Consider the following 72089-nt stretch of genomic DNA (forward strand, 5'->3'; position numbering starts at 1 on the left):
TGGGTTGGCTTCAACGCTGACTTTTGATTCAGAGCCCTATAAAAAATATACCAAATGCATAAAAAGAGAGGGCGAACGTTCCAGCACAAATTGTGACCACTTTTGTTGCAAAACAACATTGCGTTTGAGGATGGAATTTTCATAATGAAATTAATGTTCAATTCCTCATTTTGGCAACAAGTAAAGAGGTTCAAGTTCTTTGTTTTTTCATCAATATTTTTTTTTTCGTCTTTTCGACAAAATATTTTATTCATGTATGTTAAAACAGTGTATGATTTAAACAAATATGTTATGGTTTGCAATTTAAACAACAAAAATGTTATCAATTTAGCCTCTTAAAAATCCCGTTTTAAAAGGGTGGTTTAGGCACTCCATGGAGGCTGAAACGAACATTCACTCCCATTATGAACAAATAAAAGCACTTTAAAAAAGGTAATTCAACCCTTGTTGTATTTTTAAAGTTCATTTGAATTAAATCAGCCACAAAACAAATCAGATAAGCAGAATGGCGAAAGTTTGAAATAAATCGGACCGATAACAGATTAATTTTTATAAATGTTTGAAATATGAGATCACTACAGCTATGCAAATCTCAAATGGGCAATTTTGTCAGTGGATTGTAAACGTTGTGGCGGATAACTCTCCATTTTGTAGTGTACTAAAATATCACAGATTTCTGTTTTTCTGCTTCAACACATTCAAATACAGAGATTACTCTGTTTTAAAAGCATGTAAACTGCTAAAATAATAATCATCATAATACTACTCATAATAAACACGATAGTAATAATAATTATATCTTATTTATAAAGCGTCTTGTTATAAAATAAAACGCATATAAAACAGAAAATGCCTACAAACAAACATAGAAAAGGGAACTTTTAAACATATAGCTTGCATTAATTACAAAGAGGAATATTAAGAGAAAGTAGAAAAGATGTGTTGCAAAAGAGTTCTTGAAAGCTGCGAGGGTATGGCAATCCTTTAGTACAGGGGGTAAGGAGTTCCAGGTGTTAGGGCCAATCACAGAAAAGGCCTTAATGTTTCCAAAATAAGTAGAAAGTAATAAATCATAAATATCAATAACACTTATCGGTAATACTTATTCCATTTCACCAACTGTGTGCGTTCGCTTAAATGGATCGTCATAAAAAAAAAATTATAAAACTTCTGTCAATTGTATACCACTCCTTATTAATTAACACATGTCAATATTAATCTACAAATTATTAATTCTTGTTAATGATAAATTAATGCATGTTCTGCGTCAGATATTGCATCGTTTACATTAACCAATTGTTATGAAACACAACGGGAATAAAGTAGTTTCCAGTTCTTCTGAAATTCTTCGTAGGCTGCACTCAAACAGTCATGTGAGAAACGCCATAGGTCTTGCTTTTTCGGTATGCCTGTATAAAATTTAAAAAGTAAAAAACAAATTATCATTGAGACAAGTCGTTCGGATTCAATATCAGGGATAAATGGAAGATCGTCTACAATATGATAAAAGAATGTTAAAACTTAAAACTTTGGTGTTAATATTTCGGGTTTGAATATGACTGGCATGTCTGAAATTTACAGTACATAACGAAATGACAACATTTAGGTTGATCTACATTCAGCCTATATGATCAAATCTCATGAACATCTATCAACGATCTCAGTTCTTTTATTTCTTTTCTTTCCTAATTTTTCTACAAAACAAAGTCATAAAATCTAGAAACAAAACAACTACAACTCCAAAAAAAACAACAAAAAAAACAAGTAGGATGATTTGATCATTTGATCGGTATTATTCTAGAAAAATATTCGTTAAATTCTGTAGTTTTGATCTTGTTTACTGACTTAAGGCTTCCAGTAGAATTCCATATCTCTCTCTCTCTCTCTCTTTCTCATAACTCTCACACTTTCTTTACTTCTTACGCACACTCTCTCCCTCTTTTTATTCCCCTCTCTCTCCCTCATAAGATTAATCAATTGGTCTATGAAAAGAAGAAAAAACAAGATGGGCCTTTAGGCCTTGGTTGAATTTTTTTATTGAATGTCCATGTTCTATAATGTTACATTATTTATGTTTAGCATGAACGCCAAGCAGAAGAACCAATCAATCATCATCATAATGATATTATTACTATCATCATCAGCAGCAGAATTTTTGTTTAATATATGAATTATACATACATGGCGTAATGTCACCCCAATCGTGCCATCAACTGTGGAGATTTCACCGAGATACTCTTCGACGTCTCCCCCTTCTTGAGTGCCGCAGTACTGAAAACTGTATCGAGGAGAAAGAGCAAATTAGCAACAACAAAAACAACTGTGATCGTTAGCATTGCAAGTTCATGATTAAAAATTTATGGACGTCAAAAGTTATAGCGTGGATGTATTTATTTGCCATTCATATATATATATATATATATTATTTGGGGAGCATTTGCAAAAAGCAACCAGATACCTTAAATGCCTTCACCTTTCATTTTTATTTTCATGTCCCGATCAAATGGATTTTCTGGTGGAAGGGGAGAAGACATGAAGGCCTAACTTATCATCATTATTATTATTATTAGTAGTAGTAGTAGTAGTAGTAGTAGTAGTAGTATTACTTATACTGCGGTTTTCCCATAAGAACCGAAGCGCTTACAGTTACAGCGCTTACAACTACAAACTGCAAATAAAATGTGTTTTTAAGGCCTTTATGAAGGTAATAACTGATGAAGACTGCCTAATTCTAAGTGGTAGATCACCCCAGCATTTTGAAGCAGATACAGTAAATGTCCTATCACCGGCTAATGTGCGGGCAACTGAATATGTAAGACGGAGAGGACCACTGGCTGACCTCAATGCCCTGGCAGGTGTATATAAATTCAAACAGGTATCTAAATAGTATGGAGCTTGATTATTGAGTATTTCGAAGACAAACAAGAGTTATTTAAACATTATTCTTTGTTTCAAACGAAGCCAGTGTAATGATCTCAAGAGTGGCTGAGATGGATGGTCCCTAGAAACCTGAAATATCAATCGGACTGCCCAATTTTGTAGCCGTTGCACACGATCCAATTTAGTCGAGGGAATGGTAGAGAGAAGCCCATTACAATAATCAATACGGGATAGAACTGAACAACGCACAGCATTATGACAGGCAGACTGGTCAATAAACTTCTGATTCTAGCAATATTCCTTAAATAAAACGTAACCATACTACAGATGTGAGAAATATGGTGAGACATTGACATGTAGGCAATTACCAGAACCCCCTCTATTAATGAATATTACATTAGAGTCAGCTGTGCCTAGTATTTTTGCTTTCTAATATGCACAATTTCTGCTCCCAAAATTGAAGCTTCCTTTTTTTCTAAGAGAAATCGTAAGGATTATTAGGACAAAACGTACTCGATCTCCCTCATGCTAGGTATCTGCCTCAGCCTGAAAACGAATATCTTCAGAATATTCAATTTCAGATTGACGTCGTACAATTCCAGCTTCTCCAAGAGGGGTGCGTCTGACTCTAGGCTACAGATAAGCTTTGTGGCGCCATCGACATCTGACCGCTGCATCCACTCACATGGAGACTGCGTAGCTGACCATTGCACTCCCCAAGTCCTGTCATGACCGAGTACAGGACCTGCTGAAGATTGTCGAAGTTTGGACTACTCTCCACTTTGAGGCTTTGGACGTTGGGGACGGCAGAGATGAGTGAGGAGTGGTCATTGGAGTTGTCGAGGTGCCCAAGTGTGAGGCGCTTGATGAAAGGAAGCGTGGACAATTTGAAATTTTGTAGACAGCAACCCCATACCTTCATCTCTTCAAGATTGGGACAAGATCGCAGACCAATCCAAAGGGTTCGTGTCAGTTTTGCCCGCAGATGACAATACATGAGATCCACAGACGTGATCTAGATGAATAAAAACAACATGGCACATCGCAGAAATGTAAATTTAATAGAACAACAAATAAATGTAGATATAGCTTTATATTCGAAAAAGTTGTACCTATCAACAAAAAAATAATATGTGTTATTTGCATTGAAACTATGAATGGTGCTTATCAGGGACAATATGGAGCAAATAATTATTCTTGGCATGATCGTCCACGCCAACCCGGTATTGTTATGAATTTAATAAGTGTGTCGCTAAATTACAATGTATAACAACAAAACTATTATTTACCTGTATTTGTACATTGGGCGGCAGTCTACCCAATCCCATGACTGCACTCGATGGCAATGATTGCAGACACAGCTTGCCATCGTCAAAGAAAGTTGGATAGTCAGTCGTTGATTTTGATATGTCACCTCTGGCTTCACCAATACAGTCCAGAAGAAGTCTGTGCTTGATATCTTTGCTGATTACTCTCTCCTCAAGTTCCAGGATGAGTTGAATAGAAGACATCAGCAAATTGTCACCCGAACCTGCCAGGAAGCGGAGCACATCGGCATACATGAGCGGTGTTGCACTTCTACGTACATTCTTCAGGAAATGGTCGAGGTCGCCCTGAGAACCTGCCAAGAACTTGCTTGCGCAATACTCCTGTGCCATTTTGTGAAAGAACTCGATGTACGTCTTCGAGGCTTTCCCGTTTATCATGTATTTGACTGGAATTGTCTTCTTTGACAGCAGACCCAGTTTGATACCAATGACTTCGTACTCTTCGACCCCTTGAAGATCAGTATCTTCAAAGACCATCTTCTGCTCGTCTTTCAAGAGTCCAGTGAGTGCCACTTTTCCGAGGTTTTGAAGGAGGGCGTGATAGTCACATTCAAACGTGTCGTCTTTGGATCTTGAATGAGTGAGTAGAAACTGGATGATGGTGTCAAACAACCCTGTCATGGAAGAAACTTGGTTAAGAAGGCCTTCTTCCCTGTTCGAGGCAGCAAACCTATCAAGGACGCTCTCCGAAAAACCGAGCTCTCGACCAATAGCGCACATTTGGTCATCACTCTCGATGTCTCTCGCCACACTTCTCAAGGTACTCGCATGTTCATCAACACTGTCACTGCTCACTTTGCAAAAAAAAAGAAAAAGAAAAGAGATGGCGGAGTGTTTAAGTTTTTATTGTTTATTTTATTTTCGCGAAAGATAAAGGTTCCGCATAATCCCAAACACGATTTCGCTTTGTTAATTTTGCATTCAAAATCTTTGAGGGGAAAAAAATATAAAAAGTCGACTTAAACATATTAAAGGTTACTGAATAAAGGGAGGGTAAGTGGTGAACTTACGACTTTCTGTCATCTCTTGAACATTTGGGAAGTACTGATCTGCAATCATGACGAGTCCAGCTCTGACAAGGGCTACTTTGAAAGAAGCACGTTGATCCCCTTTTCTACAGGTTTTCTTTCCCCTTCGCTTTCTTCCTACATTTTTGTTTGTCTTTCTTCTTTCACCATTCGACCATACACTCTGTAGCTACGATCATTGCGCTCAAGCTACTGAATTACTGGCATGTAAACTTGACCATACACATGAACCTTCACTTAAATTTCAATTTATATTACATTTCTCTTTTCAATTTTTGTTATAGAAAATCACTTATAATCATTTACAAACATTAAGGAATACATATTTGAAATAGAGGGGTCTCGGCAGAGGAAACCTTTATTAATTTGGCACACGTTGCACAAGAGGCGTCATTAGGGACTTTTATATTTGCACGATGAGAACGTGGACTGCAACGTGTGACATCCTTTTGAGGCAATGTGACGTCCTTTTAAGGCACTGGCAGTAACGTCACATTGCCTAAATGTCACTAGAGCAGTCCACGTTCTCGTCGTGCAAATCTAAAAGTCCCTATTTGCGTGACCTGTCACGACTGACGAGGTCTTTGACGAGCTAATTGAGAATGATATCGAAGCAAAAGCGAATGCGCAGTTAATAGTGCCACGTTTTCTCTGAATTATATTACTGATGCGAACACTACTTGCTTTTTACAGGATTAATTAGCGCAATTGAATTTACAGCGCATGAAACCTCGTCACGGGCAGGGTCATGGCCATGGGTTGGGCAATGTAGTTACCTGAGAAAAATTCTCGAACGTTTTTCTCTATTTGTTCTGCCTTTATAAGCCTGTCAAGTAGGTCCTTCGTGGCGTCTTTATTTGAAGGTTGTTCATTTCGCCATCTTCGAAGCAGTCTCATCGAAGCCTTCTCTGTATTCGATTCGCAGGCGGTCAAGGCCTATCCAAATCACACAAAGAAAGTGATGTCAAACATGGACGTTATATCTATTTACACTGTTGGTCATAAATGTGGAATAATTATTTTTACCCAAATTTATGGAATCTTTTTGATAACGATTTATTCCTAATAGATCTAAATAATAGTATACATTCCCAGATGTTATTGAATAATAGTTTGCAAGTGTTTGTTTTGCGTGACTGCTATGTCCTTAAGTCTTTAGGATTAATGCCTCACAAAAGGGCACTAATATAGTAATAGTAACGAGGCCCTTTCTTAGCCACTGAATCATGACTGTACGCTGCGGCGGCTAGGGTACGGGGCCGCCCCCACAAATACAAAAAAACAAGGAAAAATTCATCGCATTTTACCCTAGTCCCCAACAGGAAAAAATCCTCTGTAGGGCCATGCATTATGAGTTAAGGCATGGCCATAAAGGGGATACTTTGTTTTTATGATGTACATACATTTTGTTGTTGTTAAAGGGATGGTTGAGTTCTGTTTTCAGACCGCAAAAGCCTTCAAAGTGCATGGTTATTGCACTTATTCTTATCTACGACATTTTTAGTGCCCTTTTAGGACCTGAAAGTGCTATGAAGATAATTTTAGACCCCAAAATGAGTGAAATTTAGCCAATATGATCATACAAATTCATCTCAACTTTCAAAAAAATATGTTAGTTGGTTAATTGATTAATTGATAAAAAAAAATGAAAATACATGGTTGTGCGTAATAATAACCAACACGAAAAAGCCAACAAAAAAGCCAACATCGGCATAGGCTGAAATACAACGTAAAAGGCGCTATTTAGTTCTTTCAACGGCTTTTTCAAATTATCGAATATTTGTGGTGGTACACTAATATTAGAAATCGTTATATTTATGAATATTTTAGCCGTCTCTGAACTGATTTTGTTCAAACAAAGATGATTTTGTCATTTAAATTGTATGTTCTTTCAAATTTGACACTCAGTTTTTCGTTTTCTCACAAAAAATATTGTGTGTAGCGCCCTCTGCAACAGAACTCAACTATCCCTTTAATAAACTTCAAACTTCATAAATATTATAATATATTATTCCGCGTTATACATGTTCTATATCATATACTATCATGGAAATAAGGATAGATTAAATTTCGAAAAGTAAAAAAAAAAAAAAATTATATTAGATTATTGATATGGGACAGGAGCAAAAGTTCTTTTTAGGGTGGGCGGGGTCCAACTACTTGACCAAAGCTATCCATCTGGACCAAATTTCGGCTGCGTACGTTTGACAAAATGTCCCGTTCACAAGACAACAAATAATGAATTATAAAAACCCTAGTGCTACCAATCCAATATGACCTCATTAATAGTGTGTTTTTTATCTTTAAAAAGCCAGGAACCGAAGTAACTTGGTCTTAGGATTAGGGTTAGGGTGAGTAATGAAGTAAGTAATTAATTTCAGATTTCATATTTTTCATCCCAAGTTTTCATTCTGTTTATATATCAATGTTCCCACTCTAAATTCCTTTTTCCATGAGCACTCAATCACTCAACTCTTATTGCATTTAAATTTGCTTGTCCTCAAATGTAATTCCCTCCCTTCTGATGTAATTTCCAGCACAAATGTTACTTTATTTAAAGCCCGTCTGTACTAGCTTGGCTAGGAGGGATGAGACCCCCAGCATGGTCGCTAACAGGTGGCTATGTCATCAACTCAGCTCTCAATTAATATAAGAAAAAGAGGACCATGTGGGACCAACGGGCACCGCTTAGGTATTTGTTTATATAGAGGGAACAAAAATCTACAAGTAGTACAGTGGGGCTTTAAAATCAAACTCAAACTTTCAATAATAGAACAGGTAAAATCTATAAGATATTTTGGTATAGTTATTGACGAAAATTTGAAGTGGAATGTATATTTAAGAGACTTATGTAAATCTGTTGCCTATAAAATCTAATATCTAGGAAAGCCGAGTTAATTATTAATCCCAGAACTACTGAACACCCTTTATAAGTGTGTAATCCAACCCTGTATAGACGCAATATCTGTATGGGTAAATTGCCCAGCCAGCTACAAGCTGCCCCTTCAGAGATTACAGAAAAGAGCTGCTAGATAGATATGTAACTGGTAACTCTGACTATGAACTTGCAAGCGGCAACACGTTGGTAAAAAAAAACTTTCCTGGCAAACTTTTGATCAGCGCCGGTATTATTTTTTGGATATGCTTATGTTAATAATAATAATAATAATACATTTATAGAGCGCAGAAACTATCCAACATTAGGTATATATTCTACTGCGCTACGTTTAAATGTATAAGGGGCATTGCTCCACCTCGTTTTTCAAACGAAATAGAAATGAATTTCGACCGCCATGGCCTAAATACAAGAAATGCAAAGTCTCTTCTTCTTCTTTTTCTTCTTCTTCTTCTTTAAGATAATCTGCCTCCTTCAATACTGACGATTCTTGCAGATGCCGGATACTCGGCATGATTGGGGTGTGCCTTAATGTAGTATCGCCAAAACCCAACGTGACCTTATTCAAACAATCTTTTAAGTGTGCTGGAGCGGTTAATTGGAATAAGCTTCCCAATGATATCCAAAATGCCAATTCAGTAGACAGTTTTAAATACCAAGATAAAAAAAAAAACTTTCCTTTAATCGATAAAATGCAAACCATAATCACAATCATTGGGCTTAAAGGTAAAGACCAGTATTGGAAACGCCCCAACTTCAAAAAATGAAATGGAAGCTCTTATTACCATTGTGAAAGAGTATGTTTTGACTAATACATGATGATAAAAAATTTGCCGGGAAACCGCCTACTAATTGATATATTTGGTAAATTAGTTTATCTACTGGTGTGTGAGAGATAAACGCACGTGTCACGCACGTGTGCGTAGTCCCATATACATCTTTCTGTATACAGTGCTTGTAACTTTACGAAGACTGGGCCAAATTTCTTATCATTTTAATGATTCCAGAAACTTGCAGTACACACCAATATTTGTATGCTAGATAATCAACCTTTTCTGATCGATTCCTGAACGTTTCTTTCACAATGCAATCGCATGACCATAACTGGTCTTTATCTTTAATCTCGACATGAAATGTTTATTAACTTCATTGTTGTATATAATTATAATGTAAAATGTCATAATTTAAATGTCATATTGCATTATTTTATCTTTTTTTCTCCTATTTTCGTTTTTCCCTTATCTTATTTTTCCTATTTGTGTTGTTTTCGTTTTTTACCATTTGTATAAGACTGCTATTTTGTTTGTAACTACTCTTATCGTCAATTCTTGAATTTGTATTTTCCATCCTTATGCAGGACCATTATGTAAAACAGCCTGCGAGCTGATCAGTGTTATCCTGTTAAAAGATGTTTTAATAAATAAATAAATAATAATTACCTATGTCAAATAAACATGTAATTTCATCTCTCCTCCTTACGTTTCCTTATTTCCCCCTTACCTATTTCCCTTTACCTGCATGTTTGGTGCTGTTTTTAAATGTTTTTTTTTTTGCTAAATAAGTTTGTTTTGTATCTAATGTTTATTTTATGTATATTTCTTTATGTATTGGGTGCCCCATTAATAATGCCTTGGCTTTTATGGGTACCCTGACCATTTACACTGTATCAATAATTGTCATACGTGCATGATTTGTTTACTTTTTTTTTTTTTTTTTAAATGGTTTAACGAATTGAATTGAATATATTCCCTTTTGGTTGGCCATACAACTGGACTATAACCTAGCTTTTTGCAAGGCCAAACGATTTATTCCCCTTTATTATGAGGTAAAGAGTTGCCCATTCTCGAAGGGTTTAAAGATAAGCTTGAGTTCTGTTAATGGTAAAGAATCAATTCTCACATAATCCAACAAAACTTACACCGAATGTTCAAGATTAAAAATAAATGAAATTTACCAAACGATTTTGGTAGAAAATGTGTAGGGGTTGAGCAGTGGCGTACGCAGGATTTTTTTCAAGGGGGTGATTTAAAATTTGAAAATCACGCCGACCATTATCGTTTAGTTGTACGGATAGTGGCATGCTTGTCCCGCCATATACCCCGCCATATTTACCTCGACTAGCTTATAACACGACCTTTACCCAAGGGTAACTTTTCCCCGTCTGAACAAGACTAGTATCCCCCTTCTTATGAAATTCACATTTACTACATTTTGTTTAAAGGGGTTTAAAGTCTTATTAACTTGTCAATTTTTTCATCAGCTTGCTCCATCATATCTCATTGAAATGTTAATACAATGCAACGCGGGCTTCAGTCAAAGCAAAGATAAGTGATCGTTTTATGAAAGTTATTCCGTATTAAAACATTCAGCATGTTTGCAATCCGAGGTCCGCAATCGGATGATGGACAGGACAATGGAATATGAAGACAAAAAGAAATGAAAGTGAAAATAATTTCAATGAATCAATGAGCAGTTTAGACCTTCCGGTTTAAATCAATAAACAGGCACATTTCGAAAACCAAAATCTATTTCATCATAAAAATGTGAGATCAATACCGGGAATAATGGGGGATATATATATATATATATATATCTCATTGAATTGTAACTACAATGCTGAGTTCCAGTAAAAAGTGTTTATTTTATGTTCTACAAACTGTTACAAAATCTTTAGGGAAAAGTAATTTTCATATGCAGCCACTGATTTATGGAATAAATTAGAAATAGAGAAACATATGAAAAGTTCAGAAGGAATTTAAAAACATATCTATCTAGCACTTTGTAAGATCTCACAAGTATGAACAAAAAAGTTTCATTATTATTATTAGGCAATTTTCTGCCCAAATAAAGTAATAATTTATCTAACTCTCTAACCATACCAGATATTATACAAGGTTTAGTGTAAAGGCTTTTAAATTAATGCCAATATAGTAGGTCGGGCACATGAGCGCCCTATAGGGGTCGCTTTTTTAACCAGATGGCCTTTTTGGAACAGTGCACATTATTTTGAAATTAGTTTAAAGTATTTTCTTTTTTGATAGGTTAGGGAAATATGAAATAACAGAAAATATTACTTCTTCTACTTCGTCGAATGAGTATCCCAGAACTTCATGGCCAAGATCAACAAAAGAACTCATGGTTATTTGATGTGAAATCGCCCACAGCTCGCCGTCTGTCAGATCATCTGAGGGAGACGATGATGACGACATTGACGATCCCGATGAAGATGATGTCGGAGCCCGAGCCATCGCGGATATTGGTTCTTTGTTTACCTCGGTTAGCTATATAGTTGTGCCTTCATTTCATCAGTCGTTCATGAGTGCCAATATCCACACTACAGAATATGCATACGGATTCGAGTACCACATCAATTGATGAGTAAATGTAACTCCTCCATGGGCCTCATATAAGTCACATTCATCAAATTCAAATTAGACTCAAAATAATCGGCGATGGTGTTCAGCTTCCCTTACATTGCTGTAGAAAATTGTGATAATCCGTTCACTTCCTTGATGGAACAATAATACCAGTGTTTATGGCTTTAAAATTGATACATACACAGCATGCAAAATGTTTTGAAGCTTTTACAGACAACACATAAACACGTTACAATTATTGCACTTAATCATCAAATTAAGGCCTGCTCATACACGTGCGCACATTCTGAAGTCCCCATAGATCATTCGGGCAAGTGGCCACATTGAAGTTCGCGTCCTACATCGGACCAAACCATACATGTACATAATGTAAAGGGCCTACCGATTCCTCACTTGTGACAGAAACTTATACTTTGCTAAAAGGAAGGAAGCTGTCTGCGGCAAGCCTCGCCCCACAACTGCCAATGAAGTTAAAGCACTAATCATGAGATCATTTTTTGTATATAGATTGATCTATGCATGAGGACGCACGCTGATTTTACACAGTGACTCGGCTTGTGGGTTGAATCCTCAAGCAGGCTAGGGTTGAACCCTATATGCAGAGGGCAACTGTGTTCGCGTTTACACGGAAACAATAATACCAGTGTTTATGACTTTAAAATTGAAACATACACAGCATGCAAAGTGTTTCGAAGCTTTTACACACAACACAAGACTATTATTGTACTGATCATCGGATTAAGGCCTTCGAATGCACGTGCGCACATTATGTAGCCCCCATGGATCATTCGAGCAAGTCGCCGTTTTAAAGGTGCGCAAATAATGTTTATTACACTACAAGTGTAATGTAAAGGGCCTACTGATTCCTCACTTGTGAGAGAAACGAATATTTAAACTGTCTGCCCACGGCTGCAAATAAAGCTAAAACAGCAATCATGACAGAAAAATCTTGTTAAAGTTCTTTATATGAAGACTTGCGCTGTTTATAATTGATAGCCTTGAAAACTATTATACTGGCATACTGCTATGCACTTTAGACTATCAAATTTACATCGCAAATATTCATTTTTTGAGATTGGATACGAGGATAAAAATATTATTTAAATGCATCCATATATCCCGGATTTTTTGATAATGAATGAATCACAAACGAAGTCAACTGGGAGATGACCTTTCTGATTGGTCAATAAATCCAAAGTTATGAATAATTCATGCAGAGTAGTAAAGCTAGTTTGCAAAGGGCCTAGCGGCTGACGCCACTCGATCGTGCGTTCACCCTGTGTCTCTAGATTCATCTCAGCCGCTGTGGAGGCCTTGTCAAAAGGTTAGGACAATAGGGAATATAGGACATGGCTGACTGTATTCACATTTCGGGATACTGGGTTTACCCTATGGGAAATTGTGGTCGCAGAAGTTCGGCCTTTTGAACTCATGCACAGTTTGGAATACCGTTTACTTCCAGATATTATGTTATTGACTGATGTACAAGAAAACTGTAATATCCTGTCCCTAGAAAATCATCCCCGGACAACCACGGGGTCCATAGAACAACCATCCCTATCCCAAAGCAATTGCCTACTTGATGAAGCTATCCCCTCGGATCCTGAATCCTGGAGGTATTTATGTGGGTATCTGTTCTAAAGATAAATGTCCTACAGACTGGCAGTGAATATGTTCAGGACTTAGTTCAATAAAGTCATAATATTATTTTTTACCAGTCAAGATAACATTCGTCATGCAGCTCTTCTCTTTGATTTAATTCTTTCACTCATTTCCTTTTAGATCCTCAAAAACAACTTCGACAACGCTTCAGGAAGCAGTGGCTCATTCAACGAGAGGTGGTTGAAGCCGGTCGTCATAGCAACGAGATGCCCCTCGAGCTCGATTTTGCAAATTAATTTGGGAAATATGGCTTATGCTAACGGTGTTACTGGTAAACCCTCTACTTATTTGATTAATGGTTAATGCATATTTGCCTCAGTTTCCATCATTTTACATATGATGTCTAAATGCTACATCACATTATACTCCTTTTCGACTTCAACGTAAAGTAAATCAAACTATACAAAAACGTTTCAAAACAATACAACTTTATTTATTATTTATACGTTGGATATATCATACAACTAATACACCAATATACAATATGTTTCACGAACTAAATTTTTTAATTCAAAGACATGGATTCGAAGAAAATGATTGTATCTACTTGCAAAAAAAGGATCTTATAACCATGAGAATATGTATAATTTGGGAATTATTCCTATCACTTCACGGGTGTAATATTATTCTTACTGAACAATAACACAGATCTTTACGTCACTTAAACCATTTTAAACGTTGATCACATTTCTCGGCACCTTTGAGAAGTTTTGCTATATGTTTAAGTTTAAAGTCATGAAGAAAATCAAACAAATTACCTTTTATTATAAAATAATATCATAAGCTTTTTGTATGAACTTACAGGATTTATGTAATGCGAAAAACAATCTACTTGTTTTATTTCATCGTTGTTTTTACCATTATTATTATTATCATTCAACATTAGTTTAATCGACTGAAGTACATGCAAAGTCATACATTTTCGAATGGTATTTCACGGAATGTGCCTTCATTCTTATTTATATTGTTATCAAACCACAGAGCATTTATATATCTGATTGAACCATGTATTTGTTCCTAGAAATCCAATGTGAACATGGTGAACAGAGGACAACCGTACGAAACGTATCACGCTCATTTTAAATGTATTGAAATCAATGAATGTATTTCATGAAATATTTGTCTCATAACAGTCGTCGTTTCTGATTTGTTTTTGTCTCGTTAATTGTTTTTTTTTATTATCTGTCATGTTCTTTTGATTTCGTTTTTTTTCTTCAAAATTGAGTTATAAATGTATAAAGTTTAAAGGGATTGTTGAGTTCTGTTATCAGATCGCAAATGCCTTCAAAGTGCATGGTTATTGCTCTTTTTCTTATCCATGACATTTCTAATGCCCTTTTAGAACCTAAAATTGATATAAAGGTAATTTTAGACCCCAAAATGTGTGAAATTTAGCCAATACGATCATACCAATTCAGCTCCACTTTCCAAAAAATACGGTTACCTTTAATTAATTATTTAATTAAAAATAACAATACATGGGCCGGCTGGTTGTGCGTAATATAACCAACACGAAAATGCCAACAAAAAAGCCAACATCGGCATTGGCTGAAATACGGCGTAAAATGCGCTAGTTCGTTTTTTCAACGGCTTTTTCAAATTATCTTGTATTTTGTGGTGGTACTCAAGTATTAGTAAATCGTTGTATTTATGGATATTTTAGCCGTCTCTGAACCGATTTTTGATAAAACAAAGATGTTTTTGTCATTTAAATTGTATGTCCTTTTAAATTTGACACTCCGTTTTTCATTATCTCACGAAAAAAAAAAATGTATGTAGCGCTCTCTGCAACAGAACTCAACTATCCCTTTTATTGTGCGAACCTACACCTACTAAGCATTGCTTTCAAGTAGGTTCGTTGTTTTTCTTCATTTCCTGTAACTAAATCATTTTGCATTATAATTACTAAAAACAACGTGAAAGATAGTTCAATGCTCATTTCTGTTACGTTTATCATTACGTCTATTATTGTCTGTCATTGTTTATATTATGTGAAAAGAAATGTAAAATAAATTCGCTCTGTATAAAGTTTACTACTACAATGTTGTGATGACATCAGTCTCTAAAAGGGTTTGATTTATCATGAATCATTATATTCTAGTGTGAAATGCTCATCTTCATTAAATTCTACGCCGAAACCACGGATAATAACTTTCATGAATTTGACGATGTATTTAAGTTTAATCAGATTGTCAGTGAAATTATAGCAGACCCATTGCAATGTTACAGTGAGTCAGAGGTAAACGCAATAATAATGGTGATGATAATAATGATAATATCGACAAATTAGGAGCATTGAAAACAAACAAAAGTACCATAGCGCTTAGAAAATAAAAGAATGTGAAAAGAGACATAAAAAATGTATTTTTGACGGAAGTAGTATGATTAAAGTGATCTTTTGAAAGTGGCAAGACTATTTAACTCTCTGATGGAAACGGGTATAATTTCCGAGAACCGTCTGTCTGTTACACATCAGTTACATCGATGAGACCGCCACAAGACCGTCAACACACCTGAAGAGGACTTTACAAAAAATGACCAAAAATCTGTCGGTCTGGAGTCGGTTTGTCGGTTTAACGGATGTATTATTCACAAACGGTATTACCTGTATAAGTTTGCACTGTTGTTTTCGATATACAGCAAAATATAGAGACGAAAACGTTCCTATGTATAACATAATGTGTGTACATAACTGTTGATAATTGATGTTTAAAATGGTTAATGATGTTCTTCTGAAATTCTTCGTAGGCTGCACTCAAATTGTAGAGTGGCAAATGCCATAGGTTCTGCCTCCTCGGTATGCCTGTATAATGATTGAAATGGAAATAGAATTTATCATCAAGACAAGTCGTTCGAATTCAATATCACGGATAAATGCAAGGTCGTCTACAATAAGATAGAAATATGTTAAATCTTCAAACTTTGGTATCAATATTTCGGGTTTGAATATGACTGGCACGTCTGAAATATACAAAACATAACGAAATAACATTTTGATTGATATATATATATTCAGCCTATATGATCTACTCTCATCAACATATATAAACGATCTCAATTTTGACAGATGTTTTTACAAAATAAAAAATACAAAAACACAAAAAATCAACAACTACAACAGACACACACAAAAACAAGTAAGGTTGTGAAAATTTGAAAGGGATTATTTTCGAAAGATATTCGGTAAACTCAGAAGTTCTGAACTTATTTAATGACTTTAGGCTTCCGGTAAAAATACCCTATCTCTCTCTCTCTCTCTCTCTCTCACTTTCAATCTTTCTTTTCTTCTTACTCACATTCTCTCTCTCTCTCTCTCTCTTTCTAATACTCTCTCTCTCTCTCTCTCTCTCTTCTAAGATCGATCAATAATGAAAAGTGAAAAGCAGAGGAAGGGAACAATATGAGCCTCGGTTGTATTTTTCTATTGAACTGTCCGTGTTCTATAATGTCACATTATTTTTGTTTTCCATAAGCGCCAAGCAGAAGAATCAATCATCATCATGATAATATTATCACTATCTTCATCACTTCTATAATCTTTCAAATATATGGAATAAACATACATGGCGTAATGTCACCGCAATCTCGCCATCATTTACTGTAGAGATTTCGCCGAGATACTCTTCAAAGTCTCCCCCTTCGTGGGTGCCGCAGTACTGAAAACTGTATAGAAAAGAAAGAGCCAATCAGCATACAAAAAAAAATTGTTATCGTTAGCATGGCAAGTTCATAATGGCATCTTAACAGTTATCGCGTGAATGTATTATTTTGCTATTCAAGGATATTAATTTGAAATGTTTTAATTATTATTTATATATATATATATATATATATATTTATTATTCGGGGAGCATTGCAAAGAGCAACCACATTACCTTAAATGCCTTCGCCTTTGATTTTATTTTCTTGTCCCCATCAATTGGATTTCCTGAACAAAGGGAGGAGACTTAAAGGCCTAGCTTATCATCGCTAGCCATCACTAGAACCCCTTCTACAAATAAATAACATTATAGTCAGTTGTGCCTAGTATTTTGCTTTCTAATATGCATCACTTCTGCTCCCCAAATTGAAGCTTCTTTTTTTCTAAGAGACATGGTAACAATTATTGGTACACAACCTACTCGATCTCCCTCATGCTAGGTATCCGCCTCAGCCTGGAAACGAATGTCTTCAGAATATTCCAATGCAGATTGACGTCGTACAATTCCAGCTTCTCCAAGAAGGGTGCGTCTGCCTCGAGGCTGCAGATAAGCGTTTCGGCGCATGAGATCGACATCTGACCGTTGTATCCCCCAGTCCTACCATGACCGAGTCCAAGACCTGCTGAAGATTGTCGAAGTTTGGACTACTCTCCACTTTGAGGCTTTGGACGTTGGGAACGGCAGTGATGAGTGAGCAATGTTCACTGGAGTTGTCGAGGTGCCCAATTGTGAGACGCTTGATGAAAGTAAGTGTGACCAATTTGGAATGTTGTAGACAGCACCCCCATACCTTCATCTCTTCCAGATTGGTACAAGATCGCAGACCAACCCAAAGAATTCGTGTCAGGTGTGCCCGCAGATGGCAATACATGAGATCCACAGACCTAATCTAGATGATTAAAAACAGCATGGCACATCGCCGAAATGCAACTTAAATAGAAAAATAAATAAATATAGGTATATGCGAAAAAGGATTGCACATATCAACAAAAAAATCATTTGTGTTATCAGCATTGAAACTAATTGAACTATGAATGGGACAATGTGGAGCACATAATTATTATTGTCATGATCGTCCACGCCAGGTCGGTATTGTAATGATTTAAATCAGTGTGTCGCTAAATTACAATGTATAGCATGAAACTATTATTTACCTGTTTTCGAACATTGGGCGGCAGTCTACTCAATCCCATGACTGCACTCGATGACAATGAATGCAGACACAGCTTGCCATCGTCAAAGGTCGTTGGAAAGTTAGTCGTTGATTTCGATATGTCACCTCTGGTTCCACCAATGCAATCCAGAAGAAGTCTGTGCTTGATTTCTTTGCCGATCACTCTCTCCTCAAGTTCCAGGATGAGTTAATAGAAGACATCAGCAGATTGTCATCCAAACCTGCCAAGAAGCGGAGCACATCGGCATACATGAGCGGTGTGGCACTTCTGGTCGAGATCGCCCTGTGAACCGGCCAAGAACTTGCTTGCACAATACTCCTGTGCCATTTTGTGAAAGAACTCGACGTACGTCTTTGAGGCTTTCCCGTTTATCATGTATGTGACTGGAATTGTCTTCTTTGACAGCAGACCCAGTTTGATAGCAATGCCTTCGTATTCTTCGAACCCTTGAAGATCAGTATCTTCAAATACCACCTTCTGCTCGTCCTTCAAGAGTCCAGTGAGTACCACTTTCTGAGGTTTCGAAGGAGGGCGTGATAGTCACATTCAAACGTATCGTCCTTGGATCTTAAATGAGTGAGAAGAAACTGGATGATGTTGTCAAACAACCGTGTCAGGGAAGAAACCTGGTTAAGAAGGCCTTCTTCCCGGAGATGACAGATCATCATGCAGAAGAGTGGTACGCTGACGATGGTATCGATAAATGCATTACCATGTTTATTATGTTATATATGTTTATACTATGTTTATACTATGTTAATTTGCCAACTTCTTCCGGTTTTTACTTCGACGTGAAGTATTTATCGATAAAGGACATCGCTTGGGATTGTGTGAAGCCCTCAATTTCCATTTTCATGTAGACTCTGGTCAGTCTTGGAATTTTAAACTCCTTCTCTAGATAAGGTCGACTGGTGACGATAAGGCGACATCACCTGTAAATCTTGTTTCCAATAGCCAATATGATAATGCTCTTTAGGTGCTTTGTAGACAACTTACCCTTGTATTCATCATACCCATCCTGCGCTAGCCCACAATCATCTTCATGTCTGCCAATGAACCCTTCAGGAGATTCTGGGGTCACTCCGTGGATGTTCCCGAGGGTTTCGGACAGTATGGCTTCTCCTAGAGACATGTCTTCATCAACCACTCTCAACTTCAAAGCAAAGAAGCTAGTCTCCTCTTCCTAGTATGACCAGTCATATGCCATCTTTGCAACGGCGCAGGTCTTGCCCCTTCCCGCTTCTGCAACTGAGATGACTCGATTTGGTATAAGTCTATTGACTCTCACCCGAAACACATCACTGATCGACCCAGGAAGAATCTCTCTCGTACCCGCTCCCGTATTCTTGTTTACAAAGTACACGATAACGTTTGTAAACAGGTTCTTCAAATCAGCAAAGTCTTCCGGATCCCACGGCTTTCTCTTTATCTGACACGTCTCGGTCTTGTAATAGTCAATCAGATGTTTCCGCAGGTAGGCTGTTGCAGTAGCTTTTGCGCTATCAATTTCCACTCGAACAACTATCGAGTGGGGAAAGTCATAATCGTAAATCGTAATCGACTTTCCAAAAACAACCTAAGACAAATTAAATAGCCTTGTGCATCAGATACTGAAATGTACGAAAATTACAGTGACGTCATCCGAACATGATTTTTTTATAAAATACTAAAGAGTGTATGAATTGTCCTTAAGTTAACTTCTTAAAATGCTTTGTCATCGTGTTGAAAAAGAATGACTGCCTTCAAAACGATAAATTGTTATGAACAATCCCCGCCATTCTGGACTAGTAATTGTCTTAGGAAGGTGATCGTCCGGTTGACTGTTTTCCGGGTGGGGAAATCCTGGTGAAGTCGTCCAGACTCATAAACGAAATCACAAGGCATCAAGTTGACACATTCAGACCATCGTAATTACATTGATAAAATGTTAACCTTCCGGTTGCAAGATGTCGGGAAAATGCTTTTCAGCAAGGAAAACGAGACCAGCTTTACGTAGCGCTTTCTTCAGTCGAAAGGGTAACTCCGAAGGAACCACTTCTTGGCGCCATTCAAACAGCATGTCGGTGTTCCCTTTACACGTAACCATCCCTTCTATCCTGTTCGAGGCAGCAAACCTATCAAGGAAACGCTTCGAAAAACCGAGCTCTCGACCAAGAGCGCGCATTTGGTCATCGCTTTCTATGGCTTTCGCCACATTTCTCAACGTACTCCCATGTTCATCAACGCTGTCACTGCACACTTTGCAAACAAACAAAAAGAAAAGAGATTGCATTTTTTTGTTATCAATATTTTCTGAAGGAGAGGAAAAATTAACTGGAATTAAATTTCCTAAACATTCTGCATGGCACCTAAATTTATCAATGGAGGTTTTTATGATAGCGATACGCGCATATCGTGGAAATATTGTGAGAGGATGGGAAAGCGTGTGTGTTTTTTGTTATAGGGGTGAGAAGACATGAGCCCCTGAACGCTGGTGTACTGATAGGGGGAAGGGCATTTCTTATTCGATACCAGTGATACACAAATGTTTTTCCGATATTTGTTCTCATCTTTTTTGTAAGTCATACCTTTTTATGCGTTTGTTGGAATATTAGAAATTCCCAAATTTACAGTCGGGCGAAAAATATGCTTATTTACTTTTTGAAAAAGTATGTTACAGAGAAAAAGAAAGAAAGAGGAAGAGAGAAAATAAGTGACCTGCCAATGTAAAAAATGAGGTATCTAAATTATGCTCATCTGACCGTAATTAAATGCCTAAAACCCCAGAGCTTACGGGGGCTCTGCCCCCTGGACCACACCAACAGCCCTAAGGCGGGCCCTGGATGCTCATCTGACCGTAGTTAAATACCTCAAACCTCTGAGCTTCAGAGGGCTCTGCCCCCTGGACCACATAAATCGTCTTAAAGAGGGCACATGGATGCTCATCTAACAGTAATTAAATACCTAACACCCCTGAGCTTCCGGGGGCTCTGCCCCCTGGACTCCCCGCCAATTAGTGACCTGCCAGTGTCACAAATAAGGTATCTAAATATGCTAATCTGACAGTAATTCAATGCCTAAAATCCCTGAGCTTTCGGGGGCTCAGCCCCTTGACCCCCAGTCAGGACTCAGGCTCCGGACTACACGCCAATTTTAAGCTCTACCTGATCGTTAAAACTCCACTTTGAAAAACGTTCCGCGGGGCCTGCATGTAACGTGTAAGAGTGGTGGTGATGGACGGTGAGTCACATAAATTGTCTGCCCCCCCCTCCCAATCCCAAACTGCCTCCGGCCCGCCTGTTAAAGTATGTACACTGTGTAAATGGAGAATGACAATGGTGCACTTACGATTTTCAGCCATCTCTTGAACATCTGGAAAGTACAGATCTGCAATCATGACGAGTCCGGCTCTAACCAGGGCTCCTTTTAAACAAGCACGTTGATCCCGTTGTCTCACCGTCTGACGCCAATCGAACAGCATCATGCGACTACCTTTGCTGGTTTTACTTCCCAGTGTTTCGTTTGTGCCAAGGAACCGGTTAATGTCAGCCCTGGTGAAGGCAAGGGTCACACCGAGGTTCTCAATCTGAGCATCCGATTCGATATCCTCAGCAACGTCGAAGACCTCTTTATCGGACAACGGCTTGCAGGAACCCTGTGCAAAGTCGATGCCACTTTCAGAACATGATTCTTTCACTTCCTGTCCCTTTGCCGCAGCATTCAGTTCCTGCTCGTTGCCATTGTCAATGTTCTTCGCAGCGGTTGCTGAATCCGTGTTAAGAGTGTGAACTGCATTGCATGGCTTGAACGAGGAGGAATTTGTCTCTACCACTGTACTTCTACGTGGATCTTCTTCTCTTTGTCCGTGTGAATCATTGCTCAGGATCAAAGGTTCACGTGATCTTGAGCCGGGGGAAACGTCTAAATATATTGTTCTTCTGTCCATCCTGGATTTCTTGTTACATACTGAGCTCACCGGTTGAGCTGAATAGTCACTAGACACAAGAGCAGTACCTTCACAACTCGCTTCGTTGACAGCATCCACGACGGCGGTTGCTGAATCCGTTTTAAGAGTGTAAACTTTATCGCATGGCCTGAGGGAGAACGAACTTGTTTCTATCGCCGCACTTCTACCTGGATCTTCTTCTCTTTGTCCGTTTGAATCCATGCTCAAAGTTTCACTTGATCTAGAGTCAGGGAAAATGTCTAAATATATTGTCCTTCTGTTTTCCATGGCTACTTGTTTACATGCTGAGCTCACTGATTGATCTGAATAGCCACTAGACACAAGATCAGTATCTTCACAACTCACTTCGTTGACAGCATCAACGGCTTTTCTCAGAGCCACCTTGCCTGCAAATTAATAACAAAAAATGATAACCGTAATCTGCTATATTCAGTGGCGGATCTAGAATTCTTTTGTAGGAGTTGCGGGCATTGTCATAATCATTTCCCGGAGCACCGCTTTTTTAGGTAGTTGAATTACAAATTGTAATGCCACCTATTAGAGGACGTATAGAAAGGTTCTTTTTACAGGTTTTCTTTCCCCCTTTGCTTTCTTTCTTCATTTCTTCTTTCACCATTCGATCGTACCTTCTGTACCTCATTTCTTTGCTGTACGAAAGAGCAGTACTGAATAAGGGACTGTAGCAACTTATTATTAAATAATTGATGCATAAAAACACTAACAGATAGTTTACATAGTACATACACATTATTGTTTAACTCTTTCAAATCTTTTTCAAATGTGCTCTAAATGTTATAGCTCTTAGTGCCATCTTTTGGTGTGATAATAAACATTTCATATCAATTCATAATTGCTTCCCCAAACCTCAATTTCATATGTAATATGTGGTTGAATATATGTTTTATAAATAACAAAAATATAATCTAGTTCTGAAGGAAATGTCACAGGAAATCGACCCAGAGGCCATCCACCCAAAAGATGGCTTGACTGCATCTCAGAGGACTGCAAAGCAAGATCCATACCAAGGCTGACATATGCATCAAGACTGGCTGCAGACAGAAATACCTGACATACCATCACCATACAGAAGCCATCACGAGGTCCCTGGCCTGCGTGGACGGCATAAGTCAAAGTAAGTCAATTCTAGATTTTTAAATGTATTAATCTATCAAAAAACACCAATCTGTTTTCTAATATTAATTTACTCTTTCAATGTGAGATTTTCAAGTCAAAAGTTTGTACATTTTACACCACGTGGACACCTTATCGAAATGCATAACAACTACATTCTTATATATTATATTTAACCTTCGTAGAAATGTATGAAACAGGTTAGAATCATTAGCAAAAAGCCAAAAATGTAAGTAATCTGTTAAGTTTGGAAAATTATTTATATGAATACAACAAAAATTGAGGTACTAATACTGACCCCTGAGGAAGACCACACGTTGTCATCTGCCGTAATGAGCCATATCCATCATAATTCATGTACTGAAATCTTTCATGAAGATAATGTTTAAACCACTGAAGTGGCAGTCCCCTAATTCCATAATGTTCTAGTTTACTAGCCAGTATTTTGTGGGCAATCGTATCAAAAGCTTTCTGAAAATCTAGGAATATGCCTAGGGTCATACTATCCCTAAAACGACTGCATTTCACCATTAAATAAAATGCTTAACGACATCTTGGTATTATAGTATTTACAAAAAACAAATTGGTGCTTATACAAGACATCGTTTCTTTCAAAATAATCAAGTAGCCCCTTATTAACTAGTTTCTCAAATAACTCTGAGATTGGTCGGTAATTACCTGGTAATTTTATCTCTCCTTTTTTTTTAAATAGGTGTAATTTTAGATACTTCCATCGCCTCTGGAACCACACCCAACAAGGTAAGCCAATGGTCTTGCAATTAAATCAGCAGCGTACACATGTACCTTGACTTGGCAGAGGCAACCTAACCTTCATGAGTTATACACCCGTTGCACACGTGGCGTCATTTGTCTGACGTATAACTGTGTCGGCGACTGACCTGGCCTTCGACGCGCTATTTGAGAATGGTATTGAACCAAAAGCGAATGTGTAATTTTCTCTGAACTCCTGAGGTGAACACTAATTGCCTTTTTCAGGTTTGATTAGCATAAGTATATTTACAGCGCATGAAACCTTGTCACGGGAATGGTCATGACCATGAGTTGGGCAATGTAGTTACCTGAGAAATATTCTCGAACGTTTCTTTCTCTTTGTTCTGCCTTGTTAAGCCTGTCAAGTAGGTCCTTCGTGGCGTCTTTATATGGAGGTTGTTCATTTCGCCATCTTCGAAGCAGCATCATCGAAGCCTTCTCTGTATTCGATTCGCAGGCAGTCAATACCTATCCAAATCACACAAAGAAAGTGATGTCAAACATAGACGTTATATCTATCTAATACTGGCATGCCCTCTAGCGCCGTCTCAAAATTTCGTGAATATCAAAATTAGTTTGAGCACGAGAGTAATAATGAACATGAATGTAATTAAATTAAATAACAACGCAAGAGATGCCCATTCAAGCATCAAAGGGTTTAAGTATCTGATCCTCTTTAGATCTTCCGTCTAATCAAATTCAAATATAAGATTTCCCGGCGAAATTCGTCAGTTTGTCATTCAAATTTTTATACTTTGCATTTAAGTAACAGCAGATCGGCTTTGCCATGCCAATTATCATTCAATTTTTCCGTTTTTGTATTGAATTTAAAATTTTGGTCGAAGGGTTTCATAGATCTGTATCTGTAATAATGCACTAGCATTAAAATTAATCGTCACTTGTCGAGGCGTCATATTTATCATTTAAATTAAGACCTGTCATTCGTATTCGCTGTTTATTGAAGTTAGGAATCCGCCAGTAGATCGATGGCTAAAGACTTAATCATGCCACTTCGCTGGCCAAAAATAGGTAAATTTAACATTTAACAAAAAACGGGCCCCTCCCCCTTGCTCAAGGGAGAGGGGTGCGTGTTGAGTTAACCCCCCCCCCCCCCCGTTGAGCAAAACAAAATGAGTGCTCCTAACCTCCCCCCCCCCCCCCCCACCTATGACCCCAGTGTACCATTTCCGCTCCTTCTGTATTATGTTCTGTAAATCGCATAGAGACGGTCAATTATGCCTAGCCTATGTGTGTGCCTTATACAAACAATTTTAACTATTATTATTTTTAGGCATTTTTTTGCCCAATAGAGTAATGTTTTATCTAACACTCTGATCATACCAGATATTAGACGAGGTTTGGTATAAGGGGTTTTAAATTAATGCCCATATAGTACACCCACAACAAAAAGTGAGTCATTTGACACATTTAAGCATAATTTTCGTGAGTCAGGTGTAAATTGACTCATTAGTAACAACCAATGAGTCTCTAATGACTCATTTATATTTCACCAGTGTGTCAATCATGAGCTGACGCATTTGCAAAATGCTTCGACTGACTCACATGGTCGTAAAAAATGAGTCAAGATCGACATAAGAGCATTTTAGAAGAAAAAAGTGAGTCAACTTGAAAGTGAGGCTGTATGCATGCGCGCGCATGCTTTCGTGACGTCATCCAAAATGCGCATTCTCGAGCCATATTTGAATTCCCGATCGACGACGCGACGTCGCCATCTTATATCTTGGATTCAGAAGAGTTTTGACTGCAGCTAGTGAAAAATTGGTACGCATAATTATTCATATGGTTTTAAACGATGATTTTTATGACTGGATTCGTGGGCTGAATCTTCTGATTATTATACAAATGATGCATGCGTTCATTTTACGATATCCGCACTCGAGTTGATGAGGCTGTGTGTAACTTAACTATCACTATGAACATGACTGACAATGAGAGCGGACAAAATATACAGTTCCTCAGGTAGACAAAGGACCATCCCTTACTGCTATTATGTAAAAATGTGTAGAACAGGTGTCACATGCATATTCACCTTTTTACATAATAGCTGTGAAGGGATGTTCCTTTGTCTACCTGAGGAACTGTATATTTTGTCAGCTCTCATTGTCAGTCATGTTCATAGTGTATAGATTCTACTGTATTGCACGAAGCCGTGTCGAATGAAAACATGCATGATCTTGCATCATTGTTTTATACAACGAAACTCCTAGATCCTTGTTATTTGATGTAAAACGAATTAATTCAAGATTGTTTCGTGACAGTATGGGTGACAAATAAATCTAAAGTTAAGGCTTAATTTAGTGCGTACAAAGTAGATTTTTCAGATTCGGGTAGCGGGACCACCGATTACATCGCTAAAATGTGATATTTTAGGATATATTTTCCATTGCAAATGTGGACAGTGACTCTGGCATGGTATGGTATGTGTGTGATAGGCCTAGGGAGTAGGGGGGTCTATGTCATGATGCACCCACAACAAAAAGTGAGTCACCCTTACTCAAATTGATGAGTCACTGGTTTGTCCGTACAGCGAAACACTTGAAGGATCATGTGAGTCACTATGACTCGATACAAATGAGTCTCTTAGATAAATAAGACTCATTTGTATCGAGTCATAGTGACTCACATGATCCTTCAAGTGTTTCGCTGTACGGACAAACCAGTGACTCATCAATTTGAGTAAGGGTGACTCACTTTTTGTTGTGGGTGTAGGTCGGACACATGAGTTCCCTTTAGGGGGCACTTTTTTAACTAGAGGTTTTTTTTTTTAAACAGTGCACATTATTAAGAAATTGGTATTTATTTATTTCTAATCTTTTGTCAGAGTAGCCCATTCCCCAATAAGTAGTGGTCTCCCATGGGGTCTTGAATAATTATAAACATATTAACATAAACAAGTATAATGTTTATACAGAACAGTTAAAATAAATTCCATAGTACATTTAGAAAGATATAACACAGCTATAATAGACGTGGCACAAACGAATACTCGTTTGCAAAATAAACATATGTCAGTAAACTAGTTCTAATGTAATGCCAATAGGAAATTGATTAAGTCGCAATTATGAAAATAAATCATGTTAACATTACAGTATATGCACGTAGTGTATATTCGGCTAAGCCATTCACAAACTACAACTTTGTTTTGAACGTTTCCTATATTCCTATGTCGTTATGGGAATCATAATGGTATGATTTTGTTTTTTTGATAGGTTAGTGAAATATTTATATAAAAAATCCTACTTCTTCAACTTCGTAGAATGAGAAGCCGAGGACATGGCCAAGAACGACACAAGAACTCATGGTTATTCGGTGTGAAATAGCCCACAGCTCGCCGTCTGTCAGATCATCTGAGGAAGACGACGACAACGATGATGTCAGAGCCCGAGCCATCACGGATATTGATTTTTCCTATGTCAGCTATAGTTGTGCCTTCATTTCATCAGTGTTTCATGAGTGCCAATATTCACACTACAGAATATGCATGTGGATTCGAGTACCACCTCAATTGATGATCAATGTTTACTCCTGCATGTACCTCATATAAGTCACATTCATCAAATTCAAATTAGACTAAAAATAATCGGCGATAATGTTCGGCTTCCCTTACACTATTGCTGTAGAAATGTTGATAATCTGTTCACTTCTTGATGGAATTTCAGTTGTCACACTTAATAATACCAGTGGCCTGGACTTTGTTTATGGCTTTTTAAATTAATACAAACACAGTGTCTCGAAGCTTTTACAGACAACACTTTACAATCATTGCACTGATCATCGGATTAAGGCCTGTCCATATACGTGCGCACATTGTGAAGTCTCCAAGGATCATTCGAGCAAGTCGCCATTTTAAAGGTGCGCATATAACGCCGATCAAACCACATTGAAGTTCGCGCCCTACATCGGACCAAAGAACACCATACATGAATATAATGTAAAGGGCCTACAGATTTCTCACTTGTGAGAGAAACAAATATTTTGCAAAAAGGCAGGAAACTGTCAGCGGCAATAGCGTCTGCCGACGGCTGCAAATAAACTTCAAACAATAATCAAGAAAGAAAAATCTTCTTCTTCTTTTAACTTGATCTAAGCGGACGCACGCTGTTTATGATTGTTAGCCTTGAATCTAAATTATACTGGTACTTTTGACTATCAAATGTTCATCACAAATATATATTTTTCGATATTAGATACCAGGATACTGGATCAAGTTTAAATTCCTCTTTGGATCCCGGATTTTAGTTAGTGACCCATGAATCATCGTCAAGGACAACAAGAGTGCGGTAACACATTTGAATGGATATTGTTTTTATACTGGCAGGCAAAAAGGGATGATCCCTTTTTGCCTGCCAGTATAAAAGATGATCATCATCTTTTCCTCTTTTTTCGATTTAAGGACTAGACTCTAATAATGTAATCAGCGTTGTGCGCCCCACTCGCCCACCCCCCCCCCCCCAACCTGAACCCTGGAGGTAGTTATGTGGGTATCTGTCCTAAAGACAATTGTCCTACAGACTGGCATTTAATATGTTCAGCACTAAGTTTCATATAATCATAAAATTATTTTTTACTAATCGAGATAACATTCGCCATGCAGCTCTCTTTGATGTAATTCTTTCACTCATTTCCTCTTTAGATCCCCAAAATCAACTTCGAGAACGCTTCAGGAAGTATTAGCTCAACCACCGAGGTGGTTGAAGCCGGTCGTCATAACAACGAGATGCCCATCGAACTCGATGTCGCAAATATGCCGACATCGCAGTCTAGCAAGTGCGTCCAGCTTGATCGCCGAAGTCTTATCCGCGTCATAATGTCCTAGATCGCCTCTTGTCTTCGCCAAGTCGTCGAGCAATCCGAAGACGGTATCTTCGATGAAGAGATCAAGGGAGAATGGATGCGGATCGCGTTCGTGGTCGACCGCTTGTTCATGTATATGTTCGGACTCCGCACCGCCATGGGTACGTGCGGTTTTTTGCTTCAGTTCAAGGAATAATGTTAACACATCTCTCTCTCTCTCTCTCACACACACTCACTCTCTCTTTCTCAATCTATTTCTTTATTTTAATAATAGAGATTGCAAAATGTAATGGTTTCGTAAACATTTTATGAAAATTCCGATTTAAATAAAAATAACCGTTCAGTTCAGTTCAGTTTATTGAATTCCATCTTTAAAAACATTTTTACAAAGTAAAAACATGCAATTTCATGTACAATATAATACATAAATTGGGATAGTATATACATGTGAAATGAATTAATACAAAACAGAATAAGGCATAGCTGTAAAAAAAAAAAAAAAAAAAAAAAAAAAAAAAAAAAAGTTTTGTCTGGACAGTTTCCTATCAAATTAGATATAATAAACATAGTAAGAAAACAAGTAGCAAGTAAAGTTTCGTAACAATAATCAATTAGGAGAAATAAGGCTTACTCTCACTATATTACTTGTCTAGCCTCTTCTAATTTGCTTAATGATTAGTTCATCTATGCCTCAGTTTACATCATTTCACATAATAATTATTCTGTATGATGTCAAAATGCTACATCGTATTTATATTTCTTGTCAACTTCAACGTAAAGTAAATCAAACTATACAAAAACGTTTAAAAAAAAGTGCAGCTTTATTTCTTAATTATACGGTGGATATACATTACATGTAACTAATTAACCAAAATATAATACATTTCATGAAATTGACTTTTAATGGTAATACGGTGTTCTTCAAGGACATGGATTTGGAGAAGATGATTATATCTATAAATATAAAATAATACGTATCATTTTGTTTTAATTATTCATATCACTTCATGGGTGTAATATTATTCTTACTGGAAAATAACACCTATCTTTACATCTTAATGTTGATCTCATTTCTCATCGCTTTTTATAATTGTTGTCATACATTCTAGGGCAAAGTCATGAAGGAAAATCAAACTACACGAACATGTCAAATTGTTAACACGTTAAAAAGTACCTTTTAATATAACTTTACACGTGTTTTTTTTTTAATGAACTTACAAGACTTTATGTAATTCGAAATGAAATATCTGTTATGAAATGCTCTAAGTACAATCTACTTTGTTTTATTGTATCGTTGTTTCAATCATTAGTGTAATTATTATTCAAAATTCATTTTATTACCTGAAGTATTCTTAAATGTTTTCAAATGGAATTTCACGGAATGTGCCTTCATTCTTATTTTTTCTAGTATTTATTGCTACCAAGCCACAGAGAATTTGGATATCTCATTGGACCACGTTTTTGTTTCTTTGAAATCCACTGTGAACGTGGTGAACACAGAGCAACGAAACTTATCACGCTCATTTTAAATGTACTGAAATCGATGAATGTATTTCATAAAATATTTGTCTCATAACATTCGTCGTGCAATGTTGTGATGATATCGGTCTCTTACAATTATCACTGCAAGTATAACAGACCTATTGCAAAGTTACAGTCAGAAAGAAGTAATAATTTAATAGCGAACATTTAGGAGCGCTGATAACAAGAAAGGTGCCATTGCGCTTACACAATAACAGACTGTGAAAAGAAACACAAAACTCATAAAATAGGTGAATCATGTTATATATCTTACGAAAGCAGTACGTTTAAAGAGATCTTTTGAAAGTGGTAAGACATTTTAATTCTCTGATGGGAAGGGGGATCATTTCCGAGGACTGTCTGTCTGTTACACATCAGTTACATCGAATACCAGACCAATAACACACTTGAAGGGAATTTACTTTACGAAAAATTACCAAGAATCGATTCATTTTGAGTCGGTTTGGCGGTTTGACCGAGGTATTCAATTCAATTCAATTCAGAACTTTATTTCAGACTCAGCTGCACAAGGCTGAGGTCCATAAAACATATGTTACATATAGATAGGGAAAAGAGCTGAGTATGAACATGATGAGTATAATAACAATAATTCGTAAAAATACTAAAGAGTATAACAAACTAAACTATACTACGTATATACAATGTAACTGTAAAATGTAACCTGTAACTGCAAGATTGATAACAGTAGGCCTATAGCAATCTAACTCTAAGCTGTACTTGTAACTGCAAGATTACAATGCATATATGTATAACACAGTGAAGTTGTAACTTAATTGTAACAATCTCCGCTTAACTAACTAGAACAATATACTAATAATAGATAACTAGATATTATAATAACAAGCAACAAGGATTATACTGCAACCATGAGAGGCTGGATAGTACTTGGTAACATCATGCAAAATATGATCAATTCCCATGTGTCAGCAGGCTATTAAGCCAAAATTTCCAGAGGCCCGATATGGGGGTTAGGGTTAGGGTTAGGGTTAGGGGTTCACTAATATCTTTACAATACCATTCTCAGAGACATCCACTCTCTGTGTGAACTTATACATGAGATTTCGTAATACAGCTGAACAGGCTGGAACATTCAACTCAGCAAACATTTGACTAGCACTTAAGTATCTAGGTACCCTAAGAAGCATTCTCATAGCATCATTATAGGCCACAGTAAGCCTGTACAAACTGCTTTTCTTAAAATTACACCACAGATGCGCAGTGTGCAAAGGTATACAGTATGCCCTTAATAATGCCACCTTCACATCCGGAGAACACATATGAAATGTTCTAACGAGCATATTACCTTGAGCATATAATTAACGACACTGTCGACTAATATCTTTATCATCACACAGGTCCTCAGTAGAGTTTCGGACTTGCAAACTTTAAATGTTCAGCTGTTAAAGTATCAAGACCACATTCATTCATTCATTATTTACAAACGGTATTACCTGCATTGGTTTTCACTGTTGTAGTATTAAATACAGCAGTTCAGGGTCTTATTTCCATTTGATAAAAGTTTTGTGTCTTTTTCCTTATTTCTATATTCAGCATGATATACAGACAAAGTCGCACCTATGTATGAATTTACTTTGTACATAACTGTTAATAAATGATGTTCAAAATAAATGATTTTCAATTCGTAAATTTTCGGGGCAAGAATTCCACATTTTGTGGGTTGGCTTCAACGCTGACTTTTGATTCAGAGCCCTATATATACCAAATGCATAAAAAGAGAGGGCGAACGTTCCAGCACAAATTGTGACCACTTTTGTTGCAAAACAACATTACGTTTGAGAATGGAATTTTCATAATGAAATTAATGTTCAATTCCTCATTTTGGCAACAAGTAAAGAGGTTCAAGTTCTTTGTTTTTTCATCAATATTTTTTTTTCGTCTTTTCGACAAAATATTTTGTTCATGTATGTTGTTTTCAGAGACTTTCTCTTTTATTAAAACAGTGTATGATTTAAACAAATATGTTATGGTTTGCAATTTAAACAACAAAAATCTTATCAATTTAGCCTCTTAAAAATCCCGTTTTAAAAGGGTGGTTTAGGCACTCCATGGAGGCTGAAACGAACATTCACTCCCATTATGAACAAATAAAAGCACTTTTAAAAAGGTAATTCAACCCTTGTTGTATTTTTAAAGTTCATTTGAATTAAATCAGCCACAAAACAAATCAGATAAGCAGAATGGCGAAAGTTTGAAATAAATCGAACCGATAACAGATTAATTTTTATAAATGTTTGAAATATGAGATCACTACAGCTATGCAAATCTCAAATGGGCAATTTTGTCAGTGGATTGTAAACGTTGTGACGGATAACTCTCCATTTTGTAGTGTACTAAAATATCACAGATTTCTGTTTTTCTGCTTCAACACATTCAAATACAGAGATTACTCCGCTTTAAAAGCATGTAAACTGCTAAAATAATAATCATCATAATACTACTAATAATAAACACGATAGTAATAATAATTATATCTTATTTATAAAGCGCCTTGTTATAAAATAAAACGCATATAAAACAGAAAATGCCTACAAACAAACATAGAAAAGGGAACTTTTAAACATAGCTTGCATTAATTACAAAGAGGAATATTAAGAGAAAGTAGAAAAGATGTGTTGCCAGAGAGTTCTTGAAAGCTGCGAGGGTATGGCAATTCTTTAGTACAGGGGGTAGGAGTTCCAGGTGTTAGGGCCAATCACAAAAAAGGCCTTAATGTTTCCAAAATAAATAGAAAGTAATAAATCATAAATATCAATAACACTTATCGGTGATACTTATTCCATTTCACCAATTGTGTGCGTTCGCTTAAATGGATCGTCATAAAAAAAAAAATTATAAAACTTCTGTGAATTGTATAACACTCCTTATTAATTAACACATGTCAATATTAATCTACAAATTATCAATTCTTGTTAATGATGACTTGATGCATGTTCTGCGTCAGATATTGCATTGTTTCCATTAACTAATTGTTATGATACACGACGGGAATAAAGTAGTTTCCAGTTCTTCTGAAATTCTTCGTAGGCTGCACTCAAACAGTCATGTGAGAAACGCCATAGGTCTTGCTTTTTCGGTATGCCTGAACAAGGATTAAAAAGTACAAACAAATAATCAATCAGAAAAGTCGTTTAGATTCAATATCACGGATAAATGCAAGGTCGTCTACAATATGATAAAAGTATGTTAAAACTTAAATCTTTGGTGTTAATATCTCGGGTTTCAATATGACTGGCATGTCTGAAACATACGGAATATAATGAAATGACAATATTTAGGTTGATCTATATTCCGCCTATATGATCAAATCTCCTGAACATCTATCAACGATCTCAGTTCTTAACTTTTTTTCTTTCCTAATTTTTTTACAAAATAAAGTCATAAAATCTAGAAACAAAACAACTACAACTCCAAAAAAAAAAAAACAAAAAACAAGTAGGATGATTTGATCATTTGATCGGTGTTATTCTAGAAAAATATTCGTTACATTCGGTAGTTTTGATCTTGTTTACTGACTTAAGGCTTCCAGTAGAATTCCATATATCTATCTCTCTCTCTCTCTCTTTCTCCTAACTCTCACTTTTTCTTCACTTCTTACGCACACTCTCTTCCTCTTTTTATTCCCCTCTCTCTCTTATAAGATTAATCAATTTTTCTATGAAAAGAAGAAAAAACAAAATGGGCCTTTAGGCCTTGGTTGAATTCATTTATTGAATGTCCATTTTCTATAATGTTACATTATTTCTGTTTACCATGAGCGCCAAGCAGAAGAACCAATCAATCATCATCATAATGATGTTATCACTATCGTGTTCACTATCATAATTTTTTTTCTAATATATGAATTATACATACATGGCGTAATGTCACCGCAATCGTGCCATCAACTGTAGAGATTTCACCGAGATACTCTTCGACGTCTCCCCCTTCTTGAGTACCGCAGTACTGAAAACTGTATCGAGGAGAAAGAGCAAATTAGCAACAACAAAAACAACTGTGATCGTTAGCATTGCAAGTTCATGATTAAAGGTTTATGGACGTCAAAAGTTATCGCGTGGATATATTTATTTGCCATTCATATATATATATATATATATATATATATATATATATATATATTATTTGGGGAGCATTTGCAAAAAGCAACCACATACCTTAAATGCCTTCACCTTTCATTTTTATTTTCATGTCCCGATCAAATGGATTTCTGGTGAACGGGAAGAGACATGAAGGCCTAGCTTATCATCATTATTATTAGTATTATTATTATTATTATTACTATTATTATTATTATTACTATTATTACTTATACCGCGGTTTTCCCATAAGACCCAAAGCGCTTACAACTAAAAACTGCAAATAAAATGTGTTTTTAAGGCCTTTCTGAAGGTAATAACTGATGGAGACTGCCTAATTCTAAGTGGTAGATCATTCCAGTATTTTGAAGCAGATACAGTAAATGTCCTATCACCGGCTAATGTGCGGGCAACTGAATATGTAAGACGGAGAGGATCACTGGCTGACCTCAATGCCCTGGCAGGTGTATATAAATTCAAACAGGTATCTAAATATTATGGAGCTTGATTATTGAATATTTTGAAGACAAACAAGAGTAATCTAAAAAAAAATATCTTTGTTTCAAAGGAAGCCAGTGTAAGCCAGAGTGGCTGAGATGGATGGTCCCTAGAAACCTGAAATATCAAGCGGACTGCCCAATTTTGTAGCCGTTTCACACGATCCAATTTAGTCGAGGGAATGGTAGAGAGAAGCCCATTACAATGATCAATACGGGATAGAAGTGAACAACGCACAGCATTATGACAGTCAAACTGGTCAATAAACCTTCTGATTCTAGCAATATTCCTTAAATAAAATGTAACCATACTACAGATGTGAGAAATATGGTGAGACATCGACATGCAAGTAATTACTAGAACCCCCTCTATTAATAATAATACTCAGTTTTTTATATAGCGCTTATTAGAATCACTAAGCGCTTCCAAACTTGGAGATTATTACCCCGGCTTTTGCTGTGAATGAATATTACATTAGAGTCAGCTGTGCCTAGTATTTTGCTTTCTGATATGCACAATTCTGCTCCCCAAATTGAAGCTTCCTTTTTGTCTAAGAGAAATCGTAAGGATTATTAGGACAAAACCTACTCGATCTCCCTCATGCTAGGTATCCGCCTCAGTCTGGAAACGAATGTCTTCATGATATTCGAATGCAGATTGACGTCGTACAATTCCAGCTTCTCCAAGAGGGGTGCGTCTGCTTCGAGGCTGTAGATAAACGTTTCGGCGCATGAGATCGACATCTGACCGCTGCATCCACTCACATAGAGACTGCGTAGCTGACCATTGCACTCCCCAAGTCCTACCATGACCGAGTCCAGGACCTGCTGAAGATTGTCGAAGTTTGGACTACTCTCCACTATGAGGCTTTGGACGTTGGGAACGGTGGTGATGAGTGAGAAATGTTCACTGGAGTTGTCGAGGTGCCCAATTGTGAGACGCTTGACAGAAGGAAGAGTGGACAATTTAGGATTTTGTAGACAGCACCCCCATACCTTCATCTCTTCCAGATTGGTACAAGATCGCAGACCAAGCCAAAGGGTTCGTGTCAGGTTTGCCCGCAATTGACAATACATGAGATCCACAGACGTGATCTAGATGATTAAAAACAGCATGGCACATCGTCGAAATAATGATAATAATAGATCGAATATTTAGGAGCGCTAAAAGCAATAAGTACTATACCGCTTACAAATAAAATTATATGAAAAGAGGACAAAAATAAACTGTCTCACTAAACGGAACCAAAAAAAGGGTAGGAATAGCTCTATATTGTACCTATCAACACAAAAATAATATGTGTTATCAGCATTTAAACTATGAATGGAGCTTATCAGAGACAATATGGAGCACATTATCATTCTTGTCATGATCGTCTACACTAGCCCGGTATTGTAACGATTTGATCAGTGTGTCGCTAAATTACAATGTAAAACGTAAGACTATTATTTACCTGTTCTCGTATATTAGGCGGCAGTCTACCCAATCCCATGATTGCACTCGATCGGAATGATTGCAGACACAGCTTGCCGTCGTCAAAGATCGTTGGAAAGTTAGTCGTTGATTTTGATATGTCACCTCTGGCTTCACCAATGCAGTCCAGAAGAAGTCTGTGCTTGATTTTTTTGCTGATTACTCTCTCCTCAAGTTCCAGGATGAGTTGAATAGAAGATATCAGCAGATTCTCACCCGAACCTGCCAGGAAGCGGAGCACATCGGCATACATGAGCGGTGTGGCACTTCTACGTACATTCTTCATGAACTGGTCGAGGTCGCCCTGGGAACCAGCCAAGAACTTGCTTGCACAATACTCCTGTGCCATTTTGTGAAAGAACTCGACGTACGTCTTCGAGGCTTTCCCGTTTATCATGTATTTGACTGGAATTGTCTGCTTTGACAGCAGACCCAGTTTGATACCAATGCCTTCGTACTCTGCGACCCCTTGAAGATCGGTTTCTTCAAAGACCACCTTCTGCTCGTCTTTCAAGAGTCCAGTGAGTGCCACTTTTCCGAGGTTTTGAATGAGGGCGTGATAGTCACATTCAAACGTATCGTCCTTGGATCTTGAATGAGTGAGTAAAAACTGGATGATGGTGTCGAACAACCCTGTCATGGAGGAAACCTGGTTAAGAAGGCCTTCTTCCCAGAGATGACAGATCATCATGCAGAAGAGCGGAATGCTGATGATGGTACTGACAAAGGCATTCCCATGTAGGAACTCTGTTAATTTGCCAACTTCTTCCGGTTTTGACTTCGACGTGAAGTATTTCTCCATGAAGGACGTCGCTTGGGATTGTGTAAAGCCCTCGATCTCCATTTTTGTGTAGACCCTGGCCAGTCCTGGAACTTTAAACTCCTTCTCTAGATAAGGCCGACTGGTGACGATAAGGCGAGATCGCCTGTAAATCTTGTTTCCAATAGCCAATATGATATTGCTCTTCGGGTTCTTCGTAGACAACTTGCCCTTGTATTCATCATACCCATCCATCGCCAGCCCACAGTCATCTTCGTTTCTGCCAATGAACCCTTCAAGAGATTCTGGGGTCACTCCGTGGATGTTCCCGAGGGTTTCGGACAGTAGGGCTTCTCCTAGAGACATGTCTTCATCAGCCACTCTCAACTTCAAAGCAAAGAAGAGAGGAATGTCAATGATTGGGGAGCTCTCTTCTTGATTTGACCAGTCATATGCCATCTTGGCAACGGCGCAGGTCTTGCCCCTTCCCGCTTCTGCGACTAAGAGGATTCTATTTGGTAGAAGTCCATTGACTCTCACCCGAAACACATCACTGATAGACCCAGGAAGAATCTCTTTCATACCTGCTCCTGTCTTCTTGTTTACAAAGTAGACGATCAAGTTTGTAAACAGGTTCTTCAGATCAGCAAAATCTTCCGGATCCCACGGTTTTCTCTGTATCTGACACGTCTCGGTCTTGTAATAGTCAATCAGATGTTTCCGCAGGTAGGCTATTGCAGTAGTTTTTGCGCTTAGTTTATCCAAGCAAGGTTCTGTTAAAAACGATAAAATGTTAACTGTAAAAGATGGAAACAGAAGAATCTTTATTGCAATAAGCAAACTACAGGTAAATGTTATTCTTAACGATTTTACGGACAAATTTATCTTTAAATCCCGGAGTAAACATCTCCTACAATTTCCTCTTGAACAACTATAAACTGAGGAAAGTCACAAATATTAACCTATGACAATTTAAATAGCCTTTTTGCATCTAAAATATGTCGGAGTTGTCCTAAAGTTGATTTCTTAAAAGTCCTTGCCATCATGTTGAAAAACAACAACTGCCTTCAAAACAATAAATAATTAAGTATCGCCACCATTCTGGACAAGTGCTTGTCCTGAGTGGATTGTCTTCCAAGTTGACAGTTGTCCGGGGAAGAAACTCCTGGTGAAGTCGTCAAGACTTATATAAGAGAGCACAACGCATCAAGTTGCGTATTCAGATCATGCACATACATTGATAAGATATTTACCTTCATCTTGCAAAATGTCGGGAAAATGCTTCTCAGCAAGGAAAACGAGGCCAGCTTGACATAGCACTTTCTTTAGTCGAAAAGGTAACTCCGAAGGAACCACTTCTTGGCGCCATTCAAACAGCATGTCCGTGTTCCCTTTACACGTAACCATCCCTTCTATCCTGTTCGAGGCAGCAAACCTATCAAGGACGCTCTCCGAAAAACCGAGCTCTCGGCCGAGAGCGCACATTTGGTCATCATTTTCGATGTCTCTCGCCAGACTTCTCAAAGTACTCCCATGTTCATCAACGCTGTGACTGCACACTTTTCAAACAACGAAAGAAAAGAGATGGAAGTTTGTTATTATTAGTATTATCCGAAGGAAAGGGGTTCCACATAATCCCAAACGTGATTTCGATGTTCATTTTTGCATTCATAATTTTGGAGAAATATAATAGAACTTCAACTTAAGCATGTTAAAGTGCGTACACTGTGTAAAGGAATGATGGGAATGGTGCACTTACGATTTTCGGCCATCTCCTTAACATCTGGGAAGTACTGATCTGCGATCATGACGAGTCCAGCTCTGACCAGGGCTCCTTTAAAAGAAGCACGTTGATTCCGTTGTCTCACCGTCTGACGCCAATCGAGTAGCATCATGCGACTCCCTCTGCTAGTCTTAATTCCCAGTGTCTCGTTTGAGCCAAGGTATCGGGTTATGTCGGCCCTGGAGAAAGCCAGGGCGACACCTAGGTTCTCAATCTGAGCATCCGATTCGATGTCCTCAGCAACGTTGAAGACCTCTTCATCGGACAACGGTTTGCAGGAACCCTCTACAAAGTCAATGCCACTTGCAGATCTTGATTCTCTCACGTTCTCTATCTTTGCCACAGCATACAGTTCCTGCTCATTGCCATTGTCACTGTTCTTCTGAGTGGTCGCTGAAACCGTTTTAAGAGTGCGAACTTCATCGCATGGCCTGAAGGAGGATGAATTTTTCTCTATCGTTGCACTTCTACTTGGATCTTCTTCTCTCTGTCCGTTTGGATCCATGCTCGGTGGTTCACTTGATCCTGAGTCGGGGAAAACGTCTACAAATATAGATCTTCTGTTAACCTTGGATATTCTTTTACATAGTGAGCTTCCTGATTGAACTGAATAGTCGTTGGCAGCATCATTGGTCTTTTGCAGAGCCACATTGCCTGCAAATTAAATTGTAAAAAAATGATAACTGTAAACTGTGTTACTTAGTGGCGGATCCAGGATTATATTGCGGGGTTGAGGTCATTGGCATGATAATTGCCCGGAGCACCGGTTTTATCAGGTAGATACATTACAACTTAACTAGGCCACCTATTTGGAGACAGGTCCTCTTTTCCCTTTGCTTTCTTTCTTTATTTTCTGAATTACCGGCATGTAAAAATATACAAATACATGAATATTGACTTCAATTTCAATTTTTTTTTTTTGTCTCAAGAAAATATTACAAATCAATTATAATCATTTACATACATTAAGGAAAACATATTGGAGACGGAGGGGTCTTGGCAGAGGCAACCTGAACCTTCATGAGTTTTACACCCGTTGAACACGAGGCGTCATTTCCCTAGCGTGTGACTGTGTCAGCGACTAACGTGGCCTTTGACGCGATATTTAGAAATGAAATCGAACCAAAAGCGAATGCGCAATTAACGGAGCCAACAGATTTTTTGAGTTACCGAGAGGAACGCCAATTGCCTTTTATAGGCTTGATTAGCGTAAATAATGATATTTATTGCGCATGACACCTCACCACGGGCATAAGTCGTGACTATGGGTGGGCAAGGAAGTTACCTGAGAAATATTCTCGAGCGTTTTTCTCTCTTTGTTCTGCCTTGCTAAGCCTGTCAAGTAGGTCCTTCTTGGCGTCTTTACATGAAGGTTGTTCATTTCGCCATCTTCGGAGCAGTCTCATCGAAGCCTTCTCTGCATTCGATTCGCAGGCAGTCAAGGCCTATCAAAATTACACAAAGAAAGTGATGTCAAACATAGACGGTATATATAGCTATTAAAGCATTACTGTACTAGAAACACTGCCTCGAAATCCCCTCTCGCGCCACTTCAAGTCAGGTGTAGATGTGTAGATGTATGTAAATTTTTTACTTATTTTCTTAATATCAATTTTTTGGACTTTGGCCTAAACAAATTATGATAAGATAATTTTCTGTTATTAAGGTGACTCAGTAACATGGTTGAGGGTAGATGAAAACAAATCGCGTAATTTTTGTATGAAAATGTAACTTGTTAAATTCCTTCTAATGTACTAACCCTCTTCTTTGAAGGTGTCACTGTGCAACACCCTCTAGCAGTGATTGACAGTAAATTCTCCTAACCATTTTTTTTGAATTTTTTTTGTTGTTGAATTTTCCCAACCGTTTTAAACATTAAAGACATTAAACAGGCTATAAAAAATCTTTCAACACTAAAATGTCTGGAATGCTATATAGAGCCAATCCGTTACCTTATGACGATTTGTATCGTTAATAATGGTCCGTTTTCACCCAAATTTTCAGATTATCTTTGATTGTACATCAAGCGCTGAAGTCACTACCTCAACACCACTTTTTCTCATCTTAACAATGTTACCCAGTCCCTTTAATGTCAAATGTTACTTGGAACTTTTTCATAAGGTCGGTTCTACCGATTATGCTATGCTATTGTTATACACGAATATGTAGATGAGTTTTAGATGAGAAAACAATTAGTGTGAGTACGAAAGTAATAATGAACATGATTGTGATTCTTTTTAAGAACAACAAAAAACAAGCAAAGCTATAGACAATGAAAGCAAAGATAAGTGATCGTTTTATGAAAGTTATTCTGTTGTCAAACGTTCAGCATGTTTGCAACCTGGGTCCACAAATCTGATGATGGACAGGACAATTGAATGTGAAGACAAAAAGAAATTAAGGAAAAAAACAATTTCACTGAATATAGCCATTATTTTATTATGTAAATTATTCATTTGGTCTCATTATGCCAATATAGATCGTACTCGTGCCCATTAATCATGTGGTGATTTCTTATTAGTAAACTCTTGTAACTGGTCTTAGATGAATCCACCCTTTATTTTTAGCTCTGGATCCTCGACAGACGCGTGCCGGGTTGCTGAACTTGTTTCCAAGTTAAAAAATGGTTGGCATGGTAGCCTCCTGCCATGCGCCCGCCGACATTTCTATGCATTTCAATATGTACTTGGGAGTTGGTCTTTTGTTATTACTTTGTGTATTTTTCCTCCGAGCAGCAGCAGGGCAGCTGCCATTGGCGGATTCAGGGGGGGTGCAAATTTTCAAATTTTCGATGCCCCCCCCCCAAAAAAAAAAAAAAAAAAAAAAAAAATGTGCTCACTAACAACCTATTTCTTCATAAATGTGATGTCAATATGGGGAAAGGGGGAGAAAAGAGAACAATTATTGTTAATGATTTTTTTTTTTTAAATAATGAATCTAGTTATATCTATGAATCTAGTTATTTTTAGGGGGCAGAGGCTCGACCAAAGGCTTGCGAGACCGCACGTGTGAATAATTTGCCGCAAGCTATCCAGTTGGCATTAAATTACCGTCAGATGAGCATCCAGGTGCCTGACTTTGGGCCCTAGGTGAAATCCAGAGGGCAAAGGCCCCGGAAGCTCATGGGTTTTAAGGCATGTAATCAAGTCCGATGAACATTTTTTTTTTGTGGCCCAAGAAATTGAAAAATTACGTCGTCAGATATTTCTTTCAGTGGCGGGGGGAAGCACAAAAAAAAAAAAAAAAAAAAAAAAAAAAAAAAAAAAAATCCTTTTTTTTTTGCCAAGGGGGGGGGGGCGGGAAAAGGTAATTTGCATATGCAGCCAATAATTTATGGAATAATAATAATGATGGTGGCTTCTTATATAGCGCACATGTCCGTCACGTTGTGACGCTCCTAAGAAATATACCAACATATGGGAAGTTCAGAAGTAATTTGAAAACATATCTATTTAGTACTTTGTAAGATCTCACAAGTATGAACAAAAAAGTTTTATTATTATTTTTGTTAAGCAATTTTCTGCCCAAATACAATAATGATCTAACACTCTGAACATACCGGATATTACACAAGATTTAGTATAAAGGCTTTTGAATTAATGCCCATATAATAGGTCTTACACATAAGTGACCTTTAGGGGGCGCTTCTTTTAACTAGAGGGCCTTTTTGCAACAGTGAACATTGTTTAGAAATTGGTATGAAGTATTTTCTTTTTTGATAGGTTAGTGGAATATAAACAACATAAAATCCTACTTCTTCAACTTCGTAGAATGAGTAGCCGAGAACATTGCCAAGAATGACAAAAGAACTCATAGTTATTTGATGTGAAATCGCCCACAGCTCGCCGTCTGTCAGATCATCTGAGGGAGACGATGACGACATAGACGATCCCGATGACGACGATGTCGGAGCCCGAGACATCACGGATATTGGTTCTTTGTTTACCTATGTCAGCTATAGTTGTGCCTTCACTTTATCAGTCTTTCATGAGTGCCAATATCCACATTACAGAATATGCATACGGATTCGAGTACTACATCCATTGATGATTAAATCTTACTCCAGCATGTACCTCATAATATATCACATTGATCAAATTCAAATTAGACTCAAAATAATCGGCGATGATGTTCAGCTTCCCTTACATTGCTGTAGAACATTGTGATAATCCGTTCACTTCTTGATGGAAGTTGAGTTGTAACAATAATACCAATGTTCATGGCTTTTTAAATTGATACATACACAGCATGCAAAGTATGTCGAAGCTTTTACAACAACACATAACAATTATAACACGCATCATCGGATCAAGGCCTGTCCATACACGTGCGCACAATCTGAAGTCCCCATAGATCATTCGAGCGAGTCGCCATTTTACAGGTGTGCATATTAAAATGTTGATCAAACCACATTGAAGTTCGCGTCCTACATCTGACCACATGACACCGTTGAAATAATACGTTTATGTAACGGCAATAGCCTCTGTCCACGGCTGCTAAAAAAGTTCAAACAACAATCATGGAATAAAACTCACGCTGTTTATGATGGTTAGCCTCAAAACTATTACCGTGTACGTATGTGCACTTTGGACTATACAAATGTACATCGCAAATATTTATTTTCCGAGATTGGATATCAGGAAAAGGATCAGATTTAAATTCATCTTTTGATCCCGGCAGTGCCCTCTGTTTGTTAGTTGTCCCCCATTATTTTCCTCTATTTTCGATTTAAAGGTGAAATTCAAAGAAAATCACAAATATGTCAACTAATGTATCACTAGAAACTGGTAAGCTAACAGATGGCCATCGTACAAGTTTTAGGTCAACTACATATCGGGTGATTTATGAAAATACAAATACAATCACCTCCATAGCAGCTGGGATATACGAGAGATTCGCCGGAAAAAAAAAACGTTTTAATGACGTCACTATATGGACCAATACTGCCCAAGCAGACGACATCCCATAAAGAATGAACATAATTGCAAAGCTATTATTTGTTATTTATTAATTTCTTAATTATATTGAGTTTAGTGTATATACATGTAATGGCATGTCAAACCATTCAAAAGGGGAAACTAAAATATTTTGTTTGTAAATACACAGGATAGGGGTCAATTAACAATCAAAGAAACCAGACTTTCAAATTGAAAAACCCCCGGAATGATATTAAGGACGGCATTTGTTCCCTCTTAAAATGCCGAACATGCCGCGGTGTGTACAGCTGAATAAAACAATGGCGTCTTATTTTGTTTACAAGCGACAGATTCCTTTATTTTTGTATCGCTGCATTTGCCATAAAAAAAAAACATGGGCGGGGTTTAGAGTGAGGTAATAGATTATACATTTAGCCTGACGGTAGTGCAGTAAGAGAAAGGACTCAAGAGGAGATGAAAATACAGGCACAGAAAATGTGTGAGATGTCATGGGACATCGCGCGTCTAGTGCAAATCATGTCCATACTGTGATCCCACACATCTCAGCAGCGTTCGGAGAGCTCTTCAGGTGCTGTGCCGGGGCTGTATTTAAGCGTTTTGTAATTTATAATAATCATTACTTCGAATGTTTCCAAGCATTGCATTTTGATAACCTTGTCGAATCAAAGTTTCAACTTTGCAATAATGAAAATAAAGTTAGTTTTTTAAATCAATGAATATCTAATTTAAGGACTAGACTCTAAAAAAGTCCCGAATTTGCAGTCATAACAAATTAAATTATGCTGTCATCCCTTCATCTTTCTCTCTCTCTCTCACTCTCTCTCTCTCTCTTTCTCTCTCTTCGAATACCCTTCCCTTTTTTCCAGATTTATATATGTATATATCACATCAACTGAATAAACACACCGACAGCCCAACACACAAGCAAGAACCTGAAGAAGGCCTCACAAGCCGAAGGCTCGTAATAAAATTGTAAAGTACAGCTACGTCTCACCTCACGTTCCTACACTTTTTTCTTCACGCCTATATATATATATATATATATATATACAGTGCGTCCCAAAAAAAAACGAAACCGAGAATTATCGATGTTTTATCATACCTTAAACACATTTATAATTAATAAATGACACATATTTGGAAAGCTTGTATCCTCCTTTTTCATTTGATGGAACTCATATGATGCATAAGGGATTAAAATTAATTTGAAGATAGGAAAACCAAAAAGTCATTTGGCGGACGGTATCTGAATTTCAAAGAGAAAATCACATTTCTAAAAAGTAGAGTTTCTGCCCTTTCATGATTATGACACCTCAATCAGGAAAAATGAGCAAGGAATGACAAAGTTCTGTTTGTTTAAAGTAGTGCTTGCATTTCCATACGTTTATCAAACGAATTCGTTTTCACTTGCTGCCTGCCGTAGCAACCAGCAGAATTGACAAAAGACTTAACTCCGTTTCGTTGACAATCAGCCATGCATGAAGTCTTTCGTCTTCGGCTGATTGTCAACGAAACGGAAGCAGTGGCTCATCCACCAAGGTTGTTTAAGCCGGTCGTCATAGCAACGAGATGCCCCTCGAGCTTGATGTTGCAAATTAATTAGGGAAATAAGGCTTACTCTCACTGCCTTACTGGTGTACCCTCTTCTAATCTGATTAATGGTTAATGCACCTGTGCCTCAGTTTTCATCATTTTACATAATTATCATTCTTCATGATGTCAAAATGCTATATCATCTTCATACTTCTTTTCAACTTCAACGTAAAGTAAATCAAACTATACAAAAACGTTTCAACACAATACACCTTTATTTCTTAATTATATAGTGGATATAACATACAACTAATAAACCAATATACAATATATTTCACGTACTAGATTTTTAATTCAAGAACATGGATTCGGAGGAAATAATTATATCTACTTGCAAAAATAGGGTCTTATAACCATGATAATATCTATCATTTCGGACTTATTCCTATCACTTCACGGGTATTATATTACTCTTACTAAAAAATAACACAGATATTTACGTCACTTAACCATTTTAAATGTTGATCTCATTTCTCAGCACTTTTTCGAAATTTTGCCATACTTTATATGGCAAAGTCGTGAAGGAAAATCAAACTACACGACCATATCAATTTACCAACATGTTAACAATTACCTATTAACATAACCTTATACGTCTTTATGATCTTCCAAGATTTTATGTAATGCAAAAAGATATTTCTTTTATGAAATGCGCCATGTAAATTAATCCTTTGATGTTTTTTATCATTGTATTATTATTACCATTATTATTATTATTATTGTTGATATTATTCATTCGTTTCATCGACTGAAGTCAAGTCAAACATTTGTAATGGTATTCCACGGAATGCTCCTTCATTCTTATTTCTTGAATAATACATGTAGTTGTTATCAAGCCACAGAGCATTCGGATATATGATTGAACCATGCTTTTGTTCCTAGAAATCCAATGTGAACATGGTGAACAGAAGACAACCGTACGAAATTTATCACGCTTATTTTAAATGTTTTGAAATCGATGAATGTATTTCATAAAATATTTGTTTCATAACATTCGTCGTACAATGTTGTGATGACATCGGGCTCTTAAAGGGTTTGATTTATCATGAATCATGATATTCTAGTGTGAAGTGCTCATTTCCATTAAATTCTACGCCGAAACCACGGATATTAACTTTCATGAATTTGACGATGTATTTAAGTTTAATCAAATTTTAATCAAAGTTTAATCTATGTTGTTTATAACACTTTTTTAGAGCAGTCAAAAGAAAAGGTTTTGTTGTAAATTTGTAAAACATGTGATCAAATTAAGTCCTAAAAATATCCTGTCCCGAAAGTGTTATTTGGGCGGATTCGGAGAGGCCGAAAAGAACATTTCCTCCCTATAAGATAACAACCAAGTACTTGTACGTATATTACATGAGCTGCTCTAAAAAAATGGACCGACTTACTAATTCATAATGATATTACAATGCAAGTCAGTTCAAAAGAGAAATATTTCAATGCACCCTGACAATACTCACCGATTGACCGCTTCAAACACATTCAAATTACAAAGATTACTCTACTTTAAAAGCATGTACACTGCTAGAATAATAATGGTTATTATTATACAAATAATTTTGATAATGATGATATGACGATAATATAAAAAAAATTATGATGATATTAATGAAAATGATAATATTGATAATAATGATATTATTAATAATAATAATAATATAATAATAATAATAATTACAGTTTATTCATGAAGCGCCTTTTTATGAAATTCAAGGCGTGTAAAATGCAAAGAAACAAATGTAAAAATACATTATGATTCAAAGATTATAATAATTATAAACAAACAGGATTATCAAGCGTTAATTAGAAAACATGTGTTGTTAGACACTTCTTGAAAGCTGCGAGAGTTTGGCAATTCTTTAATACAGTGGGTAAGGTGTTCCAGGTTTCAGGGGCAATCACTGAAAAGGCGTTAATGTTTCACAAATTAAAAAACAATAATAAATCATAAATATCAAAAACACTTATCGGTAATACTTCTTCTATTTCTTCAACTGGATTTTTTCAAGGGGAGGGAGGTTTTAAAATCGGGCCCAAAATTTCGCAACGACTCAGCCAGCCGCTGAATAAGCGGGGGGGGGGGGGTGAGCAGACACTTTTTTCTTTCTTTCGGGGTCCCAAAAAATCGCAACGACTCAGCCAGCCGCTGTATAAGCGGGGGGGGGGGTAAGAGGACATTTTTTTTCTTCTTTTTTTCTTCTTCGGGGTCCCAAAAAAATCGCAACAACTCAGCCAGTCACTGAATAAGCGGGGGGGGGGGGTGGGGGAAGGGGGATGGGGAGTGAGAGGACTCGAAATTTGAAAATTTGACATTTTGTTCCGTTGGGGGGGGGGGGGGTAAGGTCACCTTTTTTAGATCAGCCATTGCCATAATTATTCCAACAACAAAACAAAAATCAAAAAGGGGGGTACGCGCCTGACCGTCACCAAAAACATTGTTAAACCTTTATTTTGTGTATATCCCTTCTTATTACCTAACATTTGTCATTATTAATTCTTATTAATGAAAAATTGATGCATAATCTGCGTCAGAAATAGCATTTTATCTCCGTTAACTAATTGGAGTGATATACGACAGGAATAAAGTAGTGTCCAGTTCTTCTGAAATTCTTCGTATAGGCTGCACTCAAACAGTAGTGTGAGAAATGCCATAGGTTTGGAATTTTCCGATTGTCTGCACAAAGATTAAAAAGTGAATACAAATTATCATTAAGACAAGTCGTTCGGATTCAATATAACAGGTCGTCTAAAAAAAGATACAAGTATGTTAAAACTTCAAACATTGGTATTGATATCTCTGGTTTGAATATGACTCCCATGCCTGAAAAAGAAAGAACATAATGTAATGACAATATTTTGGTTAATCTATATTCTGCCTATATGACCTACTCTCATCTATCAACGATCAAAGTTTTTACCTATTTTTTCTTTACTTTTTTATTTTAAAATAAAGTCTAAAAATCTAAAAACAAAACAACAACAACTACAACAAACAAACAAAAAACAAGTACATGTATAGTGTTTTAAACATTTGAATGGTATTATTCTTGAAAAATATTCGTTAAATTCGGAGGTTTTAATCTTGTTTAATGACTTTAGGCTTCCAGTAGAAATTCCCTATCTCCCTCTCTCTCTCTCTTTCTCCTCACGCTCACTCTTTATTCACTTCTTAAGCACACTCTCTACCTCTGTCTAATCCCCTATTCTCTCTCCTTTTCTTATAAGATCGATTAATTGGTCTATAAAAAGCAGAAGGAAAAAACAATATGGGCCTTGGTTGTATTTTGTTTAACTGTCCATTCTCTATAATGTTACATTATTTCTGTTCACCAAGCAGACGAATCAATCATCATCATCATGATATTATCACTATCATCATCACTTTCATAATCGTTTCAAATATATGAATTATACATACATGGCGTAATGTCACCACGATCTTGCCATCAACTGTAGAGATTCCACCAAGATACTCTTCAAAGTCTCCCCCTTCGTGGGTGCTGCAGTTCTGAAAACTTTATCGAAGAGAGAGAGCCAATCAGCACAAAAAATCAAACAATTGTGATTGTTAGCATGGCAAGTTCATGAATAAAGGTTTATGGGCGTTAAAAGTTTATTGCGTGAATGTATTTTTTGCTATTCATATATATATATATATATATACAAATATACATATATTATTGGGAGAGCATTGCAAAGAGCAACCACATACCTTAAATGCCTTCTCCTTTCATTTTATTTTCTTGTCCCCATCAAGTGGATTTTCCTGAAAAAAGGGGAGGAGACTTGAAGGCCTAGCTTATCATTGCTAGCCATCACTAGAACCCCTTCTATTAATAATAAATAACATTAGAGTCAGTTGTGCCTGGTATTTTGCTTTTGCACATGCACAATTTCTGCTCCCCAAATTGAAGCTTCTTTTTCTAACAGTGTAGACATTGTAAGGATTATTGCTACAAAACCTACTCGATCTCCCTCATGCTAGGTATCCGCCTCAGCCTGAAAACGAATGTCTTCAAAATATTCGAATTCAGATTGACGTTGTACAGTTCCAGCTTCTCCAAGAGGGGTGCGTCTGCTTCTAGGCTGTAGATAAACGTTGTGGCGCATGAGATCGACATCTGACCGCTGCATCCGCTCACATGGAGACTGCGTAGCTGACCATTGCACTCCCCAAGTCCTACCATGACCGAGTCCAGGACCTGCTGAAGATTGTCGAAGTTTGGACTACTCTCCACTCTGAGGCTTTGAACGTTGGGAACGGCAGTGATGAGTGAGAAATGTTCATTGTAGTTGTCCAGGTGCCCAATTGTGAGACGCTTGACAGAAAGAAGCGTGGACAATTTGGGATTTTGTAGACAGCACCCCCATACCTTCATCTCTTCCAGATTGATACAAGATCTAAAACTAATCCAAATGATTCGTGTCAGGAATTCCCGCAGATGACAATACGTTAGATCCACAGACGTGATCTAGATTAAGAACAACATGACACATTACCGAAATGCAAATTAAATAGAACACAAAATAAATGTAGGTATAGCTTTTTATACGAAAAAGATTTTACCTATCAACACACACACAAAATATGTGTTATCAGCATTAAAACAGCTTATCAGGGACAATATGGAGCACATAATTATTCTTGTCATGACCGCCCACGCCAACTTGGTATTCTAATGATTTGTATCTCTGTTTTGCTAAATTACAATTTATAACATAAAAATGACATTTACCTGCATTCGTACATCAGGGGACAGGCTCTCCAATTCCCTGACCGCACTCGGTGACAATGATTGCAGACACAGCTTGCCATCGTCTAAGGTCGTTGGAAAGTTAGTCGTTGATTCCGATATGTGAGAAAGTACATAGGTTTTGCTTCTTCGGTAAGCCTGTACAAGGATTAAAAAGTAAAAATAAATTATCATTGAGACAAGTCGTTCGGATTCAGTATCACGGATAAACGCCAGGTCGTCTGTAATGTGATAAAAGTATGTTAAAACTTAAAATGTTGATGTTCATATCTCGGTTTCGAAAATGACTGGCATGCCTGAAATATACAGAACATAATGTAATGACAATATTTGATTGATCTATATTAAGCCTTTATGATATACTCTGATTAACATCTATCAACGATTTCAGTTTTGACCTATTTTCTTTTCCTTTTTCTACAAAATAAGGAATACAAATAAACAACAACAAAAATACTAAAAGAAACAAACAAAAAAAGCCAAGGTGTTTGGAACATTTGTAATGTATTATTCTATAAAAATATTCGTTAAATTTGGAAGTTTTAATGATTTAATGTTTTAATGATTTAAGACTTCCAGTATAAATTCCCTTTCTCTCTCTCTCTCTCTCTCTCTCTCTCTCTCTCTTTCTCTCTCTCTCTCTCTCTCTCTCTTCTCTTTCTATCTCCTCACTCTCACTCTTTCTTACGCACACTATATCTCTCTCTTTTTCTATTCCCTTCTCGCTCTCTTTCTCTCTCTAAGATCGATCAATTGGTCTACGAAAAGCGGAAGAAAAGAAATTTGGGCCTTGAATGTCTTTTTTTTTTTATTCAGCTGTCCTTGTTCTATTATGTTACATTATTTATGTTTGCCATGAGCGCCAGGCAGAATAATCAATCATCATCATAATAATCTTATCACTATCATCATCACTATCATAATTTTTCAAATATATGAATTGTACATACATGGCGTAATGTCACCGCAATCTTGCCATCAACTGTAGAGATTTCACCGAGATACTCTCCAAAGTCTCCCCCTTCGTGAGTGCCGCAATACTGGAAACTTTACAGAGGAGAAAGAGCAAATCAGCAACGACAGGAACAAATGTGATCGTTAGCATGGCATGTTCATGAATTAAAGTTTATGGACGTTAAGAGTTTCGCATGAATATTTGTTTGCTTTTGATATATATATTCCTAAGGGAGCATTGCAAAGAGCAACCATATAACCTTAAATGCCTTCTCCTCCTATTTTATTTTCCCGTCCCCATCGAGTAGAGTTTCTGGTTAATGCCTAGGTCACATTTGCTCTACGGCTAAGATAAGGCGGCCGTACGCCCCCCCCCCCCCCCCCCCAAATCGAGATATACTTGCGGCGGTTGCCTCAGAGTCACCCTAGGGCGTATTCCTTTCTTTACAGGCCATATGGGTCGCCATGGGATTATAACGCGGGGTTATAACTTTTTTCATTTCTAGGTTTGCCATAGCAATTAGACACGTCGTAGCCATGTCGTAGAGCGGTTCCACGGCGACCATACGTCGGGCGTACGGTGGCCTTGCATTTGCAATGCGGCTGCCCTAGGGTCTTATGAATTATAATTGACTTTTGCATAACCTAAATAAATTGCGGCGGCCGCAGGAATTCCTTGGGCGCCCTAGGGCGGCCTTAAGGCGGCCACGCGGGCGACTTGGTATTTGTCAAAACTTATATGGCCGCCGCAAGGACGCTCTAAGGCGATCGTGCGTCATCACTTCAGGGGCCGTACGGTAGCCGCAGGTTTTCTGTCTCCACAAATTCAAAATACGCCGTGCGGCTACCCTAACATATGTGATCGCTACCGTATGTGACCGTGGGAATGCTGCGCCGGCCCTATAATAGCTATTGGCCGTAGATATTTTAGACCGCACGGCCGCCGCGGTAAATGTGACCTAGGCATAAGGGGGAGGTGACTTGAAGGCGTAGCTAATCATTGTTAGCCATCGTCAGATCCTCCTCTCTTAAAGATCGGGTCGCATCCAAATACAAGTTGATTCCTGTTGATGTGCAAGTCTGTACACAACTCATATTTTGTTATTCAAACATCTAAATATATTTGATAGATTTTTAAATATTGTTTTTAAAAAGTTCTCAAACATGCTAATCTGCACCCTAATAAATGTTCCAGATAATTTTCATCTTGTGACATCATCTGTCAATCACTAGTGAGCTAAAACGAGACAGTGGTATGTTACTTCCCCGAGCTGCAGCACATGCTTCTATAATACCTACAATAATGCTATAATACCCCCACATTACCTTTCTTTTCCTGGTGATGTTACGGCACGTCTGACATAGCAACTCCTATGTTGTTATTGTATAGTCTATTGTAAACAGGTGATCAGCTCTGGTGAATCTACATACCAATGACTCTTGTCGGCTCACTAAAGATTGACAACTGATATCACAAGATGAATAAGATCTGGAGCAATTTTTTAGGGTAGAGATTAGCAGGTCTGAGAAAAATGTTTTAAAAAATATATAAACATATATGAAATATATTTAGATGTCTTAATAACAAAATATGAGTTGTAAGCAGCCCTACAAATCAGTAGGAATCAGCTTGAATATGTCACCCGACCTTTAATGAATAACATCAAGGTCATTTGTGCCTAGTATTCTGCTTTCTGATATACACAATTTCTTCTCTCCAAATGAAAGCTTCTTTCTTTTCCTGGTGATTCTACAGCACGTCTGATATAGCAACTCCTAAACATTGTAAGGGTTATTAGGATAACACCTACCCAATCTCCCTCATGCTAGGTATCCGCCTCAGTCTGGAAACGAATGTCTTCATGATATTCGAATTCAGATTGACGTTGTACAATTCCAGCTTCTCCAAGAGGGGTGCGTCTGCTTCTAGGCTGTAGATAAACGTGCTGGCGCATGAGATCGACATCTGACCGCTGCATCCACTCACATGGAGACTGCGTAGCTGACCATTGCACTCCCCAAGTCCTGTCACCACCGAGTCCAGGACCTGCTGAAGATTGTCGAAGTTTGGACTACTCTCAACTCTGAGGCTTTGAACGTTGGGAACGGCAGTGATGAGTGAGATATGTTCGTTGGAGTTGTCGAGGTACCCAAGTGTGAGGCGCTTGATGAAAGGAAGTTTGGACAATTCTGGATTTTGTAGACAGCACTCCCATACCTTCATCTCTTCCAAATTGGTACAAGATTGCAGACCAAGCCAAAGGGTTCGTGTCAGGTTTGCCCGCAAATGACAATACATGATATCCACAGACGTGATCTATATAAGAACAACATGGCATATCGCCGAAATGCAAATTAAATAGAAGGGGGAAATGTAGCCATAGCTATATATACGAAATATATGGTACGTTAGAGCACACAAATTATATGTCTTATTAGCATTAAAACTATTAATGGAGCCTAACAGGGAACATATGGAGCATATAATTATTCTTGTCATCTTCGTCCACGCCAACCCGGTATTGTAATAATTTGAATTTATAACATAAAATTATTATTTACCTGTGTTCGTACGTTTGGCGGCAGTTTACCCAATCCCAAGACTGCACTCGCTTGCAATAACTGCAGACACATCTTGCCATCGTCAAAGAAAGTTGGGAAGTGAGTCGTTGACTTCGATATGTCACCTTTGGCTTCACCAATGCAGTCCAGAAGAAGTGTGTGCTTGATATCTTTGCTGATTACTGTCTCATCAAATTGCAGGATAAGGTGGATAATAGACATTAGCAGAGTGTCACCCGAACCAGCCAGGAAGCGGAGCACATCGGCATACATGAGCGGTGTGGTACTGCTACGTACAATCTCCAGGAACTGGCCGAGGTCGCCCTGAGAACCAGCCAAGAACTTGCTTGCACAATACTCCTGTGCCATTTTGTGAAAGAACTCGACGTACGTCTTCGAGGCTTCCCCGTTTATCATGTATTTGACTGGAATTGTCTGCTTTGACAGCAGACCCAGTTTGATACCAATATCTTCGTACTCTTCGACCCCTTGAAGGTCAGTATCTTCAAAGACCACCTTCTGCTCATCTTTCAAGAGTCCAGTGAGTGCCACTTTTCCGAGGTTTTGAAGGAGAACGTGATAGTTGCATTCAAACGTGTCGTCCTTGGATCTTGAATGAGTGAGTAGAAACTGGATGATGGTGTCAAACAACCCTGTTATGGAAGACACTTGGTTGAGAAGGCCTTCTTCCCAGAGATGACAGATCATCATACAGAAGAGTGGTATGCTGATGATGGTACTAACAAAGGCATTCCCATTTAGGAACTCTGTTAATTTGCCAACTTCTTCCGGTTTTGCCTTCGACGTGAAGTATTTCTCGATGAAGGACGTCGCTTGCGATTGTGTAAAGCCCTCGATTTCCATTTTCGTGTAGACCCTGGCCAGTCCTGGAACTTGAAACTCCTTCTCTAGATAAGGACGACAGGTGACGATAAGGCGACATCGCCTGTAAATCTTGTTTCCAATAGCCAATATGATATTGCTCTTTGGGTTCTTCGTAGACAACTTGCCCTTGTATTCATCATACCCATCTAGCGCCAGCCCACAATCATCTTCGTGTCTGCCAATGAAGCCTTCGAGAGATTCTGGGGTCACTCCGTGGATGTTCCCCAGGGTTTCGGACAGTATGGCTTCTCCTAGAGACATGTCTTCATCAACCACTCTCAACTTCAAAGCAAAGAAGAGAGGAATATCACTGAGTGGGGAGCTCTCTTCCTGGTATGACCAGTCATATGCCATCTTTGCAACGGCGCAGGTCTTGCCCCTTCCCGCTTCTGCGACTAAGAGGATTCTGTTTGGTAGAAGTCCATTGACTCTCACCCGAAACACATTACTGATAGACCCAGGAAGTATCTCTCTCATGCCCACTTCTGTCTTCTTGTTTACAAAGTAGACGATAACATTTGTAAACAGGTTCTTCAAATCAGCAAAATCTTCTGGATCCCACGGTTTTCTCTGTATCTGACAAGTCTCGGTCTTGTAATAGTCAATCAGATGTTTCCGCAGGTAGGCTATTGCAGTGGTTTTTGCGCTAAGTTTATCCAAGCAAGGTTCTGTTTAAAAAGAGAAAATTTTAAAATGCTAAAGATGGAAACAGAAGAATCTTTATTACAAGAAGCAAATTACAGGTAAATCTTAATCTTAACGATTATGCGGACAAATTTCCCTTTACAGCCCAGAGTAAATATAATCCTACAAGGCTACAACAATTTCCTCTCGAACAAGTATAAAGTGGGGAAATTCAGATTTGTAAAGACTTTCCAAAAATCAACCTAAGTCTATTCAAAAGGCCTTGTGCATCATTTACTGAAATGTGAGATAATTACGGTGGCGTAATCCGAACATGATTTCAAAATGCAGTTCTAAAAGATGTAGGAGTTGTCAATAATTTGATTTCTTGAAAGTCTTTCGCCAGAAGACCGCCTACTAATTGATTCATTTGGTAAATTATTATATCTATCTGGACCGGATAGATATCGCGCACGTGTCACGTAGTCCCATATACATCTTTCTGTTAACAGTGCTTTTAAATTTGACAAAACTGGGCCGAATTTATTATCATTTTGATGATTCCAGAACCTTGCAGTATACTCCAATACTAATATGCTAGATCATCACCCTTTTCTGATTGATTCCACAACGTTTCTATCACAATGCAATCGCATGACCAGAACTGGTCTTTACCTGTAATTAGTAATCATCACAAACATTCTGAAATATTAATTGGCTAAGGAGTGTGGTCGTCGCGTTGACAGTTGTCGGTGGAAGGAACTCCTGGTGAAGTCGTAACAACGCATCAAGTTGACACATTCAGACCATCGTAATTACATTGATAAGACACTTACCTTCGGGCTGCAAGATGTCGGGAAAATGCTTCTCAGCGAGGAAAACAAGGCCGGCTTGACGTAGCGCTTTCTTCAGTCGAAAGGGTAACTCCGAAGGAACCACTCCTTGGCGCCATTCAAACAGCATGTCCGTGTTCCCTTTACACGTAACCATCCCTTCTATCCTGTTCGAAGCAGCAAACCTATCAAGGACGCTCTCCAAAAAGCCGAGCTCTCGACCAATAGCGCACATTTGGTCATCGCTTTCGATGTCCCTCGCCAGGCTTCTCAAAGTACTCCCATGTTCATCAACGCTGTGACCGATCACTTTGCAGACAACGAAAGAAAAGAGATGGCATTTTCGTATTATTATTATTATTATTATTATTATTATTATTATTATTATTATTATTATTATTATTATTTTCTGAAAGATAGAGGTTCCACATATGTCAAACGTAATTTCGCTCCGTTGATTGTGCATTCATCTTTTTGAAGAAATAAAATAGATTTTCAACTTAAGAACATGTTAGAGTACACTGGGCGAAGGGAGGATGAGAATGGTGCACTTACGATTTTCTGCCATCTCTTGAACATCTGGGAAGTACTGATCTGCAATCATGACGAGTCCAGCTCTAACTAGGGCTTCCTTAAATGAAGAACGTTGATCCCGTTGTCTCACCGTCTGACGCCAATCGAACAGCATCATGCGACTCCCTCTGCTGGTTTTACTTCCCAGTATCTCGTTTGTGCCAATGTACCGGTTTATGTCAGCCCTGGAGAAAGTCAGGGCCACACCGAGGTTCTCAATCTGAGCATCCGATTCGATCTCCTCAGCAACGTTGAAGACCTCTTCATCGGACAACGGTTTGCAGGTAGCCTCTACAATGTCAATGCAACTTTCAGAACTTGATTCTTTCAATTCCTTTCTCGTTGCCACATCATACAGTTCGTACGAATCTCCATGTTTTTCCATTGTCTTCCCGAATTTCCATCGTCTGAAAATCGTTCGTACGGCGTTCGAAGCAGTTCGTAATGGCATTTGTGACCGACGCTCAACATTGTCAATGTTCTTCGCAGCGGTTGCTGAATCCGTTTTAAGAGTGTGAACTTCATTGCATGGCCTGAAGGAGAAGGAATTAGTCTCTTCCACCGTACTTCTACCTGGATCTTCTTCTCTTTGTCCGTTTGAACACGTCATGATCGGGGGCTCACTTGATCCTGAGCCAGGAAAAACATCTAAATGTATGTCTCTTCTGTCCACCCTGAGTTTTTGTTCACATACTGAACTTACTGATTGAGCTGAATAGTCACTAGACACAAATTCAGTACCTTCATAACTCGTTTCGTTGACAGCATCAACGGCAGTGGTTGCTGAATCCGTTCTAAGAGTGTGAACTTCACTGCATGGCCTGAGGGAGGAGGAATTTGTGTCTACCACCGCACTTCGACCTGGATCTTCTTCTCTTTGTCCGTTTGAATCCATGCTCTGCAGGGAACAGGCAATTGAGCCTGGGAAAATGTCTAAATATATTGATCTTCTGTTTACCCTGGATATTGTTTTACATGCTGTGCTTACTGATTGAGCTGAATAGTCACTAGACACAAGTAAAGGACCTAGACAACACGCTTTGGTAACAGCATCCACGATCTTTTCGCGAGCGACGTTGCCTGCATTTAAAAAAAAACAAAAAAAAAACGTATTATCTGTGTTACTCATGGCGGATCCAGGATCATAATCGCGGGATTGAGGGCATTGGCATATGACCATTGCCCGGAACATCGGTTTTTTAGGTAGATGTATTACAAATTTCCAGGCCTCCTATTTTGGATGTATGGAAGGGTCCTCTATACATGTTCCCTTTCCCCTTTGCTTTCTCTTCCTTCATTTCTTCTTATTTATTTTTTCACTATTCGACCATACCTTCTGTAGCTAACTTTATTGCCCTCAAGCTACTATGTGAATTACTGGCATTTAAACATAATTATATACATACATGTACCTTGACTTCAATTCCAATTTCAATTTTATTTCTGTTTCCAACAAAACATTACAAACCAATTACATTTGCAAAAATAACGAAATACATATTGGAAACAAAGGGGTCTTGTCAGAGGCAACCTTAACCATCATGACGTTGACACCCGTTACACACGAGGTGTCATTTGCCTAGCGTATGACTGCGTCGGCGACTGACGTGACCTTCGGACGCGCTATTTGAGAATGATATTGAACCAAACAATTAACAGTGCCAACATTTTCTCTGAATTAATAAAGTGAACACTATGGTGGCTCCTAAGGGACACGCAAACGCAAACATTTCATATTTTTCGTTTTTTACCTCCAAGACGTGAGAATCAAAATAATTGACGTATACCTATGCAGCAAATGATGTTGTCTGTTACGTCGAAGACCTGCAAATAAAAAAAATTGACGTATACCTTTAGTAGGTAATTTTTTTCGTTTTTCTGTACTCAATGGCCCTGAAGAGACACGCATACGTGAATATTGGACGCAGATTTTCCAGCAGATTTTCAAGTCTGCGTCTCCCAAAAGGGACACGCAGACGTGGAAATCTGCGTCCAATATTCACGTCTGCGTCTCCCAAAAAGGAACCGCAGACGTGAATATTTTACGTGAATTTTTTTCCAGTAAGCTGATCACCAGGAAGATAATCATATATGGGTGGTCTGCCCCTAGTTACTGATAAAGGGATTACCAGCTGGTATCTCATACTCAGTCCAGATTCATAGTCTTGTAATTGCAGACCCCATAAGTGTGCCTAAAGTCTCACTTGTTATTGTTTTCAGCAACAAGAGGACATATCGATGCGCTTGGCAATGGAATGCTACAGGTTGCAATGTACATGTTATTCCTTCACTATCATTATTATTGTTTGAGGACAATCAGACCACTAATAGAGGAAGTTATGAAACAGTAGTAATCAAAATTGGTACCATGTGGACTTAATTTGTTTCATTGATTTAGTTACCAACGGCAAATAAAGACGGTAGGCCTATACAAAGATTTTTTGCATTATTGTCTACAATTGTCTACAATTTCAATTCAGACAAATATAGACAACAAAATCACAAAGAAATACAAATACATTGAATTTAGCTCAAAATTTTGATTTTCTTCTTCTCTCATTACCAAGCAGTTACTTCTTTTTGTGCATCTTGTTGCCATTTGCCCCCTCCTATCCCTCCCTTTTATTCTCTCTCTATTTCTTTCCATCTCTCTCTATCTCTCTCCCCTTCTCTCGATCTTTTCCTCCTTTCTCCCTCCCAATCTTCCTCTCCCCTCTCTCTCTCTCTTTCTATCCCAGGCTGTCTGCCCCTCTCTATTTCTCTCTCACAATGTCCCTTTCTCTCTCCCAATGTCCCTTTTTTGCCACTTCTGTCTCGTTTCTCTCTTCCAATCTGTCTCTCCCTTCTCTCTCCCAATCTGTTTATCCCCTCTATCTCTCCTCTTTCAACGTTTCTCTCTCTCTCTCTCTCCCAATCTGTCTCTCCCCTCTCTCCTTTTTTTTCCCCTCTCTCTCGAATTTCGAATACACATAGTACAGAGAGAATGGGAAGGGAAGAAGGACAGGAGAGAGATAGAAAAGGAGAGAGGGGAGAGACAGATTGGGAGAGAGAGAGAGAGAGAGAGAGAGAGAAACGTTGAAAGAGGAGAGATAGAGGGGATAAACAGATTGGGAGAGAGAAGGGAGAGACAGATTGGGAGAAAGGGAAAGAGAGAGAGAGGAGAGAGGGAGAGACATATTGGGCGAGAGAAACGAGAAAGAGGAGAGAGAGAGAGGGGGGGAGGGGGAGAAACAGATTGGGAGAGAGAAGGGAGAGACAGATTGAGAGAAAGGGGAAGAGGAGAGAGAGAAGGGATAGACAGATTGGGAGAGAGAAAGGAGGAAAAGATCGAGAGAAGGGGAGAGAGAGAGAGAGAGTGGTGGGACATTTGGAGAAAAAGGAGAGAGATAGAGAGAGATGGAAATAAATAGAGAGAGAATAAAAGGATGTGATAGGAGGGGGGCAAATGCAAACAAGATGTACAAAAAGAAGTAATTGCTTGGTACAGGCAAAATATGTTTACAAGTTTCAAAGCGTAATGTATCTAGGCCTTCTATAGTATATATCAATTTTAGTCCTTGAAATAGAATGAAGGGATGTACAATTAATGTCGAGATAAAGCTGTTTAAAACATACCAAAACAAACCCGTATACGCTTATCTGCCTGGTGCTCAGCTTACTGAAAAAAATTCACGTCAAATATTCACGTCTGCGTTTCGTTTTTGGGAGACGCAGACGTGAATATTGGACGCAGATTTTCCAGCAGATTTTCCAGTCTGCGTGTCCCTTTTGGGCCATTGAGTACAGATAAACGAAAAAATTACCAAGCAAAGGTATACGTCAATTTTTTTGATTTTCACGTCTTGGACGTAAATGACCATAAATTTGTTGCATCTAGGTATACGTCAATTTTTTTTTGATTTTCACGTCTTGGACGTAAAAAGAAGAAAAATTGGTTGCATAGGTATACGTCAATTTTTGGGATTTTCACGTCCTGGACGTAAAAAACGAAAAATTTGTTGCATAGGTATACGTCAAATTTTTGCGTTTGCGTGTCCCTTAGGAGCCACCATAGAACACTAATCGCCTTTTACAGACTTGATTAGCATAAATATATTTACAGCGCATATGGCACCTCGCCACGGACATTCGTCATGACCATGGGTTGGGCAATGTAGTCACCTGAGAAACATGCTCGAACGTTTCTCTCCCTTTGTTCTGCCTTGATAAGCCTGTCAAGTAGGTCCTTCGTGGCATCTTTACATGAAGGTTGTTCATTTCGCCATCTTCGGAGCAGTCTCATCGAAGCCTTCTCTGTATTCGATTCGCAGGCAGTCAAGGCCTATCAAAATCGCACAAAGAAAGTGATTTCAAACATGGTCGTTATAGGTAAAGGGGGAAAAAGAGAGAGAGAGAGAGAGAGAGAGAAGGAAAAAAAAGGGTGTACATCCAGATTCAAAGGTGTTGTGGTAGTTGGATTTCGATTTGATATAATGAAGATTAAAAAACAAGATGCACGTTTGAATATTGGAATACTTTATAGAATGAGAAGACCCGCGGTGTTTCTAGACAATTATGAATAACAACTAGCTGTTTGCGCCCGTTAAACGGGCGCTCTTTGCTGTGGCAGCCATTTTGCGTTCGTCCGCGGCATCAAACTTTTCAGCCTTTAGCTTCCGTAAAGATTGACATATATAACAATTCTATTTACAATTGTATTTATAATTGATTTCATCATGAAATAAGCTAATAAATATCAAATTAAGACTTGACTGATTTAAATTTAAAATATTAAATTTTAATTAAAAATAAGCTAATAAATATCAAATAAAGACTTGACTGATTTAAATTTAAAATAGACCTATTATATTTTAATTAAAAATATTGATTGATATTCATAAATTTCTGTGTTTGCGTGGCGAGCTTCTTTTCGGTCATTTTCTTCGCGTACGCAAGAAATACAGCTCCGTTATTCATGAATGAGGTATCACGTTGACCGGGATCATTGTCCGAATACCTGTAAGAAACGTCAATGAAATATATCAACCGGTTCAATTTAAAAAAATAAAAATTCACTTCAGCTCAGAAAATACAGCATCTGCTGCAATTACGGCCGGTTTTAAGCCCCAGAGTTCTGGGGAAGAAAAGGGCTAGAGATAGCTATGATTACTGATTAATTTTTTCCATTAAACATCTCTTCCTATTTCTACTACATCACATATATATATAAGGTCTAGGCCTAGAATCTAGACGATTTTTATAACGCTGTTTGACCATGAATGACGCACCGTAATACCCGTCTTAATGCATTGATTTGATGAAGGAACTGTATCATAGTAAAAGTATTCTATCCAGCTATAGACAATGCCAATGGCTATGTTTTTAAACGACCGTCTGATTTTCTTGTGAAAACTTTACTTTGAAAAATGATTATCGAAGTTTAGCATACAACTATACATGGACAGAATAATCGCAATCTAAGCTCAGGTTTCATACCTCTATAGTCACGAAACTATATTGAAATATAGGGGCAATAAGAGCAATTTCAAAATGTTGTCGAGTCTACTCTATAATAGCTCAGCTCAGCTCACCTCACCTCACACACAGTCACAGTTCCGACAGTGCTCGGCAGGAGTGGCGCACTGCACTGCCCGTGCCTCACGGCAGCTAGCTTGCAACTGAACTGTCAGTTACGATGAATTTCTTGTGAAAACTTTACTTTGAAGAATGATTTTCAAAATTCAGTAAACATGAACAGGATAATACCAAAGTAACCCTGCTTGCATACCTCTATTCACGTAAACTATATACAAATCACGGCAATCATCATAGAATCAAAGACGAAGCGACTGAGCTGTGCGTGAGACGGTGAGCGTAGAATCATCGCATACATTATACACGACGTTCGTACACGCAGCAGGTCCGGCTGGCCTACAAAGCATATCCTATAAAAAGACGCATAACACGGGTAAGCCCAACCCGTGAGAGCGTGCATTTTTTTACATCCCCTCACCCGTGTGAGTCATCTGTTAATGTGTATTTCTCTTACAGTGTATCCTATAGCAAGAGGCCTAAACTCGGGGTAAGCCACAACCGTTACTACGTGATGTGCTACACCCATTGACAGAAGTGGATTCTCGTCCGCTGTGAGTCTCTTTGTTGATTGCACAGAGGGCGGATGCACGCCTTCCCGACTCGCTCTCACAGGTTCGTCGCCTCCTTGCAATCCACCACGCCCGCCGTGCTCTCGTCCGCCCGTCCTCCCCGGGACCCCGAAACCGCCTTTATCGACGTCGACGGCGACCACGACCGAAGTTCGAACGGGGACGTGGCCAAATGGGTAGATTAAAACGTCGTCCGTCCGCGGGACCGCCCGGCGGCGACCGGGGGCGGGCGGGAGGGGAGATTTGGGCGCTGTAAAATGGACCCTGCAGATACCCCCCTCGACGCCTTAGAGTATTATTATATAGACTAGCTGTTTGCGCCCGTTAAACGGGCGCTCTTTGCTGTGGCAGCCATTTTGCGTTCGTCCGCGGCATCAAACTTTTCAGCCTTTAGCTTCCGTAAAGATTGACATATATAACAATTCTATTTACAATTGTATTTATAATTGATTTCATCATGAAATAAGCTAATAAATATCAAATTAAGACTTGACTGATTTAAATTTAAAATATTATATTTTAATTAAAAATAAGCTAATAAATATTAAATAAAGACTTGACTGATTTAAATTTAAAATAGACCTATTATATTTTAATTAAAAATATTGATTGATATTCATAAATTTCTGTGTTTGCGTGGCGAGCTTCTTTTCGGTCATTTTCTTCGCGTACGCAAGAAATACAGCTCCGTTATTCATGAATGAGGTATCAAGTTGACCGGGATCATTGTCCGAATACCTGTAAGAAACGTCAATGAAATATATCAACCGGTTCAATTTAAAAAAATAAAAATTCACTTCAGCTCAGAAAATACAGCATCTGCTGCAATTACGGCCGGTTTTAAGCCCCAGAGTTCTGGGAAAGAAAAGGGCTAGAGATAGCTATGATTACTGATTAATTTTTTCCATTAAACATCACATCCTATTTCTACTACATCACATATATATATAAGGTCTAGGCCTAGAATCTAGACGATTTTTATAACGCTGTTTGACCATGAATGACGCACCGTAATACCCGTTTTAATGCATTGATTTGATGAAGGAACTGTATCATAGTAAAAGTATTCTATCCAGCTATAGACAATGCCAATGGCTATGTTTTTAAACGACCGTCTGATTTTCTTGTGAAAACTTTACTTTGAAAAATGATTATCGAAATTTAGCATACAACTATACATGGACAGAATAATCGCAATCTAAGCTCAGGTTTCATACCTCTATAGTCACGAAACTATATTGAAATATAGGGGCAATAAGAGCAATTTCAAAATGTTGTCGAGTCTACTCTATAATAGCTCAGCTCAGCTCACCTCACCTCACACACAGTCACAGTTCCGACAGTGCTCGGCAGGAGTGGCGCACTGCACTGCCCGTCCCTCACGGCAGCTAGCTTGCAACTGAACTGTCAGTTACGATGAATTTCTTGTGAAAACTTTACTTTGAAGAATGATTTTCAAAATTCAGTAAACATGAACAGGATAATACCAAAGTAACCCTGCTTGCATACCTCTATTCACGTAAACTATATACAAATCACGGCAATCATCATAGAATCAAAGACGAAGCGACTGAGCTGTGCGTGAGACGGTGAGCGTAGAATCATCGCATACATTATACACGACGTTCGTACACGCAGCAGGTCCGGCTGGCCTACAAAGCATATCCTATAAAAAGACGCATAACACGGGTAAGCCCAACCCGTGAGAGCGTGCATTTTTTTACATCCCCTCACCCGTGTGAGTCATCTGTTAATGTGTATTTCTCTTACATGCTACAAAGCGTATCCTATAGCAAGAGGCCTAAACTCGGGGTAAGCCACAACCGTTACTACGTGATGTGCTACACCCATTGACAGAAGTAGATTCTCGTCCGCTGTGAGTCTCTTTGTTGATTGCACAGAGGGCGGATGCACGCCTTCCCGACTCGCTCTCACAGGTTCGTCGCCTCCTTGCAATCCACCACGCCCGCCGTGCTCTCGTCCGCCCGTCCTCCCCGGGACCCCGAAACCGCCTTTATCGACGTCGACGGCGACCACGACCGAAGTTCGAACGGGGACGTGGCCAAATGGGTAGATTAAAACGTCGTCCGTCCGCGGGACCGCCCGGCGGCGACCGGGGGCGGGCGGGAGGGGAGATTTGGGCGCTGTAAAATGGACCCCAGATACCCCCCTCGACGCCTTACAGTATTATTATATAGATGTAAGATCAGCGGGCTGGTTTATAAAGACTGCAAACCTGGGCCTGTGAGTCGGCTCGGGCTTTCATCGAAAGGGTGCGGTGCGGTGCGGTGTGGTGTGCTCAACGCACCCATTCAATAAAAGAGGGGGGGGGGGGCTTTTCTCGAAAGGGTGCGTTGAGAGCGGAGTACCGTTTTAACACACCCTTTCGATAAAAGCGGGGGGGGGCTTTTCTCGAAAGGGTGCGTCGACTGGTCTTTCGCATCAGTCATTTAAAATGAGGATCTGGGACAGAAGGTAATAGTTGCCAATTTAAGTATATCGAAAATGTATTAAATAAAATGGAATGGTCTTGATTACAGAGTGGTCTCTTTCGTTATTACTATGTTGATGGGGGAGACAGCGAGAAGGAAAAAGGGGAAAGGGAAAGGGAAGATAAAAGGAAAGAAAGAAGAATAAGAAGAAAAGAGGAAAACGGGGGGGGCGAAGGAATCTTGCCTCCTCCTCATCCCCCCCCCCCTCTCCCCGCCAAAAAATAAATAAGAGAGAGAGAGAGAAGGGAAAGGGAAAGGGAAAGGAAAAGAAAATATAAAAGGAAAGAAAGAAGAGGAAGAAGGAAAGAGGGAAACGGGGATAGGGCGAAAGGCTCTTACCTAGCTACCCCCCCCCCCCCCTCCCGCCAAAAAAATAAATAAGAGAGAGAAAAGAGAGGGAAAGAAAATCTAAAAGGAAAGAAAGAAGAGGAAAAAAGAATAAGAAGAAAAGAGGGAAACGGGGGCGAAGGGCTCTTGCCCTCCCTCCCCCCCCCCGCCAAAAAATAAATAAGAGAGAGAGAGAGAGAAGGAAAGGGAAAGAGAAGATAAAAGGAAAGAAAGAAGACGAAGAACAATTTGTGTCCTGCCAGTGTCACAAATAGATATAAAAATATGCTCATGTGACCGTTATTTATTGCCCAAAACCCCTGAGCTTCCGGGGGCTCCACCTCCCCACCCTCAAGTCTACTCCAATCACATTGAAAAAAAGTATGACTTAAATCATCTCATCATTATACCGCTATAGTATTCATGTTTTTAATATTATTTATTATCCTTCCATTAAACAAGTTCATAGAGAAAATACTTATCTCTCTGCAACATTAAAAAAGAATCTTCATTAATATGTCTTAATTTGTATTGATAGCCTTGTGGTCGCCAACAGTGGCGTAGGTAGGGGCGTCTCCAAAGGGGGTGTAGGGATGCGACACCCCCCCCCCCCCCCCCACCTGTCAGGATATTGTCGGTAAAATTGCGCTGCCGTCGGGAAAAAAGAGAGAGAAAGGGAAAAAAAAAAGAGAAAAACTAAAAAGAGGGAGAATGGGAAAGAAAGGAAAAGAAAGGAAAAAAAAGGAGGCAAGAGCCCTTTGCCCCCGTTTCCCTCTTTTCTTCTTCTTCCTCTTCTTTCTTTCCCTCTCCCTTCCCTCTCCCTCTCTTATTTATTTTTTTGGCGAGAGGGGGGAGGCAAAAGCCCTTCGCCCCCGTTTCCCTCTTTTCTTCTTCTTCTTCCTCTTCTTTCTTTCCTTTTATCTTCTCTTTCCCTTTCCCTTTCCCTTCTCTCTCTATCTCTTATTTATTTTTTGGCGGGGGTGGGGAGGGAGGAGGCAAGAGCCCTTCGCCCTTCCCACGTTTCCATCTTTCCTTCTTATTCCTCTTCTTTCTTTCCTTTTATATTTTCTTTCCCTTTCCCTTCTCTCTCTCTCTCTCTTATTTATTTTTTGGTGGGGGTGAGGGGAAGGAGGCAAGAGCCCTCCGCCCTTCCCCCGTTTCCCTCTTTCCTTCTTATTCCTCTTCTTTCTTTCCCTTTCCCTTCTCTCTCTCTTATCTATTTTTTTGGCGGGGGGGGGGTAAGAGCCCTTCGCCCCACCCCCGTTTCCCTCTTTTCTTATTATTATTCTTTCTTTCCTTTTATCTTCCCTTTCCCTTTCCCTTTTTTCCTTCTCTCTGTCTCCCCCATCAACATAGTAATAACGAAAGAGACCACTCTGTAATCAAGACGGCGTAAATATTCATAATTGAATGACAAACGCCCTTAAAACTAAAACAACAACAACAACTATTCCATTTTATTTATTACATTTTCGATATACTTAAATTGGCAACTATTACCTTCTGTCCCAGAGCCTCATTTTAAACGACTGATGCGAAAGACTAGTCGACGCACCCTTTCTAGAAAAGCCCCCCCCCCCCGCTTTTATCAAAAGGGTGTGTTAAAACGGTACTCCGCTCTCAACGCACCCTTTCGAGAAAAGCCCCCCCCCCCCCTCTCTCTTTTATCGAATGGGTGCGTTGAGCACACCACACCCGCGCCGCACCTCACCGCACCCTTTCGATGAAAGCCCTGCGATAAAAGCGGGGGGGGGGGCTTTTCTCGAAAGGGTGCGTCGACTAGTCTTTCGCATCAGTCGTTTAAAATGAGGATCTGGGACAGACGGTAATAGTTGCCAATTTAAGTATATCGAAAATGTATTAGATAAAATGGAATGGTTGTTGTTGTTGTTGTTTTAGTGTTAAGGGCGTGTGTCATTCAATTATGAATATTTACGCCGTCTTGATTACAGAGTGGTCTCTTTCGTTATTACTATGTTGATGGGGGAGACAGAGAGAAGGAAAAAAGGGAAAGGGAAAGGGAAGATAAAGGAAAGAAAGAAGAATAAGAAGAAAAGAGGGAAACGGGGGGGGGGCGAAGGCCTCTTGCCTCCTCCTCACCCCCCCCCCCCCCCCGCCAAAAAAATAAATAAGAGAGAGAGAAAGAGAACGGAAAGGGAAAGGTAAAGAAAATATAAAAGGAAAGAAAGAAGAGGAAGAAGGAAAGAGGGAAACGGGGGAAGGGCGAAAGGCTCTTACCTCCCCCCCCCCCCCCCCCGCTAAAAAAATAAATAAGAGAGAGAGAAGGGAAAGGGAAAGAAAGAAGAGGAATAAGAAGGAAAGAGGGAAACTGGGGAAGGGCGAAGGGCTCTTGCCTCCTTCCCCCCCCCCCCCCCACCCCCGCCAAAATAAATAAGAGAGAGAGAGAAGAGAAAGGGAAAGAGAAGATAAAAGGAAAGAAAGAAGAGGAAGAAGAAGAAAAGAAGGAAACGGGGGCGAAGGGCTCTTGCCTCCCCCCCCCCCCCCCGCCGCCAAAAAAAATAAGAGAGAGAGAGAGAAGGGAATGGGAAAGAGAAGATAAAAGGAAAGAAAGAAGAGGAAGTAAAAGGAAACGGTGGCGAAGGGCTCTTGCCCCCCCCCCCCCCCCCCAAAAAAATAAATAAGAGAGAGAGAGAGAGAGAGAAGGGAAAGGGAAAGAGAAGATAAAAGGAAAGAAAGAAAAGGAAGAAGAAGAAAAGAGGGAAACTGAGGGCAAAAGGCTCTTACCTCCCCCCTCCCCCCCCCCCCCTCCCGCCAAAAAACAAATAAGAGAGGGAGAGGGAAGGGAGAGGGAAAGAAAATATAAAAGGAAAGAAAGAAGAGGAAAAAGAATAAGAAGAAAAGAGGGAAATGGGGGCGAAGGGTTGTTGCCTCCTCCCCCCCCCCCCCCCCAAAAAATAAATAAGAGAGAGAGAGAGAGAGAAGGAAAGGGAAAGAGAAGATAAGAGGAAAGAAAGAAGAGGAAGAAGAAGAAAAGAGGGAAACGGGGGAAGGGCAAAAGGCTCTTACCTCCCCCCTCCCGCCAAAAAATAAATAAGAGAGGGAGAGGGAAGGGAGAGGGAAAGAAAATATAAAAGGAAAGAAAGAAGAGGAAAAATAATAAGAAGAAAAGAGGGAAATGGGGCGAAGGGCTGTTGCCTCCTCCCCCCCCCCCCCCCCCCGACCAAAAAATAAATAAGAGAGAGAGAGAGAGAGAGAAGGAAAGGGAAAGAGAAGACAAAAGGAAAGAAAGAAGAGGAAGAAGAAGAAAAGAGGGAAACGGGGGCAAAGGGCTCTTGCCTCCTTTTTTTTTCTCACTTTTCCTTTCTTTCCTATTCTCCCCCTTTTTCGTTTTTCTTTCTTTATTTTCCTTTTCCTTTCCCTCTCTTTCTTCCCCTCCCCCTTTTCTCTTTTTTCCTGACGGCAGCGCAATTTTACCGACAATATCCTGACAGGTGGGGGGTGTCGCACCCCCACACCCCCTTTTGGAGACGCCCCTACCTACGCCACTGTTGGCGACCACAAATTAAGACATATTAATGAAGATTCTTTTTTAATGTTGCAGAGAGATAAGTATTTTCTCTATGAACTTGTTTAATGGAAGGATAATAAATAATATTAAAAACATGAATACTATAGCGGTATAAAGATGAGAGAGATGATTTAAGTCATACTTTTTTTCAATGTGATTGGAGTAGACTTGAGGGTGGGGGGGGGGGGGGTAAGATCTCGGCCGTTTCACAGCCGCGAAAATGTGCATGCATATCAAGTGAAGTGTATAAAAAACTATGGTAATTTAATTTTTTTTTTTTAATTCACTCATTTGCATATTTATGGTAATTTATGCAAACAAGGTCAGAGAATTCACATTTTTACCCATAAATCATATATAATTCATATTCAAGCGTTCTTTTTCACTACATATATTCGTTAGAATAATAATACGACAACAAAGTTGGAAGAGCCAGTTTATCCCTATGTTATATCTTGTTTTGATAATTTGTATTTATGTATTATATTGTTTTTGTTGTTTTATTTCATTTCTAACCACAATTCAACTATTTTGACCCAAAAATAAACACATTAACTTGAAAACAAGACCAAATAACCAATGTTTTCTCTTTTTTTTAAAGAATAAATGGTATTTCCATATGTTTGGTACATAAATCACAAAAATGAGCGATTTTAGGGCTGACATGCAAAAACAAAAGGACACGTGACTCCGCAACTATACGTCCAATTTTCAACAAAAAAAAATGTTTCAAAAGATGCGTAAGACTCGAAAGAAAAAAGTCACGAAAGAAAAACTTTATATCTGCCGCGGTTCCGGAGTAGTCGCGAAATTACTAGAGAGCACTAATCTTTTTGGGGGGCCCTCGAAAATTTGAAAAATCGTACCCCCCCCCCCCCCCCTTGAACGCCAGGGAGGGGGGCCTATCTCCCAAAAACGGTAAAATTAACGTGTTTTTTTTACACGTTTTTTTCACAGGGCGGAGCCCTCAGAAGCTCAGGGGTATTAAACATCAAAATTAATGTCGGATGAGCATAATTTTATACCTTATTTGTGACAGTGGCAGGACACAATTTGGTGTTTGGTCCAGGGTGTGGAGCCCCCAGAAGCTCAGGAGTTTTGTACATTAAATTATTATTATTTTATACCTTATTTGTGACACAGGGGTCACGAATTGGCGTGGGGTCAAGGGGGTGGAGCCCCCGGAAGCTCAGGGGTTTTGGGCAATAAATAACGGTCAGATGAGCATATTTTTATATCTATTTGTGACACTGGCAGGACACAAATTCTTCTTTCTCTTCTTTCTTTCCTTTTATCTTCTCTTTTCCTTTCCTTCTCGCTCTCTCTCTCTTATTTATTTTTTGGCGGGGGGGGGGGGGAGGGAGGAGGCAAGAGCCCTTCGCCCCCGTTTCCCTCTTTTCTTATTCTTTTTCCTCTTCTTTCTTTCCGTTTATATTTTCTTTCCCTCTCTCTCTCTCTCTCTCTCTCTCTCTTATTTATTTTTGGCGGGGGGGAGGGGAAGGGCAAGAGCCCTTCGCCCCCGTTTCCATCTTTTCTTCTTCCCTTTTCCTTTTCTTTCTTTCCTTTTATCTTCTCTTTCCCTTTCGCTTTCCAATCTCTCTCTCTCTCTCTCTTATTTATTTTTTGGCGGGGGGGGGAGAGGGCAAGAGCCCTTCGCCCCCGTTTCCCTCTTTTCTTCTTATTCTTTTTCCTCTTCTTTCTTTCCTTTTAGATTTTCTTTCCCTCTCCCTTCTCTATCTTATTTATTTTTTTGGCGGGGGGGGATGAGGAGGAGGCAAGAGCCCTTCGCCCCCCCCCCCGTTTCCCTCTTTTCTTCTTCCTCTTCTTTCTTTCCTTTTATCTTCCCTTTCCCTTTCCCTTTTTTTCTTCTCTCTGTCTCCCCCATCAACATAGTAATAACGAAAGAGACCACTCTGTAATCAAAACCATTCCATTTTATTTAATACATTTTCGATATACTTAAATTGGCAACTATTACCTTCTGTCCCAGATCCTCATTTTAAACGACTGATGCGAAAGACTAGTCGACGCACCCTTTCGAGAAAAGCCCCCCCCCCCCGCTTTTATCGAAAGGGTGTGTTAAAACGGTACTCCGCTCTCAACGCACCCTTTCGAGAAAAGCCCCCCCCCCCCCCCTCTTTTATCGAATGGGTGCGTTGAGCACACCACACCGCGCCGCACCGCACCGCACCCTTTCGATGAAAGCCCTGCGAGTCAGAGCCTGGAAATGCAGTATCCCAAGTAAGCCACTCAATTCATACGTTTATCCATACCAGGTCACAGAAGGTTATAAGCAACATTTCAATGAATGGAAGCAAAAAAGTATCGAGTTATGTAACGACGGGGGTACGAGGACAAATTATAAAGATTGAATGTGAGCAAATTTTGATGGCGGATTTGAAGATGAGCAATAGGAACATTTTCACCGCTCGTTTAAAGTAAAACATTGAATTCATCGTTTTTATTTCGGGGGGTACGTGCATTCCAGGTATCAGGGCCAGAATGTCTAATTGAGTTTTGAGCTAAGGCGGTTTTGGCGTTGAATAGGTGATAGTTATTGGAATGCCTGGTTGGGTAGGAATGAAAATCAGTATTATGTTGTAATAATATGGTTAGTGATGGAGACATTAGGCCGGATTTAAGCCGAAACATGAACAGAGATTTTTGCATGTATTTTTAGAATTTTTACTGTGGCAAATAAAGGGTCAGTGTGGCCGCAATAACCTGCATCGGTACAAACATGAATGGCTTTTTTCTGTAACATTAATATACGATTAAAATTGCACTTATGAGTGGCCCATATGATATTGCAATAACAAATATATGGTAAAACTAATGTTTTATATAGCATAATTATTAAGCACTTGTGTTTTGTAAAATATATTGTAGCTTAAAGTAGATATTCATTGAATTTAATAACTAATTTTATATTCATTATTGCAAAGTTGAAACTTTGATTCGACAAGGTTATCAAAATTCAATGCTTGGAAACATTCGAATTAATGATTATTATAAATTAC

The 72089-nt window shown here is 38.6% G+C and overlaps 1 protein-coding gene and 1 long non-coding RNA gene across 2 annotated transcripts; both read right to left on the reverse strand.

Moving 5' to 3' along the window:
- Nucleotides 1-3508: 3508 nt before the first annotated feature.
- On the reverse strand, nt 3509-5311 carry LOC115920682. Its single transcript, XM_030977092.1, has 3 exons — nt 5219-5311; nt 4170-5002; nt 3509-3895 (listed from the first exon to the last, which is right to left on the reverse strand). The coding sequence occupies exons 1-3, from the start codon at nt 5265-5267 to the stop codon at nt 3509-3511; spliced, it is 1269 nt and encodes a 422-aa protein (XP_030832952.1). The 5' UTR covers nt 5268-5311.
- A 10541-nt stretch (nt 5312-15852) lies between these two features.
- On the reverse strand, nt 15853-20280 carry LOC105446974. Its single transcript, XR_004062380.1, has 4 exons — nt 18027-20280; nt 17293-17761; nt 16735-16834; nt 15853-15974 (listed from the first exon to the last, which is right to left on the reverse strand). It is a non-coding gene; the product is annotated as an uncharacterized LOC105446974 (long non-coding RNA).
- Between the last annotated feature and the right edge of the window lie 51809 nt (nt 20281-72089).

The sequence above is a fragment of the Strongylocentrotus purpuratus genome, unplaced genomic scaffold (assembly GCF_000002235.5).
Source record: "Strongylocentrotus purpuratus isolate Spur 01 unplaced genomic scaffold, Spur_5.0 spur5_scaffold_9, whole genome shotgun sequence".
NCBI lineage: Eukaryota > Metazoa > Echinodermata > Echinoidea > Camarodonta > Strongylocentrotidae > Strongylocentrotus > Strongylocentrotus purpuratus.

Excerpts from the sequence above, each read along its gene's own strand:
- LOC115920682 (XM_030977092.1), bottom strand. The coding sequence starts at position 5,267 with ATGATTGCAGATCAGTACTTCCCAAATGTTCAAGAGATGACAGAAAGT. Across the intron at positions 5,003-5,218 it reads TCAAGAGATGACAGAAAGTC|TGAGCAGTGACAGTGTTGAT; the intron begins GTAAGTTCACCA and ends TTTTTTGCAAAG. Across the intron at positions 3,896-4,169 it reads CGCCCAATGTACAAATACAG|ATCACGTCTGTGGATCTCAT; the intron begins GTAAATAATAGT and ends TTATTCATCTAG.